General features: G+C 42.2%; 1 protein-coding gene across 2 annotated transcripts; it reads left to right on the top strand.

Annotated features, from left to right (window-relative positions):
- Positions 1-31,033: 31,033 nt before the first annotated feature.
- LOC135514903 (IgGFc-binding protein-like) lies at positions 31,034-58,678 on the top strand. Of its 2 annotated transcripts, XR_010451746.1 has the most exons (24): positions 31,034-31,246; positions 31,538-31,578; positions 31,891-32,138; positions 36,556-37,111; positions 37,250-37,446; positions 37,539-37,919; positions 38,390-38,691; positions 38,901-39,166; positions 39,475-39,528; positions 39,628-39,765; positions 40,022-40,284; positions 40,382-40,466; positions 40,583-40,657; positions 40,782-40,919; positions 41,260-41,519; positions 48,823-48,907; positions 48,990-49,304; positions 50,193-50,401; positions 50,523-50,679; positions 50,959-51,392; positions 55,804-55,933; positions 56,303-56,466; positions 58,103-58,146; positions 58,480-58,678. XR_010451746.1 is itself a non-coding variant. In XM_064938619.1 (23 exons), the coding sequence occupies exons 1-22, from the start codon at positions 31,170-31,172 to the stop codon at positions 56,419-56,421; spliced, it is 4,530 nt and encodes a 1,509-aa protein (XP_064794691.1). In that variant the 5' UTR covers positions 31,034-31,169; the 3' UTR covers positions 56,422-56,466; positions 58,480-58,678. The 2 variants fall into 2 exon arrangements, 1 of the variants encoding a protein (XP_064794691.1); XM_064938619.1 differs by lacking the exon at positions 58,103-58,146.
- The last annotated feature ends 13,411 nt before the right edge of the window (positions 58,679-72,089 follow it).

The following is a 72,089-nucleotide window of genomic DNA, read 5'->3' as shown; positions in this document are numbered from 1 at the left end:
AAAAAATGAGCTAGCTCCCCCGGTGCTAGGATACGCACCTGTTCTCCCTTTAATTGTCATGAAGCAAAGACACTCTCTCGTTGAGACCCAATTTCATGGCTGGGCCCTTTCTCTCTCTCTCTCTCTTTTTCTATTCCTCGCTCTGCCATGATTTATTCATGGCAGAGGGACGTGCTTGTTTTACACACCGCGTAGGACCCATGTTGTGGAGCCCTGTGGGGCCCTGGGCCTGCCATGCCATGCCAGCCTGTAATCTTCTTACATACAGAGGACACAGGCTCGCTCGCCTCACCAATTACGGCTCACTCTCCACTCCGGGTATCATGGCGTGGCTTGGGGTTGTGTTGGTTGGAGGTCTTTTTTATTATGTCCTTTAAAGGGGAGTAAAGATAGAAGAGAGTGTATTTATCCGCTGTCGGCAGGTGACTCAGGACCTGGGCTCTTGTCATGTGCATGATGGGACCAGTTGCAGCTACAGTAAAAGCTCTCTGTACGGCTGTCATGATGGGACCAGTTGCAGCTACAGTAAAAGCTCTCTGTACGGCTGTCATGATGTGACCAGTTGCAGCTACAGTAAAAGCTCTCTGTACGGCTGTCATGATGGGACCAGTTGCAGCTACAGTAAAAGCTCTCTGTACGGCTGTCATGATGTGACCAGTTGCAGCTACAGTAAAAGCTCTCTGTACGGCTGTCATGATGTGACCAGTTGCAGCTACAGTAAAAGCTCTCTGTACGGCTGTCATGATGTGACCAGTTGCAGCTACAGTAAAAGCTCTCTGTACGGCTGTCATGATGGGACCAGTTGCAGCTACAGTAAAAGCTCTCTGTACGGCTGTCATGATGTGACCAGTTGCAGCTACAGTAAAAGCTCTCTGTACGGCTGTCATGATGTGTTATGTCGCTTTGAGAATGGAACGAATGTTGTAGCTCTAGGCAGAGTCGCCAGAGCTGCCAAGTAATATCAGTGTTGTTGCTTGACCTCTTTACTGACTGGTGTGGATGGTATGTCAACGAGACAACTGTACATGGACACTTCAAGTGGAAGCGGCAATGCTACACATTTGACCTGTAATTTTATTGGGTAAAAATCTCCCCCTTTGAAGATCAATTTTTGGTTCCAGGTGGAACCTATTTGGTTCCAGGCAGAACCCCTTTCTACATCACACAGCTGTGTTTGCTTTGTCATTTGGGGTGTTGTGTGTAGATTGATGGAAAAATGAAATCATTTAACCAATTTTAGAACAATGCTGTAACGTAAGAAAATGTGCAAAATGTCAAGGGGTTTTAATATTTTCCGAAGGCATTGGAGCCTTAGCGCCTCATTATCATATCTCCCAATGACTTCCAATTCCCACAAATGCCTTGATTTACACACATGAGAGGAGCCTCCAGCAAAGGAATGCATTCTGAGACCAGAGTGTTGTGAACACGATTTCAGTGCAGTTATTTAGTATTGTATTGCCAACTGAATGTGTAAATATGGTTTACAGAACAAGGGGCCATTTGGGGCATTAATAAGTGACGCTATTAAGTTCATTTTCATTTTGCCTAAATACACAGACTAATATCACTTTTTCATGAGGGGCTTCCTCACTTGATGACATGTTGCCAATAACACATTGATTTAGATTATTCATGGGTCTTTTGGAGTGGGATCATTACTGAGACATTTTGTAAGCTTTGACTATCACTCAATGGGTTGGAAATGATTCCTTGTTGCGGACTCATTCCTCTGATGAGTGTGGCAGCCTTTTCTCTGTCAGCCCATTCATATCCATATTGACGAATGACAGCGGCCGAAAGTATCTACAATAGATTTGGGATAATCTTCTCTATGGAGTCCACTAGACTAGAATTACACAATATATCTCAATACTGTATAAATCAGTATGCATGTATCTCATATAGTTCACAAGGGTAATGCACAATAAAATGCATAATATGCATACTATACACAATGTACAAGTACTAGAACTAGTCATCTGTAGATCCTGAGCAAGCTAACAGAAACTAGCGTAGCATGAACAATAGTTCAACTGGCAGACTGGGAGAAGATGCTGACGTCAAAGACAATACCTGTGCTCTGTAGGAGGCCCAAATCTTCTCAGATGTAAATCGCGTTCATCCAGAAGCCTGAAAGTCCTTGTAGAAAGTGGGTCAGGAAAAAATTCTCTGTTCAACCCGCTGATGCCAAGAAAATTCTAATTCTGTCTTGGCGGCACATTGCACATTTCTTGCATTTTGCCTGGAAAACCATGTAATGGCCTATATAAGCCTTCATTTTACTAAAGGTATTTTTTCTTCTGTATCTAGTGCTAGTACATGGTCATATAATGTTGAAATAACCTCTCCCCTGGTCTCTTCATTCATGCCACTTAACCAGCTACAAGTGCCTGTACTTTCTTTAATAAATAGTCAGGTAAACTTAATCCCCTTGAAAAACTGAAAGAGAACCCATTATTATTCAGTAAGTGCTTATTCATTCCCCAGTAATGTGCTTCTGGTGCCTGTGTGTGTGTCCATGTGGGTACGTTTTCCCATGGAGTCATTTCACTGGTATAATCCTGGCTTCAACTGGTGTACTAGTCCCCAGCCATGCAGCCCATCCTCTGTCTCTCTCTGTCCTGGGGTGGCATCTGTCTGAGGCTGATATGGTGCACCGAGAAGGAGCCTCTCAAGCTGTTTTCATGCCCGCTGTGAACACACTGCCTCCTGCGTCCCTGCCTGCGCTCCTGGGTGAGCTGGAGGGGTGGAGGGGTGGAGTGGGTAAAGGGAGAGCGAGAAGCTGTGATAGAGTATGTGCATAAACATGGGGATGGCTTTTACTGTTATAGAGTAGTAATCTCTCGCTCTCTCTCTCTCTCTCACTCTCTCTCTTTCTCTCTCTCTCTCTCTCTCTCTCTCAAATCAAATTGTATGTCACGTGCCGAATACAACAGGTATAGATAGACCTTACTGTGAAATGCTTACTTGCAAGCCCTTAATTAACCAACAATGCAGTTTTTAGAAAAATAAGAGTTAAAAAATATATTCACTAAATTAACAAAAGTAAAAAACAAAACAGCAACAATAAAATAACAATAATGAGGCTATATACAGTGGATGCAGGTACTGAGTCAGTGTGGGAGGTACAGGTTAGTCGAGGTAATTTAGGAAATATGTTCATTTTACTAAATTAACAAAAGTAAAAAACAAAACAGCAACAATAAAATAACAATAATGAGGCTATATACAGTGGATGCAGGTACTGAGTCAGTGTGGGAGGTACAGGTTAGTCGAGGTAATTTAGGAAATATGTTCATTCAAGGGTTTTTCTATATTTTGACTATTTTCTACTTTGTAGAATAATAGTGAAGACATTAAAACTATGGAATAACACATATGGAATCATGTAGTACCAAAAAAGTGTTAAACAAATCAAAAATATATTTGAGTTTCTTAAAAGTAGCCACCCTTTGCATTGACAGCTTTGCGCACAATTGGCATTCTCTCAACCAGCTTCATGAAGAATACTTGTCCAACAGTCTTGAAGGAGTTCCCACATATGCTGAGCACTTGTTGGCTGCTTTTCCTTTACTCTGCGGTCCAACTCATCCCAAAACCGTCTCACTTGGGTTGAGGTCAGGTGATTGTGTTGGCCAGGTCATCTGATGCAGCAATCCATCACTCTCCTTCTTGGTCAAATAGCCCTTACAGAGCCTGAAGGTGTGTTTTGGCTTATTGTCCTGTTGAAAAACAAGTGATAGTCCCACAAAGTGCAAACCAGATGGGATGGCGTATCACTGCAGAATGCTGTGGTAGCCATGCTGGTTAAGTGTGCCTTGAATTCTAAATAAATCACAGACAGTGTCACCAGCAAAACACATGACTGATTCACACAGTCTCCTCTGAATAGTTGATGTTGAGATGTGTCTGTTACTTGAAATCTGTGATGCATTTATTTGGTCTGCAATCTGAGGTGCAGTTAACACTAATGAACTTACCCTCTGCAGCAGAGGTAACTCTGGGTCTTTCTTTCCTCTGGCGGCCCTCATGAGAGCCTGTTTCATCATAGCGATTGATGGTTTTTGTGACTGCACTTGAAGAAACTTTCAAAGTTCTTGAAATGTTCCGGATTGACTGACCTTCACTTCTTAAAGTAATGATGGACTGTCATTTGTCTTTGCTTATTTGAGCTGTTCTTGCCATGATATGGACTTGGTCTTTTACCAAATAGGGCTATCTTCTGTATACCACCCCTACCTTGTCACAACACAACTGACTGACTGAAACGCATTAAGAAGGAAAGAAATTGCACAAACTAACCTTTAACAAGGCACACCTGTTTATTCAAATGCATTCCAGGTGACTACCTCATGAAGCTGGTTGAGAGAATGCCGAGAGTGTGCAAAGTTGTCATCAAAGCAAAGGGTGGCTACTTTGAAGAATCTCAAATATAACATTTATTTTGATTTGTTTAACACTTCTTTTAGTTACTACATGATTCCATATGTGTTATTTCATGGTTTTGATATCACTATTATTCTATAATGTATAAAATAGTACAAATGAAGAAAAGCCCTTGAATGAGTAGGTGTGTCCAAACTTTTGACTGCTACCGTACATGTCGGAAGGGGTAAAGTGACTATGCATAGATAATAAACAACGAGTAGCAGCAGAGTAAAAAAAGTGTGTGTGTGTGTGTGTGTGTGTGTGACTGTTTGTGTGTGTGTGCCTGCCTCCGTGCATGTGAATACATGTTTGTTCGAACAGTATATGTTTCCAAATCCAGTTCATTGCTATCCCGCACAACACACCAGCCTTTTAAGTCAACATTAGTAGACATTTAAAACATCTAACATGCCAATTTGTGCAATCGAAAACATTTCATGCTAAATGGCTGTATGAATATTCAAACACATTGCTTCTGAACATGTCCCCATTCAATTGCATCACATTTGCATAGTCTTTTTGCATTGGGCCACGTGCAGTTATGTCTCCAAGTAATAACCATAACAGATCATGTTCAGCATCCCTATCGGGTGATTAAATCTGCAATGATGAACATTCAAAGGGCAAATGGCTTTATGCAACACTGGACTCTGTGGACACACTGGGGCTCTGAGCATCCACTCACAAGTGGTTTGGCACGCAGCTGCAGGCAGTACTGTGCTGATTGTATGTTTGTGTGTGTGTGAGAGCCAATGTTTCAAAATGTGTTATCATCAATAGGTCTGTAATCAGAGAAGCCGCCATATAAACATAAATCAAACACAAATCATACCATTGATTTGCTTTGAGTAATATTTTACCCGTTGTGTATTATTAGAGAAGAGCAAGTACAGAACAATTCCCTGGGAGAGAAATGCCCTGGAGATATGGATGTGTAGTTTTTATAAAACGACATAATATTTCACACATCTGAATCACATTTCGAGACAGAATGAAACCATTTGGCAGGTCTATCAATTATATAACATGTTTTCCATTGTGTCCACACTCATACCTGGCATTGTGTTTCTTCGGGTGCAGCCTGCATCCTCCATTTCCATTTAACAGTGCAACCCTACACACTTCTTTGTTTTGTGTCTTAAGGACTGAGGGGGAGGGTTGTGCAGAAAAGAAAGTAGAAAACGTCACCTTATTGTCATTCGAAGGACAGCTTTTTTGATTTGTGTGTTTGTTTTGTTCCAGTCGGGATTGCGTATGTACTTCATCATGATATCACAGAGGAAGGAGTGCACCTTTAAGTTGTTAGCCTTACACTTTCACTTTCCCTCCTTCACCCCTGCGTTTGACCCCTGACCTTGGCTCACAGCCTGTCTACACCATCTCGCCCTCCTCCGATACCAGCTTGGTTGGTTCTCTCTCTCTCTCTCTGCCTTTCTCCACCTCCCTCCACCTCACCCTCCTTCAGATACCAGCTTGGCACGCACTCTCTCTCCATTGATTATGGTCATTTTGTACCTGAAAACATTCATTTATCTGATTAGCATAGAGCCTGGGTCCAGTTCATTAGCCCTGACCAGCTGACACCCATGCAGGCAGGCAGACACCTGGCCACCCATAAGGATCCATCACAGAGCCACTGAGGCCTGAAGAGCACCGAGGGAGGGAGGGTGGGTAGACAGGTAACAGGTAGGTATGTTGGCAGGCAAGCAGGGGGGCAGACATGAAGGAAGGACCAGACACAAACACAAGCATGCAGTGATGTAGTAGCGAGTGCATATACACACACACAATCCAACAAAATGGGTCTGAAAGACTGCGGATCAATGAGGCTCCAAAGAGAGGATGCTTACTAGTGGGGTGCTGAGGGTAAGGAGGTCGGAGAGATGGAGGAACGTGGGATGGAGATTCAGGGGAAAAGAGCAAAAGACAAAGGGGTGGAGGAGGAGAAGGCAACCCTGCAAAAAAAAGGCTGTGATCTGATCACTCAGAAGGGCTCCCTGGGGACCAGCACCACAGAAGGAGTCAGATTAAACGTGATTGAATTCACAGTCGTACCATCTTCAAAGGTTCATATGCCTGGGTTCATTCATCGCCCAGGATACATGCACTCTCTGTATCGCTCTCTCTCTGTCTTTCTCCCTGTCTCCCTCTGTTATTCTCTATATCTACAGTATCTTCCCATCTCTCTGTCTGTCTATCCCTTTCCTTCTCTCTATTTCTCTGTCTTTCACTCTGTCTCCCTCTCCCTCTCATTCTCCATTTCTACAGTATCTTCCCATCTCTCTCTCTCTCTCTCTCTCTCTCTCTCTCTCTCTCTCTCTCTCTCTCTCTCTCTCTCTCAAATTCAGAGCCTGGATATCAAAGTCTAAACCCAAACATATAAGGGAGAATGATAAACTCATGAAGAGTTTCAGGGAATGTGTTTGGTCATGAAAAAATACAAACTGGAGTTTAGGGTCTTTGTGATGTTTCTTCTCTTCATTTGGATGCTTTTCTCACACATTATCGCATGTTGAAACGTTTGTTTTATTTTACCACCCTTAGACTGTTTATCAGAGCCTATAATTCTTGGTACACTTCTTCTAGAACAGGAGGGAACTATCAAATGATGAGCACATCCTTGAGTCAATAGAACACCACATGCTCGTAACAGTTTTTTATTTGACATTTTAAAGGGACATGTTTGCTTGGCCAGCAATACAATGGGGCCTTTTGTTCTTTTGTTGTCCACAGATTGTTTATCGACTCTGGGCTGTGCGAAGCCTATGCCTCTGACGGTGTGGTGAGGCCTCGGGAGAGAACTATAGATTCCTGCTCCTCTGTGTGTATCAGTACTCTGGCTAGGTCAGATATCTGAAGACTAAAATATCTTATGCATTCTCACATAGATGCTGGCACTCGCTACCCACAGACAGACACACAGAAGGAAACTTGACTTGACCACCTTCATTCTTCCTTCCATCACGTTGGTTACTTAAAGTATTGCTTTATACAACTCTTTTTACCCTCAACATGCTGAACTCTCAACCCTGTTACACCTGGATGTCTCAGCTCTGTTACCCTGCGTGGTCTCAACTCTGTTATCTTCAAAAGTCAATTTTGTTACCCTCAGAAGTCAACTCTGTTACCCTCAGAATTCAACACTGTTACCCTCAGACGTAAACTCTGTTACCATTAGAAGTCTGAAGTCTTCTTACCCTCAGAAGTCTAAACTGTGTTACCCTCAGAAGTCCCTCCACTTTTTCTGCCTGCTATTCATAGATTAATGGATGTTCTTTATGCACTGGGTAAGGGAACCTACTATTAAAAACTCCAATCATTCACCAACTCAAATAATTACAAATGAGTGTTTGCATTAATAAATCAAAACATGATCATTAAAACATACCTCATGCCCATTCTCTATTCCCCTACTATGAATTCCCTTCAATTTGCATTCAGGCAACACCAAATTAATGCAATTCAGTAGCAAGTCAATACCCAATATCATGATTAAAATCCACATCTCCCTTCTCCCAACCTCCCTCTTCTATTCAAACATCTTCTATATCTGTTATCAGACTTGATCTTGGCCTCAGATAATGTGTAACCTCGTGGTCTATGACGAGTTTCTTCTCTGTTCTCCATTTGAAGCTTGCTTCTCTGATATTTTGACGGTTGACATTCAAAGGTGCTCTTTCTACCTGACTCCGGCAGGCGCTCCAACTTGCTAATGTTATCTGTTTCACCCCAGTTTAGAGGCGGAGAGGTGTGGAGGTTGGGGCACTGGAGGCATAGAGGGATTTTCAAAGCATAATGAGGGTTTTGCTGGAGCGCCTGCCTGCCTGCCTCTCTGCCTGCCTGGTCCCCTTCACAGAACAAGAGGGGAAAATGCTTTCATTCTTCCAGTCAAAGACTACAGAGAGCCTTCCTTGGACTTGAAATGCAAGTCCTTAAGCTAATCCTCTGTTGTAGAATGAATATGCATAATATTACTGCAATTTGAATAATATAGTTTTTTTTCTGGCTTAGCTTTTTCTTGTTCCCATTTAGTCAGCTTTCCATACCTCTGGGATGAGGGTAGGATTGAATGTGTATTTTGACTCATTGCTAACATGACTCACCAAAATGTATATCCCCTTGTTTAACCTTGATTTGGTGTACAGATGCCTGTATATTTGCAAGGCGGTGTGCTTGAGTGCATGTGTAAACATACTGTATCTATGTGTGTATGAAACGCTGTAAACCGGAGACTCTGTGCATCTGTGCGTGCGCTGGCGTGCACATGCAGCAGCATGTGGATAAGCTCAGATTGCTCCTCTCTGGTCCACTACCCTCTGGTTTTTAGGCAGGCAACCTCTTGGCCCAGCTAACAGCTTGCAGAGCTGAGAAGACCGCTCTCTCTTAGCCCAGTTGCTGGATGCCTCAGCTCAGGTGAACAAGAGTAGATGGAATTTCTCCAGCCCCGCATGAGGTCTGCAACTCATCACAAACCGGTCTCGGCTGGTTTGTCCAGCGAATCAAATCAGGACCAGCCGGGCCCAACACTATTTCAGTTTTTGACTGGAATCTCTGAGTACAACTCAGTCATTCACCACATCTGATTTGATTCCATCCAACTTAAATGAAATAGAACCTCAAAAACAATGGTGGTTTGACATTGTGCGAAAAGCCCACATGCTGTGCGTCACCACCGTAAACTCTAGTTATGACATCATCTGCTTCTGTTTGCGAGCCAGAAGACCTTGGCTGTTGATAATATCGTCTATTTATACTATTCACAGCACACTGTCACACCCTGACCATAGTTTGCTTTGTATGTTTCTATGTTTTGTTTGGTCAGGGTGTGATATGAGTGGGCATTCTATGTTTCATGTCTAGTTTGTCTAGTTCTATGTTTGGCCTGATATGGTCCTCAATCAGAGGCAGGTGTGAGTCATTGTCTCTGATTGGGAACCATATTTAGGTAGCCTGTTTGGTGTTGGGTTTTGTGGGTGATTGTCCTTGTTCCTGTCTCTGTGTTACTTTGCACCAGTATAGGCTGTTTTGGTTTTTGTGTTACGTTTGTTGTTTTTCTATTGATTCGTGTTTTCCTTGTTTCATTAAAACATGAATCTTGGTCCAACTCTCTTTCACCTTAAGAAAGCCGTTACACACACATTCAAATATGAACACAGGTACAAAAAGGTGCTTCATACACAGACAGTACAAACAGAGAAACCTATAGGATAGATCTGCAGTGCAGCGCTGCAAGGATGTACTAATAATGCACAATACTGCAATAGTCACAATAACATCAATGGAGAACAAACACCCACATTAAAAAATACTATGGTTAAATACTATTGTCACACCCAGGCCATAGTTTACTTTGTATGTTTCTACGTTTTATTGGTCAGGGTGTGATCTGAGTGGGCATTCTATGTTGGATGTCTTGTTTGTCTATTTCTGTGTTTGGCCTGATATGGTTATCAATCAGGGGCAGGTGTTAGTCATTGTCTCTGATTGGGAACCATATTTAGGTAGCCTGGGTTTCACTGTGTGTTTGTGGGTAATTGTTCCTGTCTCTGTGTTTTGCACCAGATAGGGCTGTTTCGGTTTTCGTACGTTTGTTATTTTGTTAGTTTACCGTGTATAGTTGAATCACAACTACGCTGCATTTTGGTCCGCTCCTCCTTCCCACAACGAAAGTCGTGACAGAATCACCCACCACAACAGGACCAAGCGGCGTGGTAACAGGCAAAAGAAGCAGCAGGAGCAACAAAAGAAGGAATGGACATGGGAGGACGAATTAGACGGAGAAGGACCCTGGGCTCAGCCTGGGGAATATCGCCGCCCCAAGGAAGAACTGGAGGCGGAGAAAGCGGGGAGGCGCCGGTATGAGGAGGCAGCACGGCGAAGCGGATGGAAGCCCGAGAGTCAGCCCCAAAAATTTCTTGGGGGGGTGGGGGGCTCAGGGAGAGTGTGGCAGAGTCAGGAGTCCGACCCACTCTCCCTGTTTTACGTGAGGAGCAAAGGAGGAGACCAGAACCAGAGCCGGTGTTGGAGGTGAGCGAAACAGAGACTGTGAAGGAGTTAATGGGGAAATAGGAAGAGAGAGTAATGAGGGAGTTGCTGTGTTGGTGCTTTAAATATGGAATTCGCCCGACGGAGCGTGTCGAGGATTTGATGACACCTGGGTCAGCGCTCCATACTCGTACTGAGGTGCGTGCTAGTCGGCTGGTGAAGTTGGTGCCAGCCTCACGAGGCCTCCTGTGCACATCCCTAGCTTTGCATGTCCTGTGCCAGCACTGCTCTCAAGATCTCCAGTACGCCTTCACGGTCTAGCCCATCCTGTGCCACCTCCACACACCAGCCCTCCGATGGCAGCTCCCCGCACCAGGCTTCCTGTGCGTGTCCTCGCCCCAATACCACCAGTGCCAGCACCACTCATCAGGCCTACAGTGCGCCTCGCCTCTCCAGCGCTGCCAGAGCCTTCCGCCTCTACAGCATTGCCGGAGTCTCCTGCCTGTTTAGCGCAGCCAGAGCTGCCAGCCTGCATGGAGCTGCCAGAGCTGCCAGCCTGCATGGAGCTGCCAGAGCTGCCAGCCTGCATGGAGCAGCCAGAGCTGCCAGCCTGCATGGAGCAGCCAGAGCTGCCAGCTTGCATGGAGCAGCCAGAGCTGCCAGCCTGCATGGAGCAGCCAGAGCTGCCAGCCTGCATGGAGCTGCCAGAGCTGCCAGTCTGCATGGAGCAGCCAGAGCTGCCAGACTCTTCCAGATCCGCCAGTCAGCCAGACTCTTCCAGATCCGCCAGACTCTTCCAGATCCGCCAGTCAGCCAGACTCTTCCAGATCCGCCAGTCAGCCAGACTCTTCCAGATCCGCCAGTCAGCCAGGATCTGCCAGAGCCTTCCTCCTCTCCTGTGCTGCCGGAGTCTCCTGCCTGTCCGGCGCTGCTGCCGGAGTCTGAAGAGCCCCTCTGTCCCGAGCTGCCCCTCTGTCCCGAGCTGCCCCTCTGTTTAGAGCTGCCCACGTCCAGCACCAGAGCCGCCACCGCGGACAGATGCCCACCCAGACCCTCCCCGATAGGTTCAGGTTTTGCGGACAGAGTCCGCACCTTGGGGGGGGGGGTACTGTCACGCCCTGGCCATAGTTTACTTTGTATGTTTCTATGTTTTATTGGTCAGGGTGTGATCTGAGTGGACATTTTATGTTGGATGTCTTGTTTGTCTATTTCTGTGTTTGGCCTAATTGTTCCTGTCTCTGTGTTTTGCACCAGATAGGGCTGTTTCGGTTTTCGTACGTTTGTTATGTTGTTAGTTTACCGTGTATAGTTTCCGTATTAAATAAAATGAATCACAACTACTTTACTGTAGTATTTACTATAGTTATGCGGACATGACTGTAGTATACTGTAGTATTTACAGTTTATTATCGTATAATTACTGTTTTAAGAAAAAAAACAGTAGTATATGATATAGTACTTAATGTAGTATACTGTAGTATTTTCTGTAGTATTTACTATAGGGTTTTTGTTTTATCTTTGTCATAGTGGTGGGGGCTTTGTCCTTGAGGAAACCTACTTGACAAAATACGCAAAGAGCAAATGTTCCATAACCTGTAGGTAGGTTAGGACTGAAGTCTGAACAGACAGGTCAGAGCTTCTGCTCTTTTTTATATATACTGTATGGAACACATTATATGGTCTCTACTTGGCATGTAGGTTTCTAACTTATGGGTGGCACAAATTGGGATATCGGGAGGGGCATGGGCAGGGTCTATGCTAATATAATACAGTAGTATATACTATAGTAATTACTGTTCTTGCGGACTGTAGTGATTTTGCAACCATTAATTTTTACTGCAGTTTACTACATTATTCTATAGTAAGTACTGTAGTATTCTATAGCAAACTGTAGTATTTTCTTCATGTGGGCACACACACTCAAAGACCTGCCGGACTACTCTAGACATGATTGTATAGTACGACATACCACACAATCCAAGCACATCATGGAGAAAAACATCAGAGACGTAGGTGTTTATTGACGTGATATAGTCTTTGAGAAGCATGAAGCAGTCAGTCAGAAGCCCTAACGATGCTCTCCAATGGAGCTTAGGAGTTGATGACATCACTACTCCCGCTGTGCTTTATGCCCTCTTCTATGAATGAATAATGAGTGTGTTTCTTCTCTGAGCGGTCTAAGTAACACAGAGTCCTCCTAGTACTTGGCCTCTCTGCTTTCTCTCTGCCCCATGGGCAGGCTGATTTAACATTCAAGAGGCTGGTATCATTCCTCTAACATTGCCACGTTACGTTAGACTACATCTGAAGCCTTTCGCTCTCAAAAAGCCTGTAAGACTGAGCTGGTGTGAAGCAGAGCACTTCATCAAGACACAACAACAAACAATCATATTTGAAGGTGTCCTTGTTTACATACTTCAAGTACTCTTTGAGTGCCCTTTGACCTTTGAGTACAGCCAGGGACCCTCTAAGCAGGTTCTGAGTAGGTGTCTGTTTGCTTGTTTGTTGTGCATTTGGAGACAGCAGGTGATTCCACTTCACACTGATATCAGCCAGTTAGCTCAGTGAACTGCAGCACCTCTCCGTATCAGCGTGTGTGTGGTGACCTTTAAACTGATTGTGAATTAACTGACTCTGGAATCCTCTGCCCGTGGCCTTTGAAGGTTACAACGCTAACACTCCTGACTCTTATCACCTCAACGCTACAGACCTGTACATATAAACCTGGGTGGGGAAAACAACAAGGTTTATCACGTTTGTTTGCCATTGGAGAGAAAACAATGCCAAACAATCCTTTGTCCCAATGGCAGAAAGGTTCCTGAATGTTTAAAAACACACATGTTTAAAAAAGTAAGTAGGACTTGAGGGCTGGTCTACAACTAACAATGCAGTTGACAGAGTGTTCTGTTGTGAATAGTGTACAGATTAATAATTAATTGCTAATGAACTGCACTTTACCTACCTGTATTTATTGTCTGTTTATGTCCTTTGTCTATCTTTAATTGTGTTATCCTCGTAGGGATAATAAAGTCATTAACTTATCTTACTCCCTCCATCTATCCATCCATCTCTTTCAGCAAGCATAGGTATCAGACACTGGGCCTCTCGCTCTCTCTCTCGCCTGCCCCCTTCTATCTCCTCTCTCGCTCTCTCTCTCTCTCTCTCTCTCTCTCTCTCCAACCCCTTCCATGTCCCTCAGGGACAGGAGCTGGGATGTCCATTCTCCATAGTCTCCAAAATCAGAACCCCTTTCTGGGAGAAAGGGATGACAATAAAACTGAAAATTAATAGAAAAACAATTAGTGGAGCTGATGGGACTGTGTATGATAATGAGATGGTGTGTGGTTGCGTGTAATGGAGAGAAGTTTGAAGTTAATTGAGGGCGAGATATGACACTGGGCGGTCTCCTCCATGCTATTGCGCTAGGAGACAAAGGATTTATCAGTAAAATCACTGAACCCAGTACATTAAATTTATTATCAGATTTCACAAAACAGAACTATCTCGCCTTAACCTGACCATAAGGCAATATTAATTGGTTTCCTAACTCATTTTATTGGTTTCATAATGAATTTCGGATTTCTTTCATCAGTTTCAATATGCCATTATTGGCATGAAGGGTCTTGCTGAGTCAAACCATTTCTCAGTAGTCTTCATGTTTCTAATGTATAAAATGAAGCTAAAATACCATCATTCCAGCTGAAAGGCTTAATGTCACAGTTGTCGTGAATGTACATTTATTCAACATATTCAATTTGCCACTATGCCTCTCTACAGTAGCAGTGAAAGGTAATGTAAGGTTTATTTTCCATTATGTTGTCAGTGGGATAATTCCCACTGCCAGAATGAGAACATTTGCAGTCTCGTCTTTAACTAACTGTTGGTTTTCTGAAAGAGAAAGAGTGCCACCCTCTGGTTGAATGATAGAATGACCTCCACAAACCATTCTAGAATCCATATAGTCAGCAAACCGACAGAAATGTATACGAATACAAATGTATGCGCTTTCTCAAAGATCGCACAGAGATCACATACAGACACACACGCATACATACATGAACAAGCACGTACACCCACATTTGCGCGCACACACACACACACACACACACACACACACACACACACACACACACACACACACACACACACACACACACACACACACACACATTTTACTTGAACAAACCATAACCTTCTGTCTGCACCACACACATCCTCTCCTATTCAGCTTTAGCAACTTACAAAAAAGGGTGGGCTTGTTGCACTGTATTTCCTATCAATTCATGCTAGGAATGGGAATACATTACATTATGTTGAGCATGATCGACAGCAGAGGGCCCTCTCCTCCCCTCCTCAGAGAGAGGCTCTTTGTTAACAAAAGACAATTAAACGCTGTCTGCCTACTGTATTGATCGTGTTTCCCTGATAGGCAGTGCGGAACCACTGCACCTGTATTCATTACACTACCTGTTCAGCATGGGGAGAGGTGATGGGGTAATGTGCTGATTGCGAAATGAAGTGCCGTGAGCTGAAAGACTCACAAAACTGTTTTGTGATTTGTTGACTTGACACTTCTACATTTTAGAGAAGTGCAGTCTGTCATCCTCCATGGGCAACATTTCCTGATATGAGCAACTGCCCAAAAAATGAATCTTAAAATGAAAACAGGCCATTTCTGCTATTGCAGAATGATATCAAATGGTGAGTTCTGCAATATATCCTTGCAAATGTTGGAATTACTTTAAAACCGTAATGTTATGGATCCACTTTCGCAGTTATGACAGGATCAAAAATAAATCTGCTGGTGCCTGGGTACAATATTTACCACTCGTAGTACGTAATAAGGGGCACAAGCCCTCATGTAAATATCGGCTCTTTTAAGCTCTGTTTGTTCAATTGCTAATAACCCATCCCCCAACCACCTGACTATATGTGATAAAGAGAAAATCTGAGGCCCGCACCTAACGCTAATCCTCAAATATATGAAATACGCTGTTTAATCTAAAAAGTTATCCTTTTTAGATTAAACTATACTAAATCTATTCATGTCACCAAATAATTGAAATGGCATTTTTTTTCCAGTTTCACTTACCTAGCTAACAAATGCAGCTAGCTAGTTTAGCCTACTCAAACACCTTGCTTAAACAGAGGAATGCTATGTTAGCTAGCTGGCTATGACTATTCAACACAACACTGGAACTCTTCCAAGTCAAGGTAAGCTTTCATAAACCGTATCATAACTGCTACACACAGCCTACATCATTATCACTATATTAGCTAAAGTAACAGAATAGTCAACATACTGTAGCTAATAGAACTAACGTGTTAGTAAACCCACTACAATCATGCAGTAACATTACAGTGTACAGTCAGTAAGCAGTTTAGCACTTACACTGGCGGGTGTAATAAATTAGTGAAACTGTAGTCAAAACTGAACTGACAGATCTGTTAAGTCAAACATCAGTTACCTTGCCAGCTACATCAGTCAAAGAAAGACTTAACAGTTCATGCTCTGCTTTCTTGTACAATGCTGAGAAAAAGCACAACATACACAGACAACAGCTGCCTGTCAACGAAGACCTAATAAAGCCTGCTGAAACAAACCGGCATAGACATGGACCAGGAGGCTAAATGGAAATTCAGATGGTATGAATGTATCACGACTCAGTGAAACATAAGATATTACAGTTTTTAATGTACTGTTGGTAGGATATACATGACCGTGGGCAAATTGTTTGTTTGATTATCAGTATTGTTTGTTAGTATATCGCAATGTGCAACATGCAATACTATTATGGCTCTATCCAGATGTTTTGCTTTGGTGTTTCTGATTTATTCTACAATTCAAACATGGCGATTATCCCAAACTCCCATTCCTGTCAACGAAGACCTAATAAAGCCTGCTGAAACAAACAGGCATAGACATGGACCAGGAGGCTAAATGGAAATTCAGATGGTATGAATGTATCACGACTCAGTGAAACATAAGATATTACAGTTTTTAATGTACTGTTGGTAGGATATACATGACCGTGGGCAAATTGTTTGTTTGATTATCAGTATTGTTTGTTAGTATATCGCAATGTGCAACACGCAATACTATTATGGCTCTATCCAGATGTTTTGCTTTGGCGTTTCTGATTTATTCTACAATTCAAACATGGCGATTATCCCAAACTCCCATTCCACTTACACCGAAAGACGTGGACGAACATCTTCACTTTCATATTGTGAACTTCGGCCATTAACAACTTTACCGGCACGTGATATTAACTTTCATACGCGAACAGCTGAGCCACTCGTGGAAGGTACACAGGCAAAGCCGCAGCGTCGCTGACACCGGTGTTGACTCCAACAAGTTGCTTGTTACCTTCAGCCTACTACTCTGGGGCGATGTACACCCCTGTCCTGGTCCAAACACCACAAAGCAAGCTAAACAACTATGCCCAAACTGTGGTAAGACCATAAGGAAGAATTCAAAAGCGGTGGCTTGTGACATTTGTGATTGGTTTGTTCACATAAAGTGTGGAGCTATCAACCCCTTGTCATATGATGAAGTTTCAAAGTAACATTTCGCTAGTTTGCAATGTATGCTGCTTAAATGCGGTGCCAAACATTGGGATGCTGGACACATGCAGGGATGATGAGTGCAATCTAGATGAGATAGTCGATGTATCAGCAGTGGGCACAGAAAATGGCGTTTGACTGTTTCAATCAGAGAGGACTTCATTTTATTCATGTGAACGCACGGAGCCTGCTGCCAAAATTAGAGGAACTCCTTGCTTCTAACATCTGGGCTGCAGTAGTTACTGTGACTGAGACATGACTCCATGGGTTAATTGAGGATGATGAGGTTGAGCTACCGGGTTATAGCATTCATAGAATTAACCAAAACCGTAGTGGCATGTGGGTTTTTACTAGGAATGATGTGCATTTTAACCCTAGTTCAGATCTGGAAATGGATGGTCTTGAGGTTGCATGGGTAGATATACTTCTTCCTTCATGTCATCCTATACTTGTTGGTGTGTGCTATCGGCCTCCTAAGCAGAATCATTTATATGATTTACTTGAATCGAATTGCTGTGATCACAATATATTTGCGGATAGCGAATGCATTCTGCTTGGCGATTTTAACACAAATGTGCAGTTATCACCCAAGAAGAATACACTAGTAAATGCCCTGTATAATTATAACTAATCAGTTATTTGGACTAAGAAAGTAACGTTGTTTAGAGGTCCTTGGAATCCTGTCTGATGCATGAGAGCCTTCAGCGGCTCCCTGACCCGACGTCATTTCCACAAAAACAAAAACACAAAAAAACACTCCCTTAGGTGAGGAGTCATTCTGTAATGACGTGTGCTGAGAGTCGGGAAGCGAGTTCAGGGTGTCACGATCGTCATACGAATGAGACCAAGGCACAGCGTGGTATGCGTACATTCTAATTTATTAAAAGAATGAACACTCAACAAAATGAACCTTGAAGCTAATATGAATAGTGCAGACAGGCAACTAAACATAGAACAAGAACCCACTGTCACGACTTCTGCCGAAGTCGTTGCCTCTCCTTGTTCGGGCAGTGCTCAGGGTTCGACGTCACCGGTCTTCTAGCCATCATTGATCCTTTTTTCATTTTCCATTGGTTTTGTCTTGTCTTCCCACACACCTGTTTTCAATCCCATTCATTACCTGTTGTGTATTTAACCCTCTGTTTCCCCTCATGTCTTTGTCAGAGATTGTTTTATTGTCAGTGTAGTGTGATTGTTGTATAGGTGCGCGTCGGGTCCTCGTACCCATGTTTGTTTGTTTATGTACATTTAGTGTTATGGAGCATACTCCGTGAACTTTATTAAAAGACTCCATTTTACACTCCATTTTACTCTCCTGCGCCTGACTTCCCTGCCACCTATTACACCTATGCATGACACCCACGAACACAAAAGGGAAAATGGCTACCTAAATATGATCCCCAATCAGAGACAACAATAAACAGCTGCCTCTGATTGGGAACCAATTAATCACTAACCTTTGATCTTCATCAGCTGACACTCATAGGACTTCATGTTACACAATACATGTATGTTTTGTTCGATAAAGTTCATATTTATATAAAAAAAATCTCAGTATACATTGGCGCGTTATGATCAGTAGTTCCAAAACATCTGGTGATTTTGCAGAGAGCCACATCAATTTACAGAAATACTCATAATAAACTGTTATGCATGGAACTTTAGATATAAACTTCTCCTTCTCCGCTGTCATCAAAAAAGCTTTACCAGAAAAGCACACCATGCAATAATCTGAGTACAGCACTCAGAGACCAAAACAACCCAAACAGATATCCTCCATGTTGTGTCGTCAACAGAAGTCAGAAATAGCATTATAAATATTCACTTACCTTTGATGATCTTCATCAGAATGCACTCACAGGAATCCCAATTCCACAATACATTTTTGTTTTGTTCGATAATGTCCATCATTTATGTCCAAATACCTCCTTTTTGTTCGTGCGTTTAGCCCAGTAATCCAAATTCATGACGCGCGATCACTAGGTCCAGACGAAAAGTCAAAAAGTTCCGTTACAGTCCGTAGAAACATGTCAAACGATGTACAGAATCAATCTTTAGGATGTTTTTAACATAAATCTTCAATAATTTTCCAACCGGAGAATTAATTTGTCTGTAGAATTGCAATGGAACAAAAGCTAACTGTTACGTGAACGCGCGTGGTCAGCTCATGCCTCTCTGGCAGACCTCTGACTCATTCCCCTATTATTCGCCCACACTTCACAGTAGAAGCATCAAACAAGGTTCTAGAGACTGGTGACATCTAGTGGAAGCCTTAGGAAGTGCAATTTGACCCCATAGACACTGTGTATTCGATAGGCAAAGAGTTGAAAATCTACAAACCTCAGATTTCCCACTCCCGGGTTGGATTTCTGTCAGGTTTTTGCCTGCCAAATGAGTTCTGTTATACTCACAGACATCATTCAGACAGTTTTAGAAACTTCTGAGTGTTTTCTATCCAAATCGACTGATAATATGCATATATTAGCAACTGGGCCTGATCAGCAGACAGTTTACTCTGGGCACCTTATTCATCCAAGCTACTCAATACTGCCCCCAGCCATTACAAGTTAGTAGCAACCCCCTAGCAGACCGGGTATGATAACTGCTGGTGGTGTAGGAGACCAGACTACAGAGATAAAGAGGGAGTTTACCCAAAAAGGCTTTGTATATGAACACATAAAAATGTATCTTTCTGCACATATAAAGTGAGGTCCAACCTACCATTTAGTACAATGTGCAATGTTGAGTGAGTGACTTGTCATTTGTAATAAAGTGCAAGGATGCATGATAAGCAAAGTCCAGTCTCTGCGAGACGAAGGAGGTTGCATGCACATACAACAAGTCACCATAATCAATTACAGAGAGAAAAGTGGCCTGAACAAGCTTCTTTCTAGCCATAAGCGGGAAGAAAGCCTTATTACAAAAATAAAAACCAAATTTCAATTTAAGCTTTGTCACAAGATAATCCACATGAACTTTAAAGGACAACTTGTCATCCAACCAAATACCTAGGTATTTGTAGGATGACACTTTTTCAATGGATAAGCCACCAGATGTGACAATGCTAATGTTCTCTGGCAGAGTTCTGGTACCGCTTGCTGTGTGGTAGCTGAGAAAACATTGTCTGAGACTGGAGTCTCTGACAATGTTGCTTTTTATCAAGTCCATAAATGATGTAGTTTGCCACTGCCATAGCTGCAGTTGTGGTGCTGTGCCCCGATCTAAAGTCAGACTGAACCCTGCTCAGTATGTTATTTTCGATTAAGAAGTTGTTTAACTGCGAGTTCACTAGGGATTCATAGACTTTTGCCAGGATAGGGAGTTTAAAGATAGGACAATAGTTATTAGCATCTGAGGGATCTCCACCCTTTAGCAGTGGAAGGACATAAGCTGATTTCCAAATGCTGGGTATGGAATTGGTCAAGAGATTCATGTTGAAAATGTGAGCCACAGGTTCAGTAATAATACCAGCTGCTATCTTTAAGAGGTAGGGATCCAGGTTGTCTGGACCTGTAGACTTTTTAGTGTCTATTGCCTTTAGGGCTTTATAGACCTCAGTATAAGAAACAGGCTCAAGGTTAACTTCTTGCGTCGAGCAATCCCGGATCCGGGATCCTATTTATAGCCTCAAGCTCATTAGCATAACGCAACGTTAACTTTTCATGAAAATCGCAAATGAAATGAAATAAATATATTTGCTCTCAAGCTTAGACTTTTGTTAACAACACTGTCATCTCAGATTTTCAAAATATGCTTTTCAACCATAGCTAAACAAGCATTTGTGTAAGAGTATTGATAGCTAGCATAGCTATAAGCCTAGAATTCAGCCAGCAACATTTTCACAAAAACAAGAAAAGCATTCAAATAAAATCATTTACCTTTGAAGAACTTCAGATGTTTTCAATGAGGAGACTCTCAGTTAGATAGCAAATGTTCAGTTTTTCAAAAAATATTATTTGTGTAGGACAAATCGCTCCGTTTTGTTCACGTTTGGCTATGAAAAAAACCTGTATCCAGTTGTAGCCTCAAGCTCATTAGCATAACCTAACGTTAACTATTTATGAAAATCGCAAATGAAATGAAATAAATATGCTATCTCTCAAGCTTAGCCTGTTCTTAACAACACTGTCATCTCAGATTTTCAAAATATGCTTTTCAACCATAGCAAAACAAGCATTTGTGTAAGAGCTGATTGCTAGCGTAGCATTTAGCGTAGAATTTAGCGGGCAACATTTTCACAAAAACCAGAAAAGCATTCAAATAAAATCATTTACCTTTGAAGAACTTCGGATGTTTTCAATGAGGAGACTCTCAGTTACATAGCAAATGTTCAGTTTTTCCTGAAAGATTCTTTGTGTAGGAGAAATCGCTCCGTTTTGTACATCACGTTTGGGTACCAAAAAAACAACGAAAATTCAGTCATCAAAACGGCGAACTTTTTTTCCAAATTAACTCCATAATATCGACTGAAACACGGCAAACGCTGTTTAGAATCAATCCTCAAGGTGTTTTTCACATATCTCTTCATTGATATATAGTTCGTGGAAGTCTACTTTCTCCTCTGAATCCCATGGAAAAATACTTGCAACTGAAGATGACGCACCAATTTCGACGGAGGACACCGGGCGGACACCTGGCAAATGTAGTCTCTTATGGTCAATCTTCCAATGATATGCCTACAAATACGTCACAATGCTGCAGACACCTTGGGGAAACGGCAGAAATTGTGGGCTCATTCCTGTCGCATTCACAGCCATATAAGGAGACATTGGAAAATAGAGCTTCAAAAATGTTGCTCATTTCCTGTTTGAAGTTTCATCTTGGTTTTGCCTGTAGCATCAGTCCTGGGGCACTCACAGATAATATCTTTGCAGTTTTGGAAACGTCAGTGTTTTCTTTCCAAAACTGTCAATTATATGCATAGTCGAGCATCTTTTTGTGACAAAATATTGCGATTAAAACGGGCACGTTTTTTATCCAATAATGAAATAGCGCCCCTATAGATTCAAGAGGTTAAAATGGTTCACATGAGGGCCTATATCATAGTTGACTGTAATAGAGCTTACATTAGAGGCCTGGGCCCCACCATTATCAAAAACTGAACCAGCAGATATGAAGTGCTTGTTAAAAAACCCTACAATATGGGCTTTATCCTTCACTTCATTAGAATCAATTACATGGTCAGGAAGGCCAGAGGATACATTAGAACCTGACACTGATTTGATTGGCTTCCAGAACTTGGTTGGGTTGTTAGGTTCTCTGTGACTGCATTTGAATAGTCATCTGATTTGGACTTTCTGATCAATCCTGTGCATTTGTTTCTTAGTCCTCTGAAGGAGGCCCAGTCGACAGGAGCATTTGTATGTCCCGCTTGAGCCCAAGAGATATTTCTCTTTATAATTAATTCTGCCAAGTTATCTGAACACCAGGGATTGCCCCTTCCACTGATTCTAAATTTCTTCATATGGGCATACATATCCCAAATCGACACAAATTCCATATGAAAATAGTCCCAGGCAGTGTCAACATCGGGAATAAGACTTACTTTGTCAATATTATGGTACAGATCATGTAAAAACGCTTGCGCATCAAACTGTCTAAAATCTCTTTTAAAATTATAACAGAGTTTGGCTTTGGTCACTTTTGTATTTCTAACACAAGCAATTGCACAGTGATCACTGACATCATTACAGAATATCTAGGTCGATGTGTATTTGTGAGGGGTATTCGTTAGAATAATGTCCAGTAGTGTTGATTTGTTAGCTGCTGTGGGATTTGGTCTTGTAGGTGCATTAATTAATTGAGCGAGATTCAGAGAGTCACACAGTTCTTTAAAAGAGTATGATTCAGATGTAAGCATGTCCCAGTTCAAATCTCCTAAAAAAATGAATTCGGGGTCATTTAGCTTGTGCAGGATATCAGAAAGAGAGTTAAGTGTGTCTCTGAAGCCGAGGGCTGTAGTCTTAGCCGACTACAGTGATGTGAGAGTCCTTATACATTTTCAACAAGCCACACCTGTTGTTTGAAAGGGACTACCTCAGGAAGCTGGTTGAGAAAATGCCAAGTGTGTGCAAAGCTGTAATCAAGGCAAATACTTATAGAGTTACTGTTAAACAAATACATTTTAATTTGTTTAACACTTTTTTGGTTAGTACATGAGTCCATGTGACTGGTACTGTAGCTCTTGACTATAGTCATCAGAGGGGAGTAAATGATGAATGGAAAGTGTCTGAGGTAGTCAGTTTCCAACATAAGGAGGTTCAGAGCAGGGAGAGAGCACTACAAATGACAAGATCATGCAACCAACAGAAAAAGAGCAAACCATGGAACAGATCATGCTCCTCCATTGAAATGAAAACAAATAGACCCAACATGCCATCTGCTGCGGCACTGCACACAGCCAGCCAGAAGGAACAAAACGGTCTATTCTGTGATAGTGCAGACCACAAATCAGAAAGCTGCCCTGACCAAAATATTGCTACACGCAAAGAGAAACTAATGAAAATGGGAAGATGCTTTGTATGTTTAGGACAGAAACGCATAGCAAAAATCTGTAAAGTTTGTAGATAGAGGAAGTCAGAGAACAGTACTAGATAGAGGTAGTCAGAGAACAGTACTAGATAGAGGTAGTCAGAGAAGCTTCATACATGAAAACCTTATGAAGGGCCTGAAACTACCAGTAATCAGACAAGAGGGACTCACTCTTCACACGTTTGGTTCCTTTTCTCCAGGAACATCACAACACAGTGAAAGTAATCTTGGAGAATGTCTGGGACAAACAGCAGAGAATTGAATTAGAGGCAATTGAAACACCACAATGGTGCACAGCTATGACAGAGACGCTGGTTGCTTTAGAGAGCACCTTTTGGATGGTCGGTGCAGGGATCAGTGTACATGTCAAGTGTCGCCGAGTCAATATGTATGTTCTTCCCACTTGAAGACACACTAGTCTCCAAACAACTGCATGCATTCTGGGAGTCTCTGGGTATCATAAGCGAGAAAACACTGAACCCAGAGGAAGACGAGGCTCTACAGAGGTTAGAGAGAACAACAAACTTCAAAGGTGGACGATACCATGTGGAGTTGCCATGGAAACGAGAAATGTCAGAACTCTGAGACAACTGTAGAATCGCCAAGAAACGGTTTGAAGGTCTGAAGAACAGATTGAATGTTGTAACTTTAATGGGTTACAGAGTTAATGTTTACAGTTGATCCATTGAGCTGTATCTAAAGAAATTTCATTTTACAGTTATTTACATATGTAAGAGTAAGAGGGAGATTGAGAGACCTAAGTGCATATTTGTGTTGTAATGGTTAGTATTGGATTATGCTTTTGACTGCAAGAACACGAATGCCTTGCGACAGGAAGTAAGCAAAATGAGAACGCGCCAGTTATGTACAAGGGATTATCCTGGCTTTCGCTAGCAACTTTCTTTTATTGTTTAATAGAATCTAAAGTGGTCAAATGTAATGTGAACAAGTATCATTACTAAAAAGAACTTTCATCCTACAACCGACATCCCGAGTCATTGCATTGAAGATAGTTATTCTATACTTTTGCCTGTTTGATTGCCTTACGGAGGGCATAACTGCACTGTTTGTATTCAACCATCTTCCCAGTCATCTTATCGTGGTTAAATGTAGTGGTTTGCACTTTCAGTTTGTCATCCGCTCACCTATTAGTCAATTCATACCCAAGCTAGGGATGTACTCCCTCCGAACCATCTGGACACCTTTTCCTTACGCCCTAAAGTGTTTTAGGGGGAACCACTAATGGAGCCCCTTGGATGTTTTGATGCAGTTAAACCTTGAATACCTCCAATCCGCTATGCGGATGTGTTACGCATGCCTCTATGAAAAGGGAACGCAACACCCTGCTACAACTAAACTCTCCGTGAAGTGAAAAAGGTATGGACTGTAGGTGCAAGAATGAATGACAACAGGCAGAATGTGGTACCGTTAACCAGGACTTTATTCCTTCACACGGTAATATGGGGAAAAGGGGCTGGCGGAACCAAAGCAAAGAAAGTAAATCTCAAAGCCCCCCTCTCCTATCTTACCTGCCTACCCACTACTTACCTAATTTAGCACCACCTGGTGCCCTAACCAAAATACAAGGGGGTGGTCCCCCCAGGTCTTACCTAGTGTGCCTAGACAGTGAATATGCTACGGGTATATGTATGCCCGCGGGCCTCTTGCCTAGGCACTCCCTAGGAACAAATGAAACAGAATATTAAACAATTTCACAAACAAACTAAGAAACAAAGGACATCAAATAAGCTCTATCTGAGCAACAAACTCAAAACATACCAACTCTCAGCCCAGCAAAATCTCTCTAGCAAAATCTCTCTAGCAAAATCTCTCTAGCAAAATCTCTCTAGCAAAATCTCTCTAGCAAAATCTCTCTAGCAAAATCTCTCTAGCAAAATCTCTCTAGCAAAATCTCTACAATGACCTCCCAGCAAATCTCTCTCTCCTGAACAGAACACTGGCATTTATATAGCTTCAGAATGAATAGGTAATTGGAGACAGCTGCGTCTTGACGAGGGGGCGGGGTCAGCTCTCCAATTAGCCCTGGAGTCGACCAATCAGCTGCTTGAGGGATTTCAGGAAGCCATTTCCTGAAATAAACACATGCAAACATACAAACTACAACACATAAACTGGGGAACGTAACAGGATGTCAGCCAATGCGGGTTAACTCTTGATCTGATTGAATCCAGGCCTAAATTCTGGTTTGGTAATTAACACCAATGACCAATAGATCTGCGTTCTCATGCAAGTTGAACCCAGTTAAAAGAGAATTTTCTAGATTTAATGTATCATGTTCTCTTGCTTATCTATTTTAAAATGGCACTGTATTTTACAACCAACGATGTTTTGGCATGCCAGGCCTCACAAAGATGCAGGAAAGTCTTCTGATATTTTCTCAGGGAGGACACTCCTATGATATGCAAATAATAGCTCATCAATCTGTTTAGAAATCGTGTTGGTCACTTCAACAAGACAGTTACTGTACCCGATATTCATTTTATTTATAAGGAGAAGTCTGAGAGAAAGAATCGTCCTTTCGACATGGTTGGATTTTAGATGATCAAATCTATGGAGGAGCTTGACTAATTCTTATACTGTACAGTCGAGCTCGTCTCTTGTCACTTCTGAGACACCAACAAAGACATGTTATGAATGGGGCAATTTGAAGAATCCTGTCAATATTTGTTGAGGAAACGTCTCTGTGTATTGACCTACAGGACAGGGATCTGAGAATGTATCATAGTGACTAGATGAGACAATCACCTAACACCTCATCTGTCTATCTTATCTCTCCTCTGCTTATACTTATGGTGTGGTGCTATCTGTTTGACACACTGTAAATACACTGAGTATACCACATTTTAAAGAATATCTTCCTAATATTGAGTTGCACCCCCACTTTGCCCTCAGAACAGCCTCAATTCGTTGGGGCATGGACTCGACAAGGTGTCAAAAGGGTTCCACAGGGATGCTGGCCCATGTTGACTTCAATGCTTCCCACAGTTGTGTCAAGTTGACTGGAAGTATTTTGGGTGGTGGACCATTATTGATACACATGGGAAACTTTTGAGTGTGAATACCCAGCAGCATTGCAGTTCTTGACACAAGCCAGAGCTCCTGGCAGCTACTACCATACCCCGTTCAAAAGCACTTAAATGTTTTGTCTTGCCCATTCACCCTCTGAATGGCACACATACACAATCCATGTCTCAATTGTTTCAAGGCTTAAAAATACCTCTTTAACCAGTCTACTCCCCTTGTATCTACACTGATTGAAGTGTATTTAAGGGGATATCAATAAGGGATCATAGCTTTCCCCTGGATTCACCTGGTCAGTCTGTGTCATTGAAATGTTTTGTTTACTCAGCGTTTGCTTTAGCAGACATGGCATCGGAGCCTGGTTGAAGCTAGAAAGTATCAGGCCAGAATTTACACAATCCTGCTTGTAAACTTCTCAAGAGGACATTATAGATTGCACTTGCCTTATGCCGTAAGGTTTTGGGTGCCAGCAGTGTTCCATTGGAATGAGCCATCTGAAGAGGCTGTCATTGTTGATACATGGAGTAGACTTAAAGACGTTATGGTTCAGCATGATGGAGTGTTTGTACAGGTTATTTTCGAAGGGAGAATAAAAAAAATGATTAAAAATGACACTAAGTAGGCTTTTGTAGTATGACAGGTGCAAACACTTGGTAAGACTGTTCATTGTGCATTGAATATTCATATGGGCCTACATGTGAGCAAAATATATCTAGAAATGTAATGAGACATAATGTGACCATAATGTTACATTGTTTACTGTCATTTTGTCCACATAAAATTCATGATTTCCAACATTAACCTGCTTTTATTGCTTTCAACTTTTCAACCTGACCCGTTTATGCTGCTGGCATATCGTCAACAGGGTTTTATTGATAATCCATTATTACATATATATAAGGGAACATATTATCAAAAAGATACTAGTGCCATTATGGATTTCATATGACATATTTCTATAATGGCCAGGTCGCAATTGTAAATGAGAACTTGTTCTCAACTTGCCTACCTGGTTAAATATATTTTTTTTTAAATAATAATAATTACAATTTCTATAATTGTTTATAACTGTTGGGTTGTTGTAAGGTTATTCTGCTTCCCTTACGTTTGTAACAGGTACATTGTAATCTGTCTAGAAGCAGGTCGGCATGATTTTAAAGGGCAGTGCCACCCTCTTTAAATAGATAAGAATCCATAAATCAATAGATTAGTGTGGCGTCATTGCTCACACACAATTCAGTGTGTGCGAAAGAATATTTGCTTACATGCACTAAGGTGATGAGGAGCATTTTAGTGCATGCCATGAACGCTCTCACATAATATTATCCCTCCTTGGGGTTACTTTACTTACTCTTACCTGGCTTTACTTTGGTGAATGCACAAGGGTCATTCTTGAAATGCAGTGTCATTTAATCAGAAAACATGCATAAGCCTTACACGGCAACACATCTAGTCGTATACATTGTAGAAGCTACTTGGGGCGAGCAAATTGGCTTGTCCCACTGGTGGTGTTTAGAGGTGTAGTGACATGTTTTGGGGATTCAGAGATATCTATCAATTATTTTGATACTTTTTTTAAGCTTGACAGTGAGCAAACGTATTTCATATATTGTATAGTCCAATATGAAAGATGTACTAATATAATGTGTGTACCTCAGTATTATGTGATTGGTGTTACCACCTAGAAAATTAATGATTACAAAGATATACAACGACCTTGAGCATTCTGTCCGGTGGCAAACTGTTATCTGGGAAGGGTTCTACATTAAAGAAGATTATTAGCTAGTATGTCATAAATTTGAGGATTTCATTGGTGTGACTAAATCCACAGTGTCACTTGGTGTTAGTCAGTTTAAATAAAGGGAAATGGTAGTGTGGGCAAAATGATTCATCAAATCACTTTAGTAAAACATTTTTAAAGGATTGACCTTATATTTGAGCATTTGGGGCCTCCATTTCATAAAATCTTAATTTACCTAAAACGTGTCATTGGTGTTACTACTGCTACGGGTGGTACAATGCTATCATAATGGTCAAAATTATTTAAAGTCATTAAAATAGCAGTAGTCCCTGGATTACAGATTATCCAGTTTAACGCCATAAGTCACAATAGTGGGGAAAGAATGTTGTACAGTACTTTGCAGGAACTAGAGAACATTTTCCATATGCACAAAATGGTTATTTCTCTCCAATTGTGTGCACAAATTGGTTTACATCTCTGTTAGTAAGCATTTGTCCTTTGCCAAGATAATCCATCCACCTGACAGGTGTGGCATATCAAAAAGATGATTAAACAGCATGATCATTACACAGGTGCACCTTGTGCTGGGGACAATAATTTGGCAGTTCGTCCAAACGGCCACAAAACTGAAAACCACGTGTAACCACGACAGGCCAGGACCTCCACATCGGGCTTCTTCACCTGCGGGATTGTCTGAGACCATCCACCGGACAGCTGATGAAACTGTGTGTTTGCACAACCAAAGAATTTCTACTGCCAGAAACTGTCCGAAACTGTCTCAGGGAAGCCCATCTGCGTTCTTGTTGTCCTACCCAGGATCTTGACTTGACTGCAGTTTGCCATCTTAACCAACTTCTGTGAGCAAATGCTCACCTTCGATGGCCACTGGCACGCTGTAGAAGTGTACTCTTCACGGGTGAATCCCGGTTTCAACCGTACCGGGCAGATGGCAGACGGCGTGTATGGAGTTGTGTGTGTGTGAGTGGTCTGCTGATGTCAACGTCGTGAACAAAGTGCCCCATGGTGGCGGGGAGTATATGGCATGGGCAGGCATAAGCTACGGATAAGGAACACAATTGCCTATTAATCGATGGCAATTTGAATGCCAGGAGATACCGCGAAGAGATCCTGAGGCTCATTGTTGTGCCATTCATCCGGAGCCATCACCTCATGTTTCAGCATGATAATGCATGGCCCCATGTCGCAAAGATCTGTACACAATTCCTGGAAGCTGAAAATATCCATGTTCTTCCATGGCCTACATACTCACCAGACATGTCATCAACAGCCTTATCAACTCTATGCAAAGGAGATGTGTTGCACTGCATGAGGCAAATGGTGGTCACACCAGATACTGACTGGTTTTCTGATCCAGTCCCCTACCTTTTTTAAGGTGTCTGTGACCAGTGAAATAGATTAGGGCCAAATGAATGTAGGTATGTACCTTCATTTTCAATACATTAACTCCATGATGCTGGTGGTAGTAACCATTGAGTAAATAACTATTCATTTCTATGACCGATGTGCCACGAAAGATGGTTCTATGTTCTGCATGATATTCTTTAGCAATTATTGATTTAAATTACCCAGAAACCAGATTAATATTGATTGTAGAGGAAAAGGGAAAGTTCTCATTTCAAACAGAACTACCAAACTTGCTTGTCATTGAAAGTCAAAACACAGAATAGGTTTCTCAAAAATTTATCTGACTATTTTACTCTCTCTCTCTCTCTCCCTCTCTCTCTCTCTCTCTCTCTCTCTCAGGGACCTGCACTGTCCACAACGACTACCACAACAGCACCTTTGTCTGGGCCAACTTTCCCTGTACCTACATCCTGGCCCGGATGTGCTCGCCCTCTGAGACCCCCCTGTCCTACTTCAGTGTGGATGTGAAGAACAAGCTGCGAGGGAGCTCCTCCATGTCTGCTGTTCTGCAGGCCAACGTGGAGGTGGAGAACCTCAGGGTCTCCCTACACAAGCGACAGAACCACCAGGTAATAGTGAGAACCACCGGGTCATAGTGAGTACAATATAGCTTGTTTTTATAAAGTTTATTCACAATAGGTTATTGGTTCCAATCACCTTCACATATGATGTAGGCCTTTTACATTCCAACTGATCACATTGATGTTAGGTAATGTATCTAAACCCAGGCGGCAGATAGCTTAGCGTTTAAGAGCATTGGGCCTGAAAAGTTGCTTGTTTGAATCCCAAGTCTACTAGGTGAAAGTCTGTCACCTTGAGCAAGGCTTCTAATCCTAATTTCCCCTGTTTATCGCTCTGGATGAGAGCGTCTGCTAAATGACTAAAAAGTAAAGCTCAATTTTACTGCCGGAAATTCACTCCCAGAACCTGGATTCCCCCGATTTCTACCCTGTGTTGTCACTGAATAACAAAATAACCTTCTTCTTCCAAGGAGGAAGTGTTATGCAGTGATACCAAGTTCAATAGAGTACATGCATTGTCTGTTCCTTTGCCTTATGATTCTTAGATGGGTCTAGCTAGCTCCGAAGAAGTGAAAAACAGTCTGGTTTCCTCATAATAAAACTGCTTTGTTTGATTATCAGCTATCTTTAATAGAACACTAATCTTGTTACTGGGTGCTGACACCCTTTACAGTAACTATGTCTTAATCAATGCTGTCAACTCAATGTCTTTTTGACGCCATACACTTGACCCCTCCCTTTCCTGTTTGCCCCTCCCCCTTTCCCTGCCCACTGCTCTGGGCCACCAGGACCCTTTAGTCTGCACGCTTTACCCTCCCTAGTCAGAATCAGAGTGAGACTCCAGTACTCCCCACTCTCTCTATATAGTGAGTGTAAAGAGTATTTTATCTTAGCCTCCATAACGGTACACAACTAGAAGAACACCCATGCTAGGAGGCACCTACATTGGGTTGCTGGCTACAGCAGCCCTCCTCTCTCTGCTACAGGACGGGACTTACGGAAGGTGAGTCTCACTGTCATACGGTCTGTTATTTAGCATCTAACGTACTCTTAGTTACTCTCTCTCTCTATGGCTGTGTCTTACTCTTTCAATTGTATGATTTACTGTCTTCATTATTATCATGTCAACATTAGTATAAATAATAAAAATGCTGAACTTTAGTTTGCAACTTGTTGTCGGATGCACCATGACATAGAGATTACAATGTCGATGTGTAGGCTAACAATAAAGTGTTTTACTTTGATATCAATTTCTCTCCCACTGTTTTGATTTGATCCGAATGTCTTCTTTCAGTGTTGAGGGTGACAGATCATCAGTTACAATGAGAGATGCAGGTATGAAACAGTATCAAATACAAATAATGCTAAGCATTGTTATGCGTTTTTTACATTCTCAAACAACACAATGATTGCTGAAGGAGAAGTGGGATTTGTCAGTAGAACTAGCAACCTATTCATCAGTCTGACTTATAGGCTACACCTTTGTCTGGATTTTGTTAAGTGCAGTGTCATCACACCCCAATTGCTACATTAACTTTGGACAAAAACCCACCTTTATTAAAGACCTAAACACAGAATAGTTTTTTTTTTAAACGACTACTTAAATTGACTATTCTCTCTCTTGTTCTCTCTCTCGCTCTCTCGCAGGGACCTGCACTGTCCACAGCAACTTCCACTACAGCACCTTTGACTGGGCCAACTTCCGATTCATTGTCCCCTGTACCTACGTCCTGGCCCGGCTGTGCTCGTCCTCTGAGACCCATCTGTCCCACTTCAGTGTGGAGGTGAAGAACGAGCAGCGAGGGAACTCCTCTGTATCTCCTGTTCTGCAGGTCAATGTGGAGGTGGAGAACCTCAGGGTCTCCCTGCACAAGAGACAGAACCACCGGGTCATGGTGAGTACAACATATGTTATTATTATAAATCAAATCAAATTTATTGATATAGCCTTTCGTACATCAGCTGATATCTCAAAGTGCTGTACAGAAACCCAGCCTAAAACCCCAAACAGCAAGCAATGCAGGTGTAGAAGCACGGTGGCTAGGAAAAACTCCCTAGAAAGGCCAAAACCTAGGAAGAAACCTAGAGAGGAACCAGGTTATGTGGGGTGGCCAGTCCTCTTCAGGCTGTGCCGGGTGGAGATTATAACAGAACATGGCCAAGATGTTCAAATGTTCATAAATGACCAGCATGGTCGAATAATAATAATCACAGGCAGAACAGTTGAAACTGGAGCAGCAGCACAGCCAGGTGGACTGGGGACAGCAAGGAGTCATCATGGCAGGCAGTCCTGAGGCATGGTCCTAGGGCTCAGGTCCTCCGAGTGAGAGAAAGAAAGAGAGAGAGAGAATTAGAGAGAGCATACTTAAATTCACACAGGACACCGGATAGGACAGGAGAAGTACTCCAGATATAACAAACTGACCCTAGCCCCCCGACACATAAACTAACATAAACTACTGCAGCATAAATACTGGAGGCTGAGACAGGGCCAAACAGGAAAGATATAACCACACCCACTTTGCCAAAGCACAGCCCCCACACCACTAGAGGGATATCTTCAACCACCGACTTAACATCCTGAGACAAGGCCGAGTATAGCCCACAAAGATCTCCGCCACAGCACAACCCAAGGGGGGGCGCCAACCCAGACAGGAAGATCACATCAGTGACTCAACCCACTTAAGTGACGCACCCCTCCTAGGGACGGTATGAAAGAGCCCTAGTAAGCCAGTGACTCAGCCCCTGTAATAGGGTTAGAGGCAGAGAATCCCGGTGGAAAGAGGGGAACCGGCCAGGCAGAGACAGCAAGGGCGGTTTGTTGCTCCAGAGCCTTTCCGTTAACCTTCACACTCCTGTGCCAGACTACACTCAATCATATGACCCACTGAAGAGATGAGTCTTAAGTAAAGACTTAAAGGTTGAGACCGAGTTCGTGTCTCTCACATAGGTAGGCAGACCATTCCATAAAAATGGAGCTCTATAGGAGAAAGCCCTGCCTCTAGCTGTTTGCTTAGAAATTCTAGGGACAATTAGGAGGCCTGCGTCTTGTGACCGTAGCGTACGTGTAGATATGTTCGGCAGGACCAAATCAGAGAGATAGGTAGGAGCAAGCCCATTAGCAGTAAAACCTTGAAATCAGCCCTTGCCCTGACAGGAAGCCAATGTAGGGAGGCTAGCACTGGAGTAATATGATCAATTTTTTGGTTCTAGTCAGGATTCTAGCAGCTGTATTTAGCACTAACTGAAGTTTATTTAGTGCTTATCCGGGTAGCCGGAAGGTAGAGCATTGCAGTAGTCTAACCTAGAAGTGACAAAAGCATGGATTAATTTTTCTGCATCATTTTTGGACAGAAGGTTTCTGATTTTTGCAATGTTACGTAGATGGAAAAAAGCTGTCCTTGAGACAGTCTTGATATGTTCTTCAAAAGAGAGATCAGGGTCCAGAGTAACGCCGAGGTCCTTCACAGTTTTATTTGAGACGACTGTACAACCATTAAGATTAATTGTCAGATTCAATAGAAGATCTCTTTGTTTCTTGGGACCAAGAACAATCATCTCTGTTTGTCCGAGTTTAAAAGTAAAAAGTTTGCAGCCATCCACTTCCTTATGTCTGAAACACATGCTTCTAGCGAGGGCAATTTTGGGGTTTCATTGAAATGTACAGCTGTGTGTCATCCGCATAGCAGTGAAAGTTAACATTATGTTTTCGAATGACATCTCCAAGAGGTAAAATATATAGTGAAAACAATAGTGGTCCTAAAACGGAACCATGAGAAACACCGAAATTTACAGTTGATTTGTCAGAGGACAAACCTTTCACAGAGACAAACTGATATATTTCCGACAGATAAGATCTAAACCAGGCCAGAACTTGTCCGTGTAGACCAATTTGGGTTTCCAATCTCTCCAAAAGAATGTGGTGATCGATGGTATCAAAAGCAGCACTAAGGTCTAGGAGCACGAAGACAGATGCAGAGCCTCGGTCGGATGCCATTAAAAGGTCATTTACCACCTTCACAAGTGCAGTCTATGTGCTATGATGGGGTCTAAAACCAGACTGAAGCATTTCGTATACACATGATTGTCTTCAAGAAGGCAGTGAGTTGCTGCGCAACAGCCTTTTCTAAAATGTTTGAGAGGAATGGAAGATTCGATATAGGCCGATAGTTTTTTATATTTTCTGGGTCAAGGTTTGGCTTTTTCAAGAGAGGCTTTATTACTGCCACTTTTAGTGAGTTTTGTACACATCCGGTGGATAGAGAGCCGTTTATTATGTTCAATATAGGAGGGCCAAGCACAGGAAGCAGCTTTTTCAATAGTTTAGTTGGAATAGGGTCCAGTGTGCAGCTTGAAGGTTTAGAGGCCATGATTATTTTCAGCATTGTGTCAAGAGATATAGTACTAAAACACATGAGTGTCTCTCTTGATCCTAGGTCCTGGTAGAGTTGTGTAGACTCAGGACAACTGAGCTTTGAAGGAATACGCAGATTTAAAGAGGAGTCCGTAATTTGTTTTCTAATAATCATGATCTTTTCCTCAAAGAAGTTCATGAATGTATTACTGCTGAAGTGAAAGCCATCCTCTCTTGGGGAATGCTGCTTTTTAGTTCGCTTTGCAACAGTATCAAAAATGAATTTTGGATTGTTCTTATTTTCCTCAATTAAGTTGGAAAAATAGGATGATCGAGCAGCAGTAAGGGCTCTTCGGTACTGCACGGTACTGTCTTTCCAAGCTAGACGGAAGACTTCCAGTTTGGTGTGGCGCCATTTCCGTTCCAATTTTCTGGAAACTTGCTTCAGAGCTCGGGTATTTTCTGTATACCAGGGAGCTAGTTTCTTATGAGAATTTTTTTTAGTTTTTAGGGGTGCAACTGCATCTAGGGTATTGCGTAAGGTTAAATTGAGTTCCTCAGTTAGGTGGTAAACTGATTTTTGTCCTCTGGCGTCCTTGGGTAGACAGAGGGAGTCTGGAAGGACATCAAGGAATCTTTGTGTTGTCTGTGAATTTATAGCACGACTTTTGATGTTCCTTGGTTGGGGTCTGAGCAGATTATTTGTTGCAATTGCAAATGTAATAAAATTGTGGTCCGTTAGTCCAGGATTATGAGGAAAAACATTCCAAAAAAAAGATCCACAACATTTATACCACGGGACAAAACTAGGTCCAGAGTATGTCTGTGACAGTGAGTGGGTCCAGAGACATGTTGGACAAAACCCACTGAGTCGATGATGGCTCCGAAAGCCTTTTGGAGTGGGTCTGTGGACTTTTCCATGTGAATATTAAAGTCACCAAAGATTAGAATATTATCTGCTATGACTACAAGGTCCGATAGGAATTCAGGGAACTCAATGAGGAACGCTGTATATGGCCCAGGAGGCCTGTAAACAGTAGCTATAAAAAAGTGATTGAGTAGGCTGCATAGATTTCATGACTCGAAGCACAAGCATTTTCTTTGTAAATTGAAATGAGCTATCGTATATGTTAGCAACACCTCCGCCTTTGTTGGGATGCACGGGGGATATGGTCACTAGTGTAGCCAGGAGGTGAGGCCTCCTTTAACACAGTAAATTCATCAGGCTTAAGCCATGTTTCAGTCAGACCAATCACATCAAGATTATGATCAGTGATTAGTTCATTGACTATAATTGCCTTTGAAGTAAGGGATCTAACATTAAGTAGCCCTATATTGAGATGTGAGGTATCATGATCTCTTTCAATAATGACAGGAATGGAGGAGGTCTTTATCCTAGTGAGATTGCTAAGGCGAACACTGCCATGTTTAGTTTTGCCCAACCTAGGTCGAGGCACAGACACGGTCTCAATGGGGATAGCTGAGCTGACTACACTGACTGTGCTCCTGGGTTATAATGGTTTATTGGTTCTACTCACTTTCACATATGATTTAGGCCTTTCACATTCCAACTGGCCACGTTGATGTTAGGTAATGTATCTAGACCCAGGAAAATGTGCTATTTGTAATTGAGTCATTGTAAATTCACTGCATAATAGTGCTGAACTTAGTTACTCACTGGGTCTAAAAGTTCATATACTGTATCTGCCATGAACTGATAAACTGAAAAAGTATTTACTACAGTACAACAAAGTTCAGAGTTGGTTATACAATGATGTACAAGAATATGAAACCTTATCAGATTTTTGAAAGTTATATGGGACATAAGAGGGTTAGTATTTTGTCCCCTATTCCAAAGTATCGAACACATTGATCCAGTACATTTTACTACATGCTACGGTAAGAACGGCAAAGAAAGACCAGTCTTTCAAGTAAATCGATCTTTATCATGTTTTCAGGTCAACGGCATTTGGAAGAAACTCCCCCTGAGCCTCAACGGTGGCACCATCAACATCCGAGGCAATGCGGCTTCCGTCGTCCTGGAGACTAACTTCAACCTTTTTGTATCCTATGATGACTCCTGTGCCGTCCATATCACCGTCCCCGCCTCGTATTCCGGTAAAGTCTGCGGCATGTGCGGGAACTTCAACCACCTGAGAGACGATGATTACCACACGGCTGACGGTTCTGAGGCTTCAACCGCTGCCACGTTTGGCCAGAGCTGGCAGAGCCAGAAGGCCTGTCAGTCAACCGCTGTCCCCAATGATTGTCCCCCTATGGAAGAAGCAGAGTACGCTAGCGAGCCCTACTGTGGGTCCCTGGTCTCCAGGCACGGGCCCTTCGCAGAATGCCAGTCTGTCCTGGGAGCCGAGAGCTACTTCCGGAGCTGTGTGGCGGGGATGTGTGGAGCAGGTGGTGGCCTGGAGGTGCTGTGTGAGGCCCTGCAGTCCTATGCTGATATGTGCCTCAAGGCCGGGGGGCCTGTAACTGCCTGGAGGAACTCGACTATTTGTCGTAAGTTGTTTTATGGTTTCCTATTTTGATTACTAACCTTCCTGCTGTAATTAACTATTGAAGTTGGAAACAACTTGATGATGGTGATAGCCTTCCAGACATTTGACTAAATTCTCTGCCCTTTCTTTCCCTCCCAAGCCCTGGAGTGTGGAGCAAACAGCCATTACAACGCCTGTGCCGAGGGCTGCCCTGAGGCCTGCTCCGTCATGGACGCCCAAGGGGCGTGTGGAAGCCGTGAGGAAAGGTGTGAGTGCAACCCCGGCTTCAAGCTCAGTGGGGGGAGGTGTGTCTCTGCAGAGGACTGTGGCTGCTGGATGAATGGAGTGCACTATGAGGTAAGGAATAGATTTAGGTTGATAGCAAAATATCAACACAGACAGACATTAAGAAACACACACACACATCTCTTTTCTTCACCTTTTTCCAGAAAGGAGCGACGTTCATGGACGGTGAATGTGATCGTGTGTGCCAGTGTATGGGCGGGGGCAGACTCCAGTGTTCTGCTTCCTCCTGCGCGGACGACGAGGTGTGCAAGGTCAAAGAGGGGGTCAAGGGTTGCTTCCCCTCCAGCCCGGCCATCTGCCGCGTCTACGGAGACCCCCACTACATCACCTTTGACGGCAAGGAATACACCTTTCAGGGGGGCTGCAGCTACACCCTGGCCAAGACGTGTGGCGGACACACACCCATCCAGTTCTCAGTAACGGGCCAGAACTGGAACCCGGGGAGCGAGAGCAGTGCTAAGCTGGCCGCAGTGGTTCTGGAGACCAAGGATCTGCATTTGAAGATAGATAACTACAGTGTTACAGTAAGAATGAAAACTATGACATTTTGAAATAATCTTTCTTTACTTGTGCAGATACTTTTTCCTATTTTGCCAGTTTTGCCTTTTGCCTTCAGAACCTTCAATAATCATCTCTGGGTGTGCGGTAGATCCTACCTATTATTTACTTGTGACATTAACATGCATTGCTGACCCACTGGACCTTGCCCTCCTATAAACCACACCCCACTTCCCTGTATTGCTTTGGTACAACAGTTCAAAGGAACTATGTAGAGAATTAGAGAATCAAACTATGTCTATCCCTTATATGTTTTTATTTGTATTTGCAACTGTTCAGTGTACTTTAGTCTCTACAATTTGTCCAATGAGACAGTGGAGACATACTCTATTCCACACAAAAATTATATTGAATTTAGTTCAGTTCTACTTTCATCTATTTTACTTGGGTCCACTCTACCTTACTCTGCGCTACCCTTCCCTACTCTCCACTGCAGGTGAACCATGTTTGGCAGAGTCTTCCTATTGCAGTAACCGGCACATATGGCGAGGTGAAGCTGTACAAGAAGAAGCAGTACACTGTCATGGAGACGACCTTTGGCCTCCGGATGCTGCTGGACGATCATCACAGGCTCTTCCTGCAGCTGGACGAGCGCTACAAGGGTGAGATGTGCGGCCTCTGTGGTACCTACTCCAACGACCAGGGGGATGACTTCCTAACCCCAAACGGCACCAAACCCGAGACCAATGAGGTCACGTTCGCCAACAGCTGGAGAGTGAAGAGTCCGGAGGACGATCAGTGAGTGGGTTGGACGTTTTGAACCATAACGGTAACATACTGTACGGTACATTATGTTACCGTTATGTTTGTAGTGGATGAGTGTATCCAGCCGTTAACTGAAAAATGCAGAACTGTCATTGTATCCTCAACCCTAATCTTTGAATATATCAATAAATCCAATACACAACACCACAACACCATCTCCTCTCCGTTCCCCTCTTCTCTAGCTGTGTTGCTTCCCCACCTGCCCCTCAACCATGTGACTCCCATTTGGACAACCAGGGCTACCAGGAGTGTTCCAAGCTGCTGCGTGACACTTTCAAGCCCTGCCACCCATTTGTCCACCCCACATCCTACATAGACAGCTGTATGTCTGACCACTGTGCCTCCGGCGGGGACATGCATGTGACATGCTACTCTCTGAAGTCCTACGTGACCGCCTGTCAGGTGGCCAGTGTTACCTTGCCCCCCTGGTTTAATGACACTGCCTGTGGTGAGTGTGATATGGTATGGTTGTTTTCGTAATGATGATGATGCTGCTGCTGAACACCGTACTATGATTGTAGGGTGGTTGGCTCACCCCATCCATCATCAAACACTTTGGTTGTTTCTGTAGTCTTCAACTTGGATCCTTCATTCCTTCCTCCATTCTTCTTTTCCTTCCACTCTTGCATCCCTTATTCCTGCCCTCTTTTTCCTCCCCTCCTTCCTCCTTCTCTTACTTTCCCCTTCCTACCATCCACCTGAGGCTTGTCTAATGTGTTCCTGTGAAAAACCCTGCTGTCTGTCTTATAATTGCAGATAGCCTACCTGGCCCTCCCACAAAACCACCAGTTACTACACCTGACAATACATGTAAGAACGTTGACCGCATGCTTTTCCAATGGCAGCATTTCCATTTCTTTGATACCAGCTGGTTCATTTGGTGACTGAGTTTTCTATGGCATCCTACAGTTTGTCCTCTAGACTGCAACTTTGACAACAGCGAGTGTGGGTGGGAGCAAATTGTTCAGGACAGTTTTGATTGGAGAAGACAGAGAGGCCCAACCCCGTCTGACCTCACAGGGCCAACCCAGGACCATACCACAGGAGGTGAGAGGTTACGCGGTCACATGGTTGTGTCCCCCCCAAAAAATCAGAAATTACCAAATGTGCGTCATCCACTGTTTCTGAGATTTCAATGAACGAGACAATACATGGTTGTAGCCCATCGTCTTGTACAGACAGTGATATATAAATGACCTATCTACATAGTGGACACCATAGACATCATAGAGGCTAGCCATTTCAGAGCTAATGTGCTGGGAGTCGTGACGTTAAAGAGTGTATGTGTATGTTTGTTGATCAGGTGGCTCCTACATGTACATTGAGGGCAATGGTGTGTACTACGGAGACTCTGCCCGTATGATAAGCCCTAAGTGCCAAAAAGGGGCGACAAAATACTGCCTGCGCTTCTGGTACCACATGTACGGACAGGCCAAGGCCATGATTCTCAATGTCTACCAGCTTGACGAGCACAACAAACACAGGAAACTGTGGTCCAAAGCCAATAACCAGGGCTCCACATGGTATCTTGCCAAAGTGGATATCAATATCGATGGGTCATTCCAGGTAGGAGAAGGTATCAGAGGTTTTTGAGAGGGTTAAATAGTGTGAAATGATTGTGATATTACACATTTTCACCCAACACAAAATGGCTCTGTTTCAGATCATCGTGGAGGGAATCCGAGGCTCTGACCCTCAGTCTGACGTGGCATTTGACGACATCTCCATCCATTATGGATCATGTTCAGGTGAACATTGTAACTATCACAGGGAGGCATGCTACCTGTACATCTAAACACTGGATGTCAGATGGGGAATCATTTACCCTTTATGACCAATGCCATTCCTCTGCTTCCTCTGGCAGGTTCCTCAACAGGTGTTGTTGGTGGACCTTCAGTTCCTCCCCCAGTTGAAAAAGGATCATTTGTCCCACACTCAAGTATATTACATCTATAGACTTCTTTTCTTATTGAAATAAAAACATCTAAGGTACTTCAGAATAATGGGTTAAAATGTTGGACTCATATTGACTTTTACAAATGTTTCCCATGTTCCCTGCTCAGTCTGCAACTTCGATTGCACTTTCGAGGAGGACCTCTGCAGTTTTACCCAGCTGATGACGGATTCTTTTGATTGGACAAGGCACAGTGGCTCCACCCCCACTGCAATGACTGGGCCATCGGCTGACCACACTAAAGGAGGTAGGTGTTCTTAGGACTTTTACCCCAAACTAAACAACAAAATATGATCATTGTTGTCGATGATGGACATCGTAATGCCTTGTCTGAATGGTTTCAAAAACTCTAATGCTCAAACAGGAAACCTGAAAGTCAAAATTGCATTGAAGGACTTACCCTGTACTATTCTTTCTGCTCCATTAACTTCAATGGCTGAATTGCAAGACCTACATCCTTACATAAACAATCTGTCCCATTGCTGTATGAACTCCAGATAGAACCCCTAATAAAACCTACTGCTCTCAAAAGGAATTTCATCTGTAACCCTATCTCTAATCTTATCTAATCTACTCTTGCCTATAAGATGTCGGTCACTACTTGTACATCGAAGCCAACAATGTGTCTAACGGAGACACGGCTCGCCTCCTCAGCTCTGAGTGTTCTGACCCCGGTCTTCAGTGTCTGCAGTTCTGGTACCACATGTCCGGTTCAGCGGAAACTATGGGCCTGCACGTCTACATACTCCAGGACCGCAGCGCCGACAAGGTATGGTGGAAGAGGAACAACCAGGGAGACTGCTGGCAACTAGCCCAGGTGGATCTGAGGACCACTGGACCTTTCCAGGTGAGTGAGTTATGTCACATTGGTCTTGGTTTAGCCTCTGACCTTCCCTCTGGAGGTTGGAACAATTAAAGGTCCAATGCAGCCATTTTTATATCAATATTAAATCATTTCTGGGTAACAACGAAGTACCTTGCTGTGACAGATTTCCATTCATATTGGCAAAATAGCTTTTAGGAAAAAAATATGCCTCAAGCTAGAATTTTGCTAGGACTGACTGGGAGTGGTCTGAGTGGAGAGGGGAAAACTGACAACTCGCTGTTATTGGCAGAGAGGTTTGGAACTCTCTTTCTTATTGGTCCCACGTCATCAGAGCATGACGCATGCTGAATGCGGAATGAGAGAGAACTCGGGTTTGTTGTTTTGAAAGTTTCAGGAAAAGTGTTTCCTTAAAAAAGAAAAGCCTTCCTGTTTAATTTGGATCACTTGCCAGGACCGGTATCATCTGTCGCAGGATACTACCAAACCCTAAATTCTTAAGAGCTGATGGTTGGTGAAGCAGCTAGCATAGATGTTGCTGTGTATGTTCAGAGCCATATTCCTGTAAAGCTTATGAGGATCTCATGGCAAATGTTGTTGAAGTGTCATTGTTGCAGGTTCACCTGCCACATCTAAAACCTCTTCTCTCGGGATGCTGTTAAAGGCCACCAAGTGATAACAGTCAGAATTAGAGTAATATCTGTGCAATACTTGATAGTGTGTGTGTGATGTTAATAGAGAGGTCTATTTTCTGGGTAACCTGAAAATTGACTGGTTAGCCACTAGCTGTCCTCTCAAGAGTACGCTTTTAACTGTGATTAATATCTGTAATTTCACCCAGGTTATCACTCAACCAATTAGAGGGCATACCTGTAGTGTTGGATCTGTGACATCCACTGGTATTGATCATATCTTCACGAATACTGCAGAGCTTTGCTCTAAATAAATATCAGTTCCCATTGGCTGTAGTGAACATAACATTGTGGCAATAACAAGAATAGCCTAAGTGCCAAAAGGTTGGTCCTGAAGTAATTCATAAGAGATCACACAAAATGTTTTCTCAGGACTCTTTTGTTGAAGATGTACAAAATGTATGTTCATCTGATGTGTGTGAGGAAGTGAATGCAGATGCAGCACTGGAAGTATTTGTAAAACAATGAATGACAATTGTTGACAAGCATCCACCTGTTAAGAAATGTACTGTGAAAATTGTTAATTAAGAGCACCCTGGATTGATGATGAATTGAAAAAGGGTATGCTACAAAGAAATTATGCAAAAGAGGTGGTCAATTTGGTCAACTTAGTGTGGGAGAGGTGGAAAAACTATTATTATCCATCAGTAATGATAAGCCACCAGGAATAGACAACTTTGATAGGAAACTATTGAGAATGGTAGCAGACTGTATTGCCACACCTATTTGCTCTATCTTTAACCTAAGCCTTAAGGAGTGTGTGTGTGCACAGGTGTAGAAGGAAGCTAAAGTAATTCCTCTACCTAAAAATGGTAAAGCACCCATGACTTGCTTTAACAGCCGCCCAACCAGTTTTCTGCCTATTCTAGTTAACTGATGGAAAGAACTGTGTTTGACCAAAAACATTGGTTAAAATAAATGGATAATAAATGGATGATAAGATAATAGTTGGAACTGTATTGTTAGATTTGAGTGCACCCTTTAATCTTATTGATCATACATTCTTATTGAAAAAACTAAATTGCAATGGTTTTACGTCACATGCTATCACGTGGTTGGAGAGTTAGTAATCCAATAGAAACCAGAGAGTGTTCTTCAATGAAATCTTCTCTAACATCAGATAGGTACAGTGTGGTGTCCCTCATGGCAGTTGCCTTGGGCCGTTAATCTTCTCTATTTTTACGAATGATTTGCCACTGGTCTTACACAATGCTAAAATGACTATGTATGTGTATGATTCCACACTCTATATGTCAGCACCCAAAGCCAGTGAGTTCACTGAAATTCTAAATAAGGAGTTACAGTCAGTATCATAATGGGCGATTAATACAAAACTGGTCTTAAACTAAAGGCATTGTATTTGGCCCAAAGCATTCTTTATTACCTAAACCTCAACTGAAGTTGTGCATAAATGGTGTGACCATTGAGCAAGTTGGGGAAGATAAACTCTTAGGTATAACATTGGATGGTCAATTACCATGTTCAAGTCATATTGAAAAAGTTGTTGGGGAGATGGGGAGGGCTATATCTGTTAAAAAACAATATGAACATGCATGCCAGTCTATCCTGGTTGTGTTGATGAGAGATTAACTGCTTCTCTTCCAGTTTTTATGAGAAATAGTATTGTGATGAAAATTCAAGATTGTCTGCACAATCAAATAACTCAGCTCAGCAACACACAGAGACTTCCGGCGCCGACAGAGATGGCCGCCTCGCTTTGCGTTCTTAGGAAACTATGCAGTATTTTTTTTATGTGTTATTTCTTACATTGGTACCCCAGGTAATTACATACAGTCGGGAGGAACTATTGGATATAAGAGCAACGTCAAATCACCAACATTATGACCAGGAATATGACTTTCCCGAAGCGGATCCTCTGTTTTGCCCACCACCCAGGACAATGGATCGGATCCCAGCCGGTGAACCAAAACAACGACGCCGTATAAGTGGTAGACAAAGCGGTCTTCTGGTCAGACTCCAGAGACGGGCACATCGCGCATCGCTCCCGAGCATACTACTCTCCCGAGCATACTACTCATGTCCAGTCTCTTGACAACAAGGTAGATGAAATCCGAGCAAAGGTAGCATTCCAGAGAGACATAAGAGACTGTAACGTTCTTTGCTTCACGGAAACATGGCTCACTCGAGATACGCTATCGGTAGTAGGTACAGACAGCTGGTATCTTCACGCATCGCGCCGACACAAACAAGCATGTTTCTGGTAAGAAGAAGGGAGGCGGTGTATGCCTTATGATTAACGAGACGTGGTGTGATCATAACAACATACAGGAACTCAAGTCCTTCTGTTCACCTGACTTAGAATTCCTCACAATCAAATGTCGACCGCATTATCTACCAAGAGAATTCTCTTCGATTATAATCACAGCCACATATATTCCCCCCCAAGCAGACACATCGATGGCCCTGAACGAACTTCATTTGACTCTATATAAAATGGAAACCACGTATCCTGAGGATACTTTTATTGTAGCTGGGGATTTTAACAAGGCTAATCTGAAAACAAGGTTCCCTAAATTATATCAGCATATCGATTGTGCAACCAGGGCTGGTAAAACCCTGGATCATTGTTATTCTATCTTCCTCGGGGCATATAAGGCCCTCCCCTGTCCTCCTTTCGGAAAAGCTGACCACGACTCCATTTTGTTGCTTCCAGCTTATAGGCAGAGACTAAAACAGGAAGCTCCCGCGCGCGCTCAGGTCTGTTCAACGCTGGTCCGAACAACCTGATTCCACGCTTCAAGATTTCTTCGATCACGTGGACTGGAATATGTTCCGCATTGCGTCAAAGAACAACATTGACGAATACGCTGATTCGGTGAGTGAGTTTCTTAGCAAGTGCATCGGCGATGTCGTACCAACTGAAACTATGTAAACATTCCCAAACTAGAAACCGTGGATTGATTGGTAGCATTCGCGCGAAACTGAAAGCGCAAACAACTGCTTTAAATTAGGGCAAGGTGACAGGAAACATGACCAAATACAAACAGTGTAGCTGTTCCCTCCGCAAGGCAATCAAAAATGCTAAGCATCAGTATAGAGACAAAGTAGAGTCTCATTTCAAAGGCTCAGACACGAGAGGTATGTGGCAGGGTCTACGGTGAATCACAGATTACAAAAAGAAAACCAGCCTCATCCCTGACCAGGATGTCTTGCTCCCAGAAAGACTAAACAACTTCTTTGCTTGCTTTGAGGACAATACAGTGCCACTGACACAGCCCGCTACCAAAACCTGTGGACTCTCCTTCACTGCAGCTGGCGTGAGTAAAACATTTATACGTGTTAACCCTCGCAGGGCTGAAAGCCCCGACGGCATCCCCAGCCACGTCCTCAGAGCATGCGCAGACAAGCTGGCTGTTGTGTTTACGGACATATTCAATCAATCATTATACCAGTCTGCTGTTCCCACATACTTCAAAAGGGCCACCATTGTTCCTGTTCCCAAGAAAGCTAAGGTAACTGAGCTAAACGACTACCGCCCCGTAGCGCTCACTTCTGTCATCATGAAGGGCTTTGAGAGACTAGTCAAGGACCATATCACCTCCACCCTACCTGACACCCTTGTCCCACTCCAATTTGCTTACCGCCCCAATAGGTCCACAGACGACACAATCGCAACCACACTGCACACTGCCCCAACCCATCTGGATAAGAGGAATACCTATGTGAAAATGCTATTCGTCGACTACAGCTCAGCATTTAACACCATAGTACCCTCCAAACTCATCACCAAGCTCGAGACCCTGGGTCTCGACCCTGCCCTGTGCAACTGGATACTGGACTTCCTGACGGGCCGCCCCCAGGTGATGAGGGTAGGAAACAACATCTCCAACCCGAAGATCCTCAACACTGGGGCACCACAAGGGTGCGTTCTGAGCCCTCTCCTGTACTCCCTGTTCACCCACGACTGCGTGGCCATGCACGCCTCCAACTCAATCATCAAGTTTGCAGACGACAATGCAGTGGTAGGCTTGATTACCAACAACGACGAGACGGCCTACAGGGAGGAGATGAAGGCCCTCGGAGTGTGGTGTAACCCCACACTCAACGTCAACAAAACAAAGGAGATGATTGTGGACTTCAGGAAAAAGCAGAGGGAGCGCCCCCCCTATCCACATCGACGGGACAGTAGTGGAGAGGGTAGTAAGTTTTAAGTTCCTCAGCGTACACATCACTGGACAAACTGAATTGATCCACCCACACAGAGAGCATGGTGAAGAAGGCGCAGCAGTGCCTCTTCAACCTCAGGAGGCTGAAGAAATTTGACTTGTCACCAAAAACACTCACAAACTTTTACAGATGCACAATCGAGAGCATCCTGTCGGGCTGTATCACCGCCTGGTACGGCAACTGCTCCGCCCACAACGGTAAGGCTCTCCAGAGGGTAGTGAGGTCTGCACAACGCATCACCGGGGGCAAACTACCTGCCCTCCAGGACACCTACACCACCCGATATCACAGGATGGCCAAAAAGATCATCAAGGACATCAACCGCTGCCTATTCACCCTGCTATCATCCAGAAGGCGAGGTCAGTACAGGTGCATCAAAGCTGGGACCGAGAGACTGAAAAACAGCTTCTATCTCAAGGCCATCAGACTGTTAATAAAAAGCCATCACTACCATTGAGTGGCTGCTGCCAACATACTGACTCAAATCTCTAGCCACTTTAATAATTAAAAATTGGATGTAATAAATGTTTCACAAGTCACTTTAAACAATGCCACTTTATATAATGTTTACACACCCTACTACATTACTCATCTCATATATACTGTATATACTGTACTCTGTACCATCTACTGCATCTTGCCTGTGCCGTTCAGCCATTGCTCATCCTTATATTTATATGTACATATTCTTATTCATTCCTTTGTTGTTGTGAAATTGTTAGATTACTTGTTAGATTTTACTGCATGGTCAGAACTAGAAGCATAAGCACTTCGCTACACTCGCATTAACATCTGCTAACCATGTGTATGTGACCAATAAAATGTGATTTGATTTGATTTGTAGATGTATGATTCTCTTCTTTACGAAGTCCAAACATAATTTCATAATTGTCTTCTTCAAAATATGCCTCCCTCGTTATCAATCAGTGAGGACAAAAATGTCAGTTCCTTTTGCTTTTTCCGAATCGTTAGATGTTAATTTATTTGTACTTTTGGCTGTTCTGAAATATTATTTAAGGGCATAATTGTTACTGGCAGCGGCTGTAGAAAACGGCAGCAACAGTTGTATAAACTGCCACTGGATGGACCTTCACCCTGCTATCATCCAGAAGGCCAGGTCAGTACAGGTGCATCAAAGCATCCGAGACTGAAAAACAGCTTCTATCTCAAAGCCATCAGACTGTTAAATAGCCACCACTAACATTGAGTGGCTGCTGCCAACATATTGACTCAACTCCAGCCACTTTAATAATGTAATAAATTGATGTAAAAAAATGTATCACTAGCCATCTTGATTTAATACATGTATCACTAGCCACTTTAAACAATGCGACTTTTATATGTTTACATACCCTACATTACTCATCTCATATGTATATACTGTACTCGATACCATCTACTGCATCTTGCCTATGCTGTTCTGTACCATCACTCATTCGTATGTTTTTATGTACATATTCTTTCATTCCTTTACACTTGTGTGTATAAGGTAGTTGTTGTGAAGAGGTTAGATTACTCATTGGTTATTGCTGCATTGTCGGAACTAGAAGCAAAAGCATTTCGCTACACTCACATTAACATCTGCTAACCATGTGTATGTGACAAATAAACTTTGATTTGATTTATTATACAGAGACATGATCACATGGAACTAACTCCCTTCCATCTCCAAGTACGCAAGCAAACAGCAAAATTACCTTCAAGAAATGGATAAAACAACATCTCATGGCACAATGGGGACTATGAAATGACACACACACACACACAAACACACGCACCCACAGACACACTATTACACTCTCAACACAATCAACACAATCAATTTACACACATTATTCTTTAGTAGTATTATTTGTATATTGTTGTATTTTATATTAGTGTGACTGTTCTTGTCTACCGTGTTTTGTTACTTGTCGTGTTTATGTTTTTTGGTGCACCCCAGGAAGAATAGCTGCTGCTTCGGCAAAAGCTAACGGGGATCCGAATAAACCAAATAATATTATCCAATTTACCGCATGGTGATGTTACTGTGGAAAGCCCAAACTCCTGCCCATGCAAACCTGCTGATTAGTAGGTCCTGTAGATTGTATTTTCAACCAGAAACGATCAGGGAAAAAACACGGATCAAATTCCTTCACACTTTTACTGTGTTCATTTCATCATCTGTCGTGCAAACATGACACAAAATTCAGGCAAGACACAATGTTGACTTCACTGGTCCTTTAAGCAACAAGGTGAATAGGGTCGACTGGAATGTGAGGTGTGGAAATTCTTCACTGCACCATTAACCCTGTGTTGTCATCTTAAAATGTCAGACGAGTTTCTACTCAGACATGTGTACCATTATTCATCCAGAAAGGTCCCGTTGACAAAATGTGCTTAGTGTACCTTTTTGCTATATATGCTCTGTTATAAATGTTTCTCCCTGGCTATTATTTTGATCTCAGATCATCTTCGAGGGCCGAAGAGGCACCACTGATCAATCTGATGTGGCTATAGACGATGTTTCTCTGCATCGTGGACACTGTGAAGGTAAGGGTCACTCCCTCCACAGTGAACAACACAACCACATTTGGGGTAATTGTTATAACGTTGATTTTCTTTTAACTCCTAGATCTGATTAAGCCAACAACACCAACCGAGAATCCTGTGCCAGCAGACAAGTCTACCATTGCATCAACACCAGATCCAATTACCATGAGACCAGTAACACTAAGACCAACAACTGCTGCACCAGCTCCAACCAACTCAACCATGCCATCTAAACCCTCAACAACTGCTAGGCCACAACCACCAACAACTATGAGACCAGAAACACCAGCACCACCCACAACTGAAGTACCAAGTCCACCAAGACCGACAACTGAAAGACCACAACCCCCAAGACCAACAACTGCAAGACCGCAACCGCCCACCACAGCGAGACCAAGTAAGTCTTTATGTGCCCTTGATAACACAAAGTTACAATCTTCATTCATTACAAACCCCTCCTAACACAAGTGTTATACAATCTGTGTTTTACAAATGGAAAGACACTAAGTACAAAGAAAATGTCATCTGTACTATTTCTTGCAGTGTGTGCTACATATTCTATACACTCAACCTTATATTTGAAGAGTTTTATTCCAAAACCTTATATATCCATAATCAGACATATTTGTAAATTAGCTTTTATTGTAAAAAAAAATATATGAAAGAGATTGGTGTGTTTTTTTAACTATCTAATCATGGCATGGCATGTATTTGTTTCAAATGTATCATTTGGTTTCATTTCAGAGACAAATAATCATGTTTTTTTGCTAAATGCTATACATATCCACCTCACTCTCAGAGAATAAGTAGTACTGCTAGGTTTTACACAGTGAAATGTAACAAATGACTACATTTAAAAAAAAAAATGAAACGTACAAATGATACATTTGTGACATCGATATTTCATGTTTTTAAAGCATATTTAAAACAGTAATATGAGATCTGTATGTAAAACATTTACATTTGAGTAATATAGCAGATGCTCTTACCCAGAGTGAATTACAGTAAATGCATTCATCTTAAGATAGCTGGGTGAGAACCACATGTCAGTCAAATATACAGGATACGAGCATTCCATTCCAGCTAAGCAAATTGATGTATAGCAGTTTGCCCCAATTTCTTGTGTACATTTTCATACACATCTAAAAACCTATGTATGAATAATCTGAGAACAATAATATTTTACAGACATGAATTTACCCGTAATAAGCTATCTTTTCTGGTGACGAATTGGTGGATATTGCGTTATTGGAAATAAACTCTTCATTTGCTCTTTTCTCTTTAGCACCATCGTGCCCAAACCACAGCCACTTCTCCCCCTGCATCTCCGACTGCCAGCCCACCTGTATGCACCTCCACGGCCCACCCGACTGCCACTCTGATGAGCACTGCATACAGGGCTGTGTGTGTGACGACGGCTTTGTGCTCAGACAGAGGGTGTGTGTGCCCACCCAGCAGTGCGGCTGCGTGGACAGCAATGGCAACAGCCATCACGTAAGTAACCTAGCACCCAATGAGAACTGCTTTAGAATTATGTTTGGTGTAGACCCAGTGCCCATAGTTACATGTGTGAAATCTGCAGTGTAATGACTTTAAAGATGGACTTGTATTTCAGTTTAAAGAGAGCTGGTACACTGAGCACTGCCATCAGAAGTGTGAATGTGTTGAAGATGATGGTGTGGGGGAGATTGACTGCAATAATGAATATGAGTGTGATGGGGATGCCATCTGTCTTCAGAATGAAGCTGGACTGTATTTCTGCAAGTCAACAGGTAGGCCACACTTCTCAGAAACTTCACTCTCTTAAGAACTGTCTCCCATACACTCAACAGACATTCAATTGCATTCAATGCCAGTCCCTTACAGACCTCTGTCAAGGCCTAAAGTTCTCCTGTGTTCTAAAACCATGTTCAAGACCAAATTCAGAACAGTTCAGTCTCAAAGACCTTCACTGTTTTATATCATAATTCCTATCTATGTGTTTTCTCACCATGTCCTCATGAACTTGTTGTTTCTATGGTATTAATCTTGTTTCTATTTTTGCATTCAAGGCTTCAGTGAGTGCTCTATCAATGGAGACTCAGAGTACAGAACCTTTAACAACAAGAAGCATTACTTTGAGGGCACAAACTCTCATGTTCTGGTCCAGACCACAGACCTGTCCAAGAACCAGCCAGACATCTACATCAAAACCATCAATGAGATCGTCAACCAGGATGGTGATGACAGTCATGGTGACAGTAGCCAAGGTGACAGTAGCCAAGGTGACAGTAGCCAAGGTGACAGTAGTAATGTTGACAGCAGTGATGAGGATGACAAGCATAAAGACAGCATGAGAAGGGAGAACAGTGAAGACAAGAATGATCGCAGCGATGAGGACAGTGATGAAGATAAAAGTGAGAACAACAACCGTATGCGACTCAGAGGGCTGAAAATCAGAGTCTACAACCACATAGTGGAGTTCAGGAAGAACAGGAAACTTGTTGTAAGTATTTAGGACTTATACATGATTTAATATGACAACTATAAGGTTATTCTTAACTTCTACTTCCAGTTGAAGTCAGAAGTGTACATACACCTTAGCTTTAATCTTGAGTGTATGGGGCAGTATTTTGATGTTTGGATGAAAAACATACCCAAATGAAACTGCCTATTTCTCAGGCCCAGAATCTAGAATATGCATATAATTGTCAGATTAGGATAGAAAACACTATAACGTTTCCAAAACTGTCAAAATATTGTCTGTGAGTATAACAGAACTGATATTGCAGGCAAACACCTGAGGAAAATCCAACCCCGGAGGTGCTGTTTTTCCTGAAAGCTCTCTGTTCCATTGCCTGCCTTCGCTCCATTTAAAGGGATATCAACCAGATTCCTTTTCCTATGGCTTCCACATGTTGTTAACAGTCTTTAGACATAGTTTCAGGCTTTTATGTTGAAAAATAAAATCACATTGCGTCATTGTATGGCTGGGTGCCAGCAGCGTTTTGCATACGCAACAGTTTGGAGCAGACATTTCTCTCTCTCCTATTGAATAAGGTACAGTCCTGAGGATTGATTATAAAAAACTTTGACATGTTTCTATGAACTTTACGGATACTATTTGGGATTTTCGTCTGCCCGTTCGTGACCGCTCGAGCCTGTGGATTTCTGAACATAACGCGCCAACCAAATGGAGGTATTTTGGATATAAAACAAATCTTTATGGAACAAAAGGAACATTTATTGTGTAACTGGGAGTCTCGTAAGTGCAAACATCCAAAGATCATCAAAGGTAAGCGATTCATTTTATTACTTTTCTGACTTTCGTGACCAATCAACTTGGCTGCTAGCTGTTTGTAATGTTTTGTCTGCTGAGAGAGATTTTTTTAAATCAGACACAGCTGGTGGATTACAAGCTAAACTGTGTTTTGCTTATATTGCACTTGTGATTTCATGAAAATGAAATAGTTTTAGTAATTTCATTTGAATTTGGCGCTCTGCAATTCCGGGGATGTTGACAAAAATGATCCCGCTAACGGGATGGGTGCATCAAGAAGTTATCTTCCTGTCTGATGTCTTGAGATGTTGCTTCAATATATCCACATAATTTATCTTCCTCATGATGCCATTTATTTTGTGACGTGCACCAGTCCCTCCTGCAGCAAAGCACCCCCACAACATGATGGTGCCACTCCCATGCTTCACGGTTGGGATGGTGACCTTTGGCTGGCAAGCCTCACCCATTTTCCTCCGAAGTTAACAATGGTCATTATGGCCAAACATTTATATTTTTGTTTCATCAGACCTGAGGACATTTCTCCAAGAAGTACGATCTTTGTCCCCATGTGCAGTTGCAAACCGAAGTCTGGCTTTTTTAAGGCGGTTTTGGAGCAGTGGCTTCTTCCTTGCTGAGCGGCATTTCAGGGGATGTCGATATAGGACTCGATACTTTTGTACCTGTTTTCTCCAGCATCTTCACAAGGTCCTTCGCTGTTGTTCTGGGATTGATTTGCACTTTTTGTACCAAAATACGTTCATCTCTAGGAGACAGAACACGTCTCCTTCCTGAGCGGTATGATGGCTGCGTGGTCCCATGGTATTTATACTTACGTACTATTGATTGTACAGATGAATGTGGTACATTCAAGCATTTGGAAATGGTTCCCAAGGATGAACCAGACTTGTGGAGGTCTGCAATTTTTTTCTGAGAACTTAGCTGATTTCTTTTGATTTTCCCATGATGTCAAGCAAAGAGGCACTACGTTTGAAGGTAGGCCTTGAAATACATCCACAGGTACACCTCCAATTGACTCAAATGATGTCAATTAGTCAATCAGAAGCTTCTAAAGCCATGACATCATTTTTGTGAATTTTCCAAGCTGTTTAAAGGCACAGTCAACTTAGTGTATGTAAACTTCTGACCCACTGGAGTGGAATAATCTGTCTTTAAACAATTGTTGGAAATATTACTTGTGTCATGCACAAAGTAGTTGTCCTGACTGACTTGCCAAAACTATAGTTTGTTAACAAGAAATTTGTGGAGTGGTTGAAAAACGAGTTTTAATGATTCCAACCTAAGTGTATGTGAACTTCTGACTTTAACTGTATCTTAACTGATTATTTATCATGTGCTTTCTGATTTGTTACCCCATGTCTTATTGTAACCTGTAGCCAAAGGTTTGCCACTTTGCTGGCAGAACTGAATCATCTCATTATCTACAGGATGGAATTGGATGGAACCTAGTTTCCTTTTTGGCACCCGTATTTTTCAGTTTATGTGTGTGTGTGTGTGTGTGTGTGTGTGTGTGTGTGTGTGTGTGTGTGTGTGTGTGTGTGTGTGTGTGTGTGTGTGTGTGTGTGTGTGTGTGTGTGTGTGTGTGTGTGTGTGTGTGTGTGTGTGTGTGTCTTTGTGTCTCACCCTGACCCTCATAGCCACTGGCTAGGTGCAATAAGAAAAATGGTTCATGACAGGGTTGTAGTCCATTCTAAACTTCAGATGAATGCAGAACTAGCCATATATTATCTTTTCACTTCTTCCCTACTCCTCTCCTGACCTTAAAACACACTAGCTAGGCTTACTTACGTTGGTTGCCTTTAAAGGTCGACTTTGAGCAAAAATAGCTGATCAATGCACCATCATACTAGGTCATTTAATGGTTAAAAAAAAAGATTAATAAGATATTTGGCTGCTGAAGTGCCATTTCTTACCGATATCCACAGCTTTCATTCAAAAACAATTTGTGTGAATTACATGAACACATGCTGGAGGAGTTACTGCCCAGCAAACCAACATTGGTTCTGTAACGGTTCCCAGAACATTCATCTAGGTCGCTGACAATGTTCTCATAACACAAAAACAGTCCAGTTGTAGTGATCATTATACAATGTTTGTATAAAACATTCACCTGATGTTGCAAGAACATTCCTAGAACATAAAAATGGACTTATTTTATTCTTACAACATTAACGGAATGTCCTGTGCAACCTAACTTAAACATTGTATGAATGTCATCACAACTGAGAATATCTTGTGTTTTGGGAACCTATCCCGTGTAATGTATGTAAATGTAACCACAGTGTTTCCACAACCTAATTACATGTTCTGGGAACCTTTAAAGAACTCAAAGGCTGTATTGTCAACATTCTTGAAACATCAAAGGAATGTTTTGTGCACCCTGATACCAACATGATCTGAAAAAAAAAACTTTGGAGCATATCTCTTGTCATATATCCACAATGTTACCACAACCTAATGAAACATTCTGTAAACCTTGAAAGAACAGATGAAATGTGTTCTGGGAACGTTCTTGTAACATCAGACATCGGACAGTTTTGTGTTTTGGGAACATGTCTTTTGTGGTGTCCCCACAATGTTCCCACCATTTAAAGAACAGATTTCATGTGTTATAGGAACGTTTTTGCAACATCAACCAAATGTTTTAAACAAACATGTAAATGTTCAGGGAATGGTTTGTGGTGGTTGTTACAGATGTTGTGTACAACATTTTAGTGAATGTTAGGAGAACATTCCAAGGAAATTTCATCTAAAACACTTTTGATAAATAAATAGATTTTATCCCAAAAATTATCTTAATGTTTTTGGGGTTTTATCATCCTAATGTTAGATAAAAACCTAACTATAACTTAATGAGAATCTTAGCTAATATTCTGTGAATGTTACCAGCTCGCTAGCCTCTGCATAGTCCCCAAACAACCGGATGCTCCAGTTTGCAGGGGAAATGGAAAGAGAGCCTGTGACGTGACTTCATCTTTTGGACGTTAACAAGGCAACACTCCAACACTCCTCCACATTTACCAGATTGGTTAAACAGTGTAGAACAGAACCTGCACCCAACAGTTGTTTTCTTCTTGTCAAGACCAGTATGTAGGGGATCTAGTTTCAGGCAATTATTTTACATCTGCTACGTTAGGTTACTTTCTAACTAAATTAGCTAGCTTAGCTAACAGACTAGCTACGTCGGTCGCGGTCTGCATGAACAGAATGACATATCAATGAACCACTAAAGGCACACCCCATTTCTGTTTGAGAAATCATAGCAATATTCCTACAGTGAAATAATTGTTTTCCCAAGAAATATGTGTGTGTTTAGTAGACTGCTAGCACATTTTGACTTGTTGCCATTGGGTCAGTAACAGTCTTTTAAGTCTTTCAACAGAACAATAATTAACTATGAGCCCAATTATTTGTTTCCTCATTGGTTGCTGCCCTCTGTTGTTGACAGATAAGCAAAATTACATTGAACATATGATCTCTTGCCCCATATTTCCTCCCTCTCTCTCTCTCTCTCTCTCTCTCTCTCTCTCTCTCTCTCTCTCTCTCTCTCTCTCTCTCTCTCTCTCTCTCTCTCTCTCTCTCTCTATCTATATATATATATATATATACATATATATAGCTGGATGGTAGGAGCATGCATGCCCCTGTCTCCCCAGCAAGGGGTCTGAGGATTCTGGAGAGCTCCTCTCGTATCTACCTGAAGACAGACTTTGGCCTCTCCGTGGAGTTTGATGGACACAGCAGAGCAGGTAACACCACTGTTACATCACAGCCAAAGGAAAGTTTAAATTATTGGTATCTCACCAGTCTCTCTGATAACAGGACAGTAAGATAGCTGTACAGACAGTGTTTACTGCCCAATATGTCTCTTATCTGTGGACAGATAATATTAGCATAATAGTATAATTAACATTTACACATTTTATCATATCTTGCAGAAATATGGTAACAAGGCAACATACTGTATCAATCCAAACACATATGTGTATGATGTGCTACAGACTTGTGATGTATGCTTTGTGATATACAGTAAACTGCTTTATGATATAAAGTCAACTGTTACAGAACATAGATGTACTGACAGAAGGAACTCACTTCCATGTCTTTATTTTGCATAGTAATCATCCTGCCCCACACCTACAAGAGGAGATTGGGAGGCCTGTGTGGCAACTTTGACAGCAAGAAGAAAAATTACATGATGAAGCTGAACGGTAAACAGGCCAAGATCGCCAAATAAATTGGAGAGAGCTGAAGAGTGACGGAGGACTGACTGAGCATGGAGGTACGGAGTCACAGAGACAGTGCTAGCTACCACTATCACATTAATATATGCAATATCGTGTGTATAGAGTGTACAGTATGACATCCATATTAGGAACTCCCTCACTTTTGTCAAATCTCAACTTTTAACCATCTCTTAACCAAGCAGCTACAGTGGGGAGAACAAGTATTTGATACACTGCCGATTTTGTAGGTTTTCCTACTTACAAAGTCTGTAATTTTTTTATCATAGGTACACTTCAACTGTGAGAGACAGAATCTAAAACAAAAATCTAGAATATCACATTGTATGATTTTTAAATAATTAATTTGCATTTTATTGCATGACATAAGTATTTGATCACCTACCAACCAGTAAGAATTCCGGCTCTCACAGACCTGTTAGTTTTTCTTTAAGAAGCCCTCCTGTTCTCCACTCATTACCTGTATTAACTGCACCTGTTTGAACTCGTTACCTGTATAAAAGACACCTGTCTACACATTCAATCAAACAGACCCCAACCTCTCCACAATGGCCAAGATCAGGGAGCTGTGTAAGGACATCAGGGATAAAATTGTAGACCTGCACAAGGCTGGGATGGGCTACAGGACAATAGGCAAGCAGCTTTGTGAGAAGGCAACAACTGTTGGCGCAATTATTAGAAAATGCAAGTAGTTCAAAATGACGGTCAATCACCCTCGGTCTGGGGCTCTATGCAAGATCTCACCTCGTGGGGCATCAATGATCATGAGGAAGGTGAGGGATCAGCCCAGAACTACACGGCAGGACCTGGTCAATGACCTGAAGAGAGCTGGGACCACAGTCTCGAAGAAAACCATTAGTAACACACTACGTCGTCATGGATTAAAATCATGCAGCGCACGCAAGGTCACCCTGCTCAAGCCAGCGCATGTCCAGACCCGTCTAAAGTTTGCCAATGACCACCTGGATGATCCAGAGGAGGAATGGGAGAAGGGCATGTGGTCTGATGAGACAACAATAGAGCGTTTTGGTCTAAACTCCACTCGCCGTATTTGGAGGATGAAGAAGGATGAGTACAACCCCAAGAACACCATCCCAACCGTGAAGCATGGGGGTGGAAACATCATTCTTTGGAGATGCTATTCTGCAAAGGGGACAGGACGACTGCACCGTATTGAGGGGAGGATGGATAGGGCCCTGTATCGCGAGATCTTGGCCAACAACCTCCTTCCCTCAGTAAGAGCATTGAAGATGCGTCGTGGCTGGGTCTTCCAGCATGACAACAACCCGAAACACACAGCCAGGGCAACTAAGGAGTGGCTCCGTAAGAAGCATCTCAAGGTCCTGGAGTGGCCTAGCCAGTCTCCAGACCTGAACGCAATAGAAAATGTTTGGAGGGAGCTGAAAGTCCGTATTGCCCAGCGTCAGCCCTGAAACCTGAAGGATCTGGAGAAGGTCTGTATGGAGGAGTGGGCCAAAATCCCTGCTGCAGTGTGTGCAAACCTGGTCAAGAACTACAGTAAATGTATGATCTCTGTAATTGCAAACAAAGGTTTCTGTACCAAATATTAAGTTCTGCTTTTCTGATGTATCAAATACTTATGTCATGCAATAAAATGCAAATGAATTACTTAAAAATCATACAATGTGATTTTCTGGATTCTGTCTCTCACAGTTGAAGAGTACCTATAATAAGAATGACAGACCTCTACATGCTTTGTAAGTAGGAAAACCTGCAAAATCAGCAGTGTTACAAATACTTGTTCTCCCCACTGTACTGTATATTTGACTAGGCAAGTTAGTTAAGAACAAATTGTTATTTACAATGACAGCATAGGAACAGTGGGTTAGCTGCCTTCTTCAGGGGCAGAACAACATATTTTTACCTTGTCAGCTCAGGGATTCAATCCAGCAACCTTTCAGTTACTGGCCCAACGCTCTAACCACTAGGCTACCTGCCACCCCAAAGGAATATTTTTTATGATAAGGAAATGTTATATCTTTAAAGAGCACCAACACCAAAACTGACTCATTCTTCTTTTATGTTTTCAGAGGATCATCTTCCCTTCGTAACTTTGCTTATGGCCAGCGACCTGACCTCAATGCATCAAGGCCATTGAATTTGTTTTTTTCTTTTCTTCTCATAGACAGACACATTCCTTCCTACAATGGACACAGTGCATTTGAAAGCACTTGGGTTAAAAAAGGGGTTTTGTGGACTATGGATCAATAAAGTATTCTACTTCTTCCATATGACTGTTGGTTTAAATCCTGTTGTTTCTGCAGCTTATGACCCACCTGTGTGCCTTACAGTCGTAGGTTATTTACACAGTTAACCTAGTGTAAGAATCAATGTACACACATGACACTTCCCACTTGAAAAAATACTACAGTTTACTATAGAATACTACAGTTCAGACCCCAGTCCTACCTACCTGGTTATGGAAAATTGTGCTATTTTAGTATTTCTACAATAGGTGGAGAAAGTGGTGAAAGCCTCCACTTCTATGTCAAAGATATATTTTTTTAAACACAACAGTAAATAGTACAGTAATGTCAGCAAAAACGCTACAGTAAATACTACATTCCACAAAAACACTACTGTAAATAATACTGTATACTACAATCCGCAAAAACACTACATGAATTGCTATAGTATATACTACAGTTTTATTTTACAATAGTATTTGTACTATAGTTAACTGTGCATACTGCAGCATATTACAGTAAATACTACAGTGAATACTACAGTAAAGTCAGCAAAAACACAACAGTGAATACTATAGTATTAATACCATAGTATAATATATAGTTTTTTCATGAGGGTTATACTTGTATATTCCTGCTAACGTGTAATATGTATTCGAAGGCCCACATTCCATTAGCTTTAGACTGATGTCCAATACCTCAGTGACTGTAATGTACAATATTACTGTACGACAATAGAAAACTATGCAAGTCAATGACGCAAATGTTTAAGCTTATGTTTTTCCCACTGAATGTATGTTTTATTTCTTGAATTATTGATCTATTCTTGATATTCATTTTATAAGATCTTATGAATAATACATTATTATTCACACTGCACCGAATCTACATGTGTTGAAAACAATAGGGCAAGGGCAAGTTAAATAAGGGGTAAAAAAAATGCTTAGGGGGCATCTTTGTAAAACTCAAGTGATTTGACCTAGACCCCTGGTTATAGTGTATTATTTATCGTCTCAATCAGTCTGGTCATGTGTGTCTCCATTGGTCTAGTCCAGGGGCGGTCAGTGCCATTTAAGATGAGGGAGTACGATGATCTTTTTCTTCATCAGCATGGCATTATTTCTATCACAGCATATTGGATGACTGTCATTCATATTCCATTCATTCAGTTCAATGTAACAGCAATAGGTTTAGGCTACTAAATGATACTTTAATTTCCCCTATACCCATCATGAGGTTGCTACAACCTAGCTTATGAATGAAAGTTTACAACGTAGGTGCACACATGTCGAGAGAAAATGTTTGTGACAGACAGTGACACGTGGACAGACAGGGACACATTCAGTACCACCTTGCACAGTCTTGCCTGCATCGAGCTGATCTAGGTTGTAATCATTAGTACAACAGTTGCAAACGAGAGTTTCTATTGGACAAATCCAGGTATGTTTATCCCGGTTTTGTTCAGTTTGCTTCAGTGGAATAAATACACCCTTGATCATGCACAGTTCACTTTCATAGCAGCCACATTGAATCAATCAAATGTATTTATAAAGCCCTTTTTACATCAGCCGATGTCACAAAGTTCTATACAGAAACCCAGCCTAAAACCACAAACAGCCAGAATGCAGATGTAGAAGCACAGTAGCTAGGAAAAACTCCCTAGAAAGGCAGGAACCTAGGAAGAAACATGGCGAGGAACCAGGCTCTGAGGGGTGGCCAGTCCTCTTCTGGCTGTGCCGGGTGGAGATTATAACAGTACATGGCCAAGATGTTCAAACGTTCATAGATGACCATCAGGATTAAATAATAATAATTGTATTCCTTCTCGCATTTATACGCTCTCCTCCTCTCACCCTTTCCCTTTGCTTGTGGACTTCCAAGCACAACACCTCAGCTACCACAGCCTACATCATTGTCACCATATTAGCTAAAGTAACATCATAGTTAACATAGCTAATACAACTAATGTGTTAGTAAACCCGCAACAATCATACAGTAATGTTAGAGTGTACAGTCAGTAAGCCTTTGCTCCGGAGGCAATAAATTAGTAAAACCAAAAGCTTACCTAGACTTGGAAGAATACCAGTTTTGTGTTGGATAGTCATAGCCAGCTAGCTAACATAGCATCCCTCTGTTTAAGCAGGGTGTTTAAGCAGGCTAGGATAGCTGCATTTGCTAGCTAAGTAATGAAACTGAAAGTTTCTCTCTTTCTCTCTCTTGCTTCTTCATTTTGGAAGAAATTAATTTTTATAAAACTGTTCAACTAATGTCTTTCTCTCTCTTTGAGTCAACTACTCACCACAATTATGCACTGCAGTGCTAGCTAGCCATAGATGATGCTTTCAGTACTAGATTCATGCTCTGATCCTTTGTTTGGGTGGACAACATGTCAGTTCATGCTGCAAGAGCTCTGATAGGTTGGAGGACATTCTCCAGAAGTTGTCATAATGACTGTGTAAGTCTATGGAAGGGGGTGAGAACCATGATTCTCTTAGGTTTTGTATTGAAGTCAATGTACCCAGAGGAGGACGGAAGCTAACTGTCCTCTGGTTACACCATGGCGCTACCCTACAGAGCACTGTTGAGGCTACTGTAGAGCTTAATTGAAAAACAGTGTGTTTTAATCAATTATTTAGTGGCATGTGAATATATTTAGTATAGTTTTATCTAAAAATTATAACTTTTTAAATGTTTTATGAAATTCATTTTCTTTTTAGCCTTTATTTAACTAGGCAAGTCAGTTAAGAACAAATTCTTATTTTCAATGACGGCCAAGGAACAGTGGGTTAACTGCCTGTTCAGGGGCAGAACAACAGCTTTGTGCCTTGTCAGGTTTGAACTTGCAACCTTCCAGTTACTAGTCCAACGCTCTAACCACTAGGCTACCCTAGTGGGGAGGAGAACGATTGTCCTCCCCTTCCTCCTCTGAGGAGTCTCCACTGGTCTAGTCAGTGGACCTACACACCATTCCTTACATGTCAAACATGAACCAATAATGAAAAGAATGTTGTTGTTAGTAAATCATTAGACGCCACTTTGACTTTTAGGGAAACGGGTACAACCAGTGATGTCTATAAAGCCTGGATGACTGACGGGGTACTGTATTGAAGCCATTGCGATGCCATCTTGGTACTCCACAGCCATTGTAAAAAAAGGTTTTGTAAGCTATAGAAATGCATTTGTTTATGTCTACATTAGTTTTTGACATGTTTATTATATTACAGACACCAATATATATATATATATATAAACATATATAAACATTTTCTTTCAAATATTTTCTTTAGTACTAATGTTACTGTCTCCACTACAATAACAAAATACCTAAATATATGTAATTTTATCCTTTAAACATTTAATTGAAATACTGTAGAATTCCATTAATTCCTATGGAGGACTGCTCCTACTGGGGAGTACCAATATGGCCGACCGGTGGCTTCAAAGCCTCTCAATGGCCAATACATAGCATCAGCAATCCAGGGTTTATATACATGGCTGGGTACGACTGTGGTGTCTGGGGTAATAGGATATTACCAACTTCTCTAAGCACAATAGGTGTTTGTGCACCAAGCACACAATTGGATTGTTTGTCTGCATATGTGTGCCACCATGCATATGATGAATATTGTATTCATTCATACCCACCTACATTAATGCTTACCACATTTGGCTGTAAAACAGCAGGATGAATGGGTCTACAGTACACATAGTGCTTCTGATGCTGTTTCGCCATCCACAGGGGGTCTTGCCAACAGGTAGGGAAAAGAGGGAAAGGAAAGACATACAATTGATGAAGTTTATTTCCACAACGCTATATCCATTTGAAAATGATAAACGTGAATTAGCTAACACAACGTGCCGTTGGAACACGGGAGGGATTGTTGCTGAAAATGGGCCTCTGTACGCCCATGTAGATATTCCATAACAAATCTGCCATTTCCAGCTACAATAGTAATTTACAACATTAACAATGTCTACACTGTATGTCTGATCAATTTGATATTATTTTAATGGGTATAAAATGTTATCTTCTTTCAAAAACAAGGACATTTCCAAGTGACAAAAAAATATTGAACGGTAGTGTAAATGTTCAGACCGTTTACTCAGTACTTTGTTGAAGCATCTTTGGCAGCGATTACAGACTTGGGTATGATGCTACAAGCTTGCCCCCCCCCTCCTTATTTGGGTAGTTTCTCCCATTCTTCTCTGCAGATCCTATCAAGCTCAGTCAGATTAAATGGGGAGCGTCACTGCTCAGCTATTTCCAGGTCTCTCCAGAGATGTTTGATCAGGTTCAAGTCCAGGCTCTGGCTGGGCCACTCAAGGACATTCATAGATGTGTCCCAAAGTCACTCCTGGGTTGTCATGGCTGCGTGCTTAGGGTCGTTGTCCTGTTGGAAGGTGAAACTTTTCCCCAGTCTGAGGTCCTGAGCGCTCTGGAGCAGCTTTTCACCAAGGTTCTCTCTGTACTTTTCTCCGTTCATCTTTTCCTCGATCCTGACTAGTCTCCCAGTCCCTGCCACTGAAAAACATTGCCACAGCATGATGCTACCACCCCCATGCTTCAATGTAGGGATGCTGCCAGGTTTCCTCCAATCTTGGTTTCATCAGACCAGAGAATCTTGCTTCTCATGATCTGGTAGTCTTTAGGTGCCTTTTGGCAAACTCCAACAGGGCTGTCATGTGGCTTTTACTGAGCAGTGGCTTCCTTCTGGCCACTCTACCATAAAAGCCTGATTGGTTGAGTGCTGCAGAGATGATTGTCCTTCTGGAAGATTATCCCATCTCCACAGAGGAACTCTGGAACTCCTTGAGTGTGATCATCGGGTTCTTGGTCACTTCCCTGACCAAGGCCCTTCTCCCCCAATAGCTCCGTTTGGCCAGGCGGCTAGCTCAGGGAAGAGTCTTGGTGGTTCCAAAAATGTTCCATTTAAGAATGACAGAGGCCACTGTGTTCTTGGGGACCTTCAAAGCTGCAGACATTTTTTGATGTCCTATCCCAGATCTGTGCCTCGACACAATCCTGTCTCTGAGTTCTACGGACAATTCATTCGACCTCATGGCTTGGTTTTTGCTCTGATATGCATTGTCAACTGTGGGACCTTGTGGGGCCTTTCCAAATCATGTCCAATCAATTGAATTTACCACAGGTGGACTCCAATCAAGTTGTAGAAACATCTCAAGGATGATCAATGAAAACAGAAAGTACCGGAGCACAATTTCGCATCTCATAGCAAAGGGTCTGAATACTTATGTAAATAATGTATTACTGTTTCTTGTTTTTAATACATTTGCAAACATTTCTAAAACCCTGTTTTTGCTTTTTCATTATGGGGTATTGTGTGTAGATTGATGAGGAAAATGATTTATTCAATCCATTTCAGAATAAGGCTGTAACGTAACAAAATGCGGAAAAAAGTAAAAGGGAATGAATACTTTACGGATGCACTGTACCCATAACTAAAGGAAGAAAGGATGACCTTACAAGGTATCACAAGCAGTTGTTCCTCTTTAAAAAAATTGTCAACCTTTATTTCTGAGAGTGTACATACAAAAGCAACCCGTTTAAGTCATTCTTATTTCATAACGTATTACATGTTTTGTCAACAGTCTGTTGTTTGAATCGTGACTTTTAACTGTTAGCATTATTGCTTGTTTTCTAAAGTGTTCACCCCTCCAAAGCCAGTCACACAAGAGCCAACCACAGGAGAAAGTATTACTACACCTTCACCATTTAACACAGTAGACAGCAGTACTACACATTCAACCTCTAATGCAGTAGACAGTAGTACTCCACCTTCACCATCAGTAGACAATAGTACTACAGTTTCACCATCTAATACAGTGGACAGCAGTACTACACCTTCACCATGTAATACAGTAGACAGCAGTACTACACATTCACCCTCTAATTCAGTAGACAGTAGTACTACACCTTCACCATCAGTAGACAATAGTACTACAGTTTCACCATCTAATACAGTAGACATCCGTATTACACATTCACCATCAGTAGACAATAGTACTACAGTTTCACCATCTAATACAGTAGACATTAGAACTACACCTTCATCATCAGTAGACAGCAGTACTCACCTTTACCATCTAACACAGCAGGCAGGACTGCTAAACCTTCAGAATCTAAAACAGTAGACAGCAATACTCCACTGGCATATAAAACAAATATGATTAAACAGCACAATTATTACACAGGTGCACCTTGTGTTGGGGAAAATAAAAGGCCACTCTTAAATTGTGAAGTCTTGTCACACAACACCATGCCACAGATGTCTCAAGTTTTGAGGCAGCGCGCAATTGGCATGCTGACTGCAGGAATGTCAACCAGAAGTATTGCTGGAGAACTGAATGTTAATTTCTCTACCATAAGCCACCTCCAACATCGTTTTAGAGAACTTGGCAGTACGTCCAACCGGCGTCACAACCGCAGATCATGTGTTACCATGCCAGCCCAGGACCTCCACATCCGGCTTCTTCACCTGTGGGATCGTCTAAGACCAGCTACCAGCTGATGAAACTTTGGGTTTGCACAGCCAAAGAATTTCGGCACCAACTGTCAGAAACCGTCTCAGGGAAGCTTGTCTGCCTGCTCGTTGTCCTCATGAGACAAACGGTGGTCACACAACATACTGACTGGTTTTCTGATCCACGCCCAAACCTTTATTTGAAGGTATCTCATGTTGCGTTTATATTTTTGTTCAGTGTAGTTTACCATTTCATCCAGGAGAAGCACCTGTTTCGACAAAGAATGGCACGTCAGTAAATAGTGCTCACTTATTAATATCCCTTTACACTTTTCTTTTTAAAACAGACGAGTCAAACACAGGAGGAAGCAATACTACACCTTCACCACTAGAGGACAGCACAGTTGCAAAAGTCACAGCCTCCACTACTCCAGTGTACCAGTATCTGAACTGTCAATCACACCTCTAATCACACCTATCCCCTAGTTGTATGGACCAAGAATGAATGCAGCAAATTACAAATTGTTTATCATATACATGGATTATTTCAGAACTTGGATCAACATGGACTCTTCAAGCAACACATACCACCCCTGCTGTGTCTAACCAGGTTCATACCATTACCAGTCCAGCAGTCAAGTCATTTTGATCACGCAACTGACACAACACCACCAGTCATAACCCTGTTCTACAATATGCACACCACAACCATTGTCTCGAAGGACACAACTGAGATAGACCATAAGAACATCATAACCTCTTACAAAGGCAGGCTACAGTCCCCACTGCCAAGTTGCTCAAGAAGGAAATTATTGATTTTGTATAGGCCATACTTTACAGTATGGGTAGGATCATCATCTTAAAACTGATCATATGAAATTGTGATTTTTTTTCTCACAGATACCAAAACTCTGATCGCCCATTTGAAGGTCTCTATTGTTTCAGCAGGGGAGAGAAGTGAGGAAGAGATCAATGAGGCGTTGCACAATGTAAAAGAAGCTTACAATCATCAACTCTGACAAGGCTTCATTATTCAATAAAATCTTAGAAATCCCTACATAACCAGCATGAACCATAAACAGGCTATATTAAATCAACCTGCTGAGATACCAGGAAGGAGAGGCTTTATTTGTCTTCCTCTCGTCCAAGCTTGCAGCCCAGGTCCGAGCCTTTCTACAGAGGGAGAACTGTAAAGACTGCACACTCAGGATCAGAAACATATTTATTTTTTTACTAGGCAAGTCAGTTAAGAACAAATTCTTATTTTCAATGACGGCCGAGGAACAGTGTGTTAACTGCCTGTTCAGGGGCAGAACGACAGATTTGTACCTTGTCAGCTCAGGGATTTGAACTTGCAAACATTTCGGTTACTAGTCCAACGCTCTAACCACTAGGCTACCCTGCCGCCCCTTCAGATGAACGGGAGACCAACATTTGATCCAAACCATTAACCCAAACAATCTTATGAGGTCCATGGCACTATCCCTCATCGTATAACCCTAATATACAACTAGGGTTCCAGGAGGGTTCTTTAGCTGTCCCCATAGGTTCCAGGTAGAACCCTTTTTGGTTCCAGGTAGAACTCCTTTGGGTTCCATGTAGAACCCTCTGTGGAAAGTGTTCTACATGGAACCCAAAAGAGCTCTACTTGTAATCAAATAGGTTCTACCTGGAACCAAAAATCGTTCTTTAAATGGTTCTCCTATGGGGACAGCCGAAGAACACTTGTAGGTTCTAGATAGCACCCTTTTTCTAAGAGTGTAGCCTGGGCCCCACAGATATACCTACCTCTGAATATCCACAATGCCAGGTCACACTTTTAAGCCATTTTAATTTTGGTTCCGGCTATATCTTTTTCAGACTAATGAAATATATGGCCTATTAATTTTAAATATTTGTATTTTACCTTATTTAACCAGGTTGGCCAGATATATGCGATTGTAAGCTATGATGCTGTTTGGGCATTTGTCACAAGGAGGCAGTAGAACCTTTTCTTCTTTCCAACAGAAGCACAATAAAATAAGCTTTCCTCTTTTGTTTCAACACTGTTTCATGAGTGGCTAACAAACAAAGTTATTTAGTGCAATTTGTGCAACAAATGCATTATTTAAAAGTACACACATAATGTTTTCATTTTTAGGTTAAACAATTTGTGCAGTTTTTAACGAATTCATATTTGTATACGCAGAAAGAAAGAGCAATCAGCCAGAGCAGCGTGATATTATCCATCCGCAGCACATCATTTTCTCGGAGGCGTAGCCCACATTTTTTAAGCTTTTACACGTGTTCCAGACTTCAGATAGGACAACAGGCGCTGATGTGAGAAAGCATGAGCAGTAGGAGCACAGCGCAAAAATCTAATTATGAGAGAAGAGGAAGGAGATTCCACAGCCCCAGGGACCGCGTTGTCTTTTATAGCTACACCCGCTCTATCCAATTAGGGCAGTGCAGGCTCGATCTGACCCAGGATGCTGCTCCCTCTGACCCGGGAAATTCGGTTGTCCTCAAGGCCTACTCTCACCGCCTTTGACCAAGCTGTTAAAAAGGTATCGACATTCATGGGTTAGGTATACCCAGCTATTCTCAGCCACAATAGCCTTGGTTACTCAACTGAAGATACCGAACTAGGCTACAACCACTCTGCTGATTAATTGTAAAGCACATAGCTTACATTTGCGTCTTCATAAACTGGAATTTGTTTACTTTCTCTGTGTACCAATGCATGCCAAATATCTGACCATGCTTAATGGGGAGAAAATAATACGAGTGGAAGTGGAATCTGCACGAGCGCATTTAGGGATTGGTGGACCTTTCCAGTCCGTTACTTTGACGCGCTGGCTCGATGCGCGGCCACTATCACAAGCGGACAGAGCGCGCGCGATTGATTTGCCTCAAACGCCACGGTGATATGAGCCTCGTCTCGTGGCACGGATTCGGGAGGGGTGTTAAATGTAGAACAGACCAATACGTTGTTCATCTTCGTAGTCGTCCCTCTCAATCCAGGTTGTTTATTTCAAAGCATCGCTGTAGCAGTGCGTGGTGCAAATATTAATTCTCATTGCGCACATCTCCACAATCCTGCTAGATGTAATTTATGTTAGTTCTCTTGACTGATGAATCTTAAGGGTTCGCCTTTCGCCATTTCGGTTTGTAAACTCAGCTCATATAGGGTCACTGAGGGGTTGAAATCAGACCAACCTTTTAGCTCTGAACATACAGTATTAGCTTGCTGCTCCCAAGGGACAACTTCCCAAGGCAATGGCATAGGAATGCCACTCAGACCATGGCTCTGAGTAGGAGCATATAACTTTGGGCTTGATTATGGTTAACGTGTATTTTTTTTTTTAATGTAGACCAGTCGATGCTTAGACCAAGGTCTCTTTTCCAGATGAGCCCTGTGTAGCACCGCAATACACATTAAAATAGAATAAGCACATTAATCTACACATTCGAATACATATTAAAATATACGTTATCATACACAACAATACACGTAAAGCAAAACACAATCGTAAAAAAACAGACACATTCTTCAGTAAAAAGGTCCCCTAACAATCATCTGATATGCCCTAGAGGCACCAATTCCTCCATTTTTAAAGTGCATTGTAGATCCAACACATAAAGTGCAAAAAAAAGAAGCAGAAAAGAATCTACCCAACTCAGTGGAGATCAAACGGATCTCCAGAGTTAGTCATCCCTGAGACCTGGTCCAGTAGGCCTTACAGTAGGTTATAAGGTAAGGTATGGCGGAAGTTTATGCAAGATGGTTTTATAGACAAACGAGTGCAATTCATCGATCTACAACACTTCAAGGAGGGTACAGCCCACATCTTGATACAAAAAGCAATGATGTGCACTTAAACTATCGCACGCACTAAAGTGCAATGCGCTATGATTAACTGCACCCAATGACTTCTACACAGTCCCGTCTGCATTCAAATCAAATCAAATCAAATTGATTTATATAGCCCTTGATACATCAGCTGATATCTCAAAGTGCTGTACAGAAACCCAGCCTAAAACCCCAAACAGCAAGCAATGCAGGTGTAGAAGCACGGTGACTAGGAAAAACTCTGTAGAAAGGCCAAAACCTAGGAAGAAACCAAGAGAGGAACAAGGCTATGTGGGGTGGCCAGTCCTCTTCTGGCTGTGCTGGGTGGAGATTATAACAGAACATGGCCAAGATGTTCAAATGTTCATAAATGACCAGCATGGTCGAATAATAATAAGGCAGAGCAGTTGAAACTGGAGCAGCAGCACAGTCAGGTGGACTTGGGACAGCAAGGAGTCATCACGTCAGGTAGTCCTGGGACATGGTCCTAGGGCTCAGGTCCTCCGAGAGAGAGAAAGAAAGAGAGAAGGAGAGAATTAGAGAACGCACACTTAGATTCACACAGGACACCGAATAGGAAAGGAGAAGTACTCCAGATATAACATACTAACCCTAGCCCCCCGACACATAAACTACTGCAGCATAAATACTGGAGGCTGAGACAGGAGGGGTCAGGAGACACTGTATAGACGATCAGGAGGGGTCAGGAGACACTGTATAGACGACATTCATATGGACGATATCGCCATATTCAATAAGCAGAATGAATGTTGACTGAATGAATGGTTTTCTGCTCTTTAACGACAGACAGAACCAGTTCCTATAGAAGAAGCCTATTTTAATTCTTAATTTATTAACTAATTAATCAACATGCTTTTTGAAAGATAGATTTTCAACAATCCAGATGATATTTATAGGGGCACTGTCCAAAGTACATATGCATAAATCATTAGATATGTGATGTGGAAATTAACATACACTTGTTTTTAACTGTATTAAGTTCCAATTTCAGTTCAACAAATGCTTGGCAGATTGAAGCTCTGACAGAGCCTGGTCAGCTGTGGGGGCAATAGCACACCACAGTGTCATCTGCATACAGGTGATTATATTTTTTATTTTTTACAGATAAACCAATATTGTTAATGTAAATAGTAAAAGAAAACGGGCCAAGAATCGATCCCTGTGGCACACCTTTTGTTATGTCCAGAGAACTTGATTTAACACCATCAGTAAATACACACAGTGTTCTGTCCTTTAAATAATTTTCAAATCAGCTGCATGCAGCCTGGTCCGGCCAATTGATGAAAGCCTCTAAATTAGTAATGAGGGATCCACAGTGTCGAAGTGTATCTTCAGACTTACCCAGCATCGTTGTCCGTCCTCTTCAGTACTTTGGAGATGTGAGTCAGACTGTGTCTGAACTGAGAGAGAAACTAGAAGACTTCCTTAAAGGAGAATGGACCAAGATCTCCACTACAGTGAATATAGGGGATGTTGTACTGCCTCCAGAGCCCAAGACGTCCCTTAGCTCAGACCGTTCACAGGTCAGTAAATAGGTCTGCACAATGTTTATTTTTATCCAAACAATTAAGAACTTTTTTTTAAGTAGCAGAGATAGTACTATGACCTGGTCTGAAACCTGACTGGTGTATATTTAGAATACATTTAGTAGTTAAAGGGATCTAAGTTGAGTATTTACCAAGGATTCTAGGAGTTTTGTTGGCAAGAGAGTTAGGAAATGGGGTGATAGTTATTTGGGCCACAAGGGTCACCACCTTTGTAAAGGGGGAGTATATTGGCCGCCTTCCAGACCCTGGGGATGGAACCAGAAATAATTGTAAGGTAAACATTTGTGTTAAAGATTCTGCGATCCGAGGAGGATCAAGCTGCAGCAAGAAAGGACCAAGCAAATCAGCCAAAGTGGATCTTGGACAAGGCATCTAGCACATGACGAGGAAAGTTGTTGAAATTAAAAAATGTTTCACTGATGTTGATGGAACTTCCATTGAGCCAACTATAGGCTGGGAGAGTGGGTCAGTTAAACCACAATTTCTTTCAAAGAAAACAAAAAAATCCTTCCAACGGATAAATATGTACAGTATTTTGGCTTATGGCCACATCCATAACCAAAAGCAACATTTTGAGGTGATAGTGATATTTAGAGAACATGATGCCACAAGGGTTGATTTTGCATACTGTATGTAGCCACCATTCCCCCTTTTTTCACTCTGTCACACTTGAAGATATTGTAATGAGCAATGTCAGTGTCCTTATCCAGGAATCAAGCCATTCACCCAAGTCTCTGTGAGAACCAAAATATCCGGGCTCGTGTCATGCAAGAGGTTCCATCTTTAACATCAAACTTTGTACGTTGATAAGTAACAACCCAAGTCCTCTTTGTGATTTGTAAACAGCATGGGTATCCATATTATTTATGGTAGTTGATATAATAGCACTGGACAAGCTTACCCCAGTGGCCTCCTCAATTGGACTAACAGTAACAGAGCAAACTGTGGAATTCAACTTGATGGTCACAAGATTATTACTGAAAATGCCCCTGGAAATCTGTAGCAGTATGATGATAACGCTGTGCAATAGTAGGAACGGGAAAAGTTAACTGAGCAGGGGTTGGGCTGTTTTTGAGTCAATGCTATGACAAGCCTATGGCATACACTACATGACCAGAAGAATGTAGATACCTTCTTGTTCGAACATCTCATTCCAAAATTAATGGGCATTAATGTGGAGTTGGTCCCCCCTTTGCTGCTATAACAGCCTACACTCTTCTGGGAAAGCTTTCCACTAGATGTTGGAACATTGCTGGGGGGACTTGCTTTCATTCAGCCACAAGAGCATTAGTGAGGTCGAGCACTGATGTTGGGCGATTAGGCCTGGCTCGCAGTCTGCGTTCCAACTCATTCAAAAGGTGTTTGATGGGGTTGAGGTTAGGGCTCTGTGCAGGCCAGTCATGTTATTCCTCACCGATCTCGACAAACCATTTCTGTCTGTACCTCGCTTTGTGAATGGTGGCATTGTCATGCTGAAACTGGAAAGGGCCTTCCCCAAACCTTTGTCACAAAGTTGGAAGCACAGAATCATCTAGAATGTCATTGTATGCTATGGCATTAAGATTTCCCTTC

This window comes from Oncorhynchus masou, chromosome 3, assembly GCF_036934945.1.
Source record: "Oncorhynchus masou masou isolate Uvic2021 chromosome 3, UVic_Omas_1.1, whole genome shotgun sequence".
In the NCBI taxonomy this organism is placed as follows: Eukaryota; Metazoa; Chordata; class Actinopteri; order Salmoniformes; family Salmonidae; genus Oncorhynchus; species Oncorhynchus masou.
This window is presented reverse-complemented; position numbering and strand designations above follow the sequence as displayed.

Excerpts from the sequence above, each read along its gene's own strand:
- LOC135514903 (XM_064938619.1), top strand. The coding sequence starts at position 31,170 with ATGCTAGGAGGCACCTACATTGGGTTGCTGGCTACAGCAGCCCTCCTC. Across the intron at positions 40,285-40,381 it reads ATATCGATGGGTCATTCCAG|ATCATCGTGGAGGGAATCCG; the intron begins GTAGGAGAAGGT and ends GCTCTGTTTCAG. Across the intron at positions 55,934-56,302 it reads TGATGGACACAGCAGAGCAG|TAATCATCCTGCCCCACACC; the intron begins GTAACACCACTG and ends TATTTTGCATAG.